The sequence below is a fragment of the Ostrea edulis genome, chromosome 3, assembly GCF_947568905.1.
Source record: "Ostrea edulis chromosome 3, xbOstEdul1.1, whole genome shotgun sequence".
Classification (NCBI taxonomy): Eukaryota; Metazoa; Mollusca; class Bivalvia; order Ostreida; family Ostreidae; genus Ostrea; species Ostrea edulis.
This window is the reverse complement of record NC_079166.1, coordinates 60870953-60934241: the sequence shown is the minus strand read 5'-3', so window position 1 is coordinate 60934241 and position 63289 is coordinate 60870953. Positions and strand designations below refer to the sequence as shown.

At 36.8% G+C, this 63289-nt stretch overlaps 3 protein-coding genes and 1 long non-coding RNA gene across 5 annotated transcripts in view; all 4 read left to right on the top strand.

The window, feature by feature from the left end:
• Positions 1-7337: 7337 nt before the first annotated feature.
• On the top strand, positions 7338-8343 carry LOC125661890 (uncharacterized). The gene is made up of 2 exons (XM_056160962.1): positions 7338-7494; positions 7576-8343. Exons 1-2 carry the CDS (start codon positions 7338-7340, stop codon positions 8331-8333), a joined length of 915 nt encoding a protein of 304 aa, XP_056016937.1. The 3' UTR covers positions 8334-8343.
• A 12898-nt stretch (positions 8344-21241) lies between these two features.
• On the top strand, positions 21242-32515 carry LOC125674879 (uncharacterized). Its single transcript, XM_048912243.2, has 4 exons — positions 21242-21387; positions 29087-29203; positions 32204-32325; positions 32432-32515. Exons 1-3 carry the CDS (start codon positions 21348-21350, stop codon positions 32320-32322), a joined length of 276 nt encoding a protein of 91 aa, XP_048768200.1. The 5' UTR covers positions 21242-21347; the 3' UTR covers positions 32323-32325; positions 32432-32515.
• A 21146-nt stretch (positions 32516-53661) lies between these two features.
• LOC125674876 (uncharacterized) lies at positions 53662-57217 on the top strand. The gene is made up of 4 exons (XR_008801077.1): positions 53662-53847; positions 54663-54775; positions 55823-55927; positions 57020-57217. It is a non-coding gene; the product is annotated as an uncharacterized LOC125674876 (long non-coding RNA).
• A 4166-nt stretch (positions 57218-61383) lies between these two features.
• Positions 61384-63289, top strand: part of LOC125674865 (uncharacterized) — a 7640-nt gene continuing 5734 nt past the window's right edge. Inside the window, exons 1-2 of one of the 2 annotated variants that reach the window (XM_048912226.2) lie at positions 61384-61617; positions 62022-62134. The gene's annotated coding sequence lies outside the window, so the exon portion shown is untranslated. The remainder of the gene's footprint in view (positions 61618-62021; positions 62135-63289) is intronic. The other variant, XM_048912225.2, reaches the window with a different exon arrangement.

Below are 63289 nucleotides of genomic sequence, written 5' to 3'. Positions count from 1 at the left end.
GCACAGGGACTTGATATGGATAGTTCAGTAGAATCTACCTGTAGGTAAACAGTTTGTTTGTTTTGCGTATTGAGATGCCACAAATTTAAACCTATGCTTAGCGCTTGCGGCCGTAGCAGTGAGGGTTCTTTAACGTGCGAACGCCTGCCGCGACACGGGACCTCCGTTTTCAAGGTCATATCCGAAAGACCCGTGATTCTCACATCTGGATATGTCATAAGTAATGATGTTGATGTCACAGTTGCAATTTATTCAAAATATATTTATGCGCTATAATTATATCAGTATTCATATTGGCGCGCATAGCCAATTCAATACAAACTAGTTTTCAAGCATGCGAGAGTCAGTGTGAACGTTTTGTATTGTACAGGTGGTAATTATTTCTTTTTATTTAGTTCAACTTTACGTTTGACTGACCAGTGGTCTGAGTTCATAATACTGCGGACCAATGGACTTTACCGAATAATAATTAATTATGCATGTGTTACTAACCAGTGCACTATATAAAGTTAGGAACCCCGCCAAAATCCCCACTCTAAGCCTTGTACCAATACGGTTATATTGGACAGTCCTTGCTAAAATATCGATTCACTCGATGTAACTTAAATATATTTTTCATAATACTGGATGCCTTGTAAGATTTACATTTATCTTGTAATTCATTTACTTTTTAAATATATGTAATTATACTGGCAATCGTACTAATATTAGGATCATCGTAAATGTTTAAATGTCTTTTAGTTTACGTCTTGTTTTATGTATGTCTATTGTCTTGTGTGCATGTTTGTGAGTATGCTTTCATATTTTTTCTAGGTTTTTTCCCTTCTATTGAAATAAAATAATTGTCTGAGACCGACCCAGTTTTGTGTTGTTTGCAACAAAACAGCGACCCTGCGACAATGGCGCCCACGTTGGGACTCGAACCCAAGACCCTCAGATTAAAATGCTCGGAACACTGGATAGTAAGCTCAAAGACGACTGGAAGTCATATGTAAGTACATTGACACATGCTTACAATTCGACAAAGCATGAAAGTACGGGTTATTCTCCTTTCTTCCTTATGTTTGGGAGATATCCGCGACTCGCTATCGCATTCTCTCACCAGAGTGCGCGTTACGCAAGCTTCACATACACCTCTGTCAACGCTTGGAATCACGGGACAATATAATCACATGATATAAACAATCATTCTCGGTTTCCTTTCCCTTTAAAAGTTCAGGCAACAGGTGATACATCAGGCTCTTTTCATAACCAATTGACACTTTAATAAGTGCATATTTACCGTTTAGCAGTTTGTCTCTTATTTTACAAGTTTTATCGTATTTTTACAGCCTTTCTTACTTTTGATTCCATGTTTACATTTAAATCTCCACCACGTGTATATCCTACATTCATACGTATATTACGAAGTAGTTCCAAATTTATGATCAGAAAACGGCGATTTTGAACAATTTACAGTAAGCATCAATTTAATTGCACCAAAAACATATCATAATATGACTAAATATTTAGTCCAAAACATAAATGTTGGATCAAAGAAACTTTTACAAGATTTCTGTAAAAAGCCGTTGACAGAGGTGTAGTGCGAGGAGCGCACGGAACTCTGGGTAGAAAATGTCGCTATCGATGCATTTCTCGGCTTGAACTTTGATACTTCTGAGAACTTTGCGAAAAAACTTCAGAATGGACTCGAATTTTCTTACAAAATTGCTTCACGAAAAGCAGAAAGAAATGCTAGCCGTCATAAAAACATATATGATGCAAAGGTCCGAGAATCTACAATACAGGTCGGTGACCGTGTATTGATAAGAAATGTGGGTTTAAAGGGCAAAAATAAACTGGCTGATAAGACCCTTATATTGTTGCTAAACAGCCCAATCCTAAAATATCTGTACATTGTGGAAAAAGAAAATATGCGGTAACATTATTTCCAAAAGAAACGTGTCAATGTCCGGCTACAGGAACCTGTTATCACATTTTGGCAGCGCGAATCAAAATTGGGGACACTATTACAGAGACAAAAAAATTGTTAATCTTAAACAACTGTCAAAAAATAATTTGAAACGTAATGATAAAAAATCAGGGAGGAGAAAACCGCGACCGAACGATTATGACAAAGATGTCATACCAGCTCCTGATTCTGCCGCTGTCTTGGAAAATGAAGTAAGTGAGGAAGTAAGTAAGGCTAAAACAATCAAACTGGAAGAAAGGGAACTTCATGAAGGTAAAAATGATTCTGATAAAAAATGGGTTTATTCTCTTAAAGTGTCCCGGAAGTCAAATATACATTTTGGTTTATCTTATGTATTTTTAAAAACAAGATGTGTTTGTGAAACACAAATTCCCCCGATAATGGCCAATTTCGAAGATGGCCAAGGTCACAAGGGTGAATGTCTTGGTACCAGTAGAAAGATGTTATCAAAAGAAGTGCTCATGTAAAATATGAAAGCTCTAATATTTACAATTTAGAAGTTATGACCAATGTAAAACAAAAAAATTAAAAGTAGGTCAAATGTCAAGGTTTAAAGGTTCAATACCAACGGAAAGGTCTTGTAACAAGGAATACTCATGTTAAATATCAAAGCTCTATCACTTATTGTTCAAAAGTTATTAGCAAGGTTAAAGTTTTCAAAAAGTAGGTCAAACTCCAAGGTCAAGGTCACGCGGTCAAAAAATGTTGGTACCTACGGAAAGGTCTGGTCACAAGGAATACTCATGTGAAATATCAAAGCTCTATCTCTTACTGTTCAAAAGTTATTAGCAAGGTTAAAGTTTTCAACAAGTAGGTTATACTCCAAGGTCAAGGTCTCAAAAATATTGGTACCCACGGAAAGGTCTGGTCACAAGGAATACTCATGTGAAATATCAAAACTCTATCACATACTGTTCAAAAGTTATTAGCAAGGTTAAAGTTTCAGACAGAATGACAGACAGGACAAAAACAATAACCCCCCCCCCCGATCTTCGATCTCGGGGGCATAATAAATACCGATAGTAAAATTCTTTCTATTATCTTTTAATCAATAAATGATATAATGGGCAACAAGAACCTTTTTCGTAAATTCACACCTTTACGATACCGAAAACGAGACTGAAAATGTAATACCGGATCTGACGTCACAACCCATCATTGGCGGTTTCTTCACAACAAGACGAGAGTATGAGAAGAAAATATTCGAAGAGAAATGAGTAAGAGGTAGGGACGCATGTGTGTGGTTGCAGGATACAACAACAGGCCCTCGGACACCGTTTCCGTCCATGTTTTCCCAAAGGACGAGCGACAGAGAGCAGCATGGACTCGATTTGTGAGACTGACCCGTGCAGACTGGACAGGATCGTCCCAGTATATTGTTCATTGTAGTGCGCATTTCACGGACGGATGTTTCGAGGCTCAGTTTTCAATGATGAGAGAATTTGTAATTCCTGCGAAAAAACGCCTCTGCCCTGGTGCGATTCTATCGCTTTATCCTAAGAGGAAAGTGGACGACTTCAACCTTGCCCTCCTCTCTTCGCCCAAGCCTAAACCCAAGCGCCAAGCTGCCGTCAAGCTGGAGAAAAATAGGGTAGGTCGTGTGTAACTTTATTATGAAGATTCAATCAGTAAGAAACTTGATAATTTTTAGTGTAGTCTGTGACGTTGATAAGCTTTATAAGTTACAATACACGTACCATATAACGATTTTCTTACATGCCCCCATCTGATCAGGACCCTGGATTAGATTGCCGTTTAAACATATTATGTCATATAGATCCACTGACCTATCTTAGTAATGTGATCAAGAACTTTGCATAATTTAAATATACGTAGACTTCTATTACTCTTTTATTGGGCAATATTATTTTTCCAACACGATTAAATGTTAACATTGCAAAGATACCAATTCTGATCATAACTCCTACATGTACATCCTTTGGATTTATACGTTAATAAGAATTAAATTATTTCCAAAAATGATTTAATTTACACAAATCATGGGCAGATCCAGGAAATTTGGAAAAGGAGGGGGTTATACCATTATTAAATTTTAGTTGTTAAGGGGGGGGGGGGGGTCACCATCTATTTGTGTGGGTGTTTTTTAGCAAAATTTTCTGATGAAAGGGGAGGGTTCCGACCTTCGGGATACCCACCCCCTCTCTGAATGATCAGGATCCCCCCACTGCAAATTATTTCAATATTTACATGGGGACATTTTATTTCAAAATAAGAATAGAATTACAATAAATACATTATAAAGCACTATCATAACACTTATTTTATGATGATTGCTGCTCTACATTTTAATGAGAATTCCTCAAGGCTACATGCCATAACGAAGAAGGGGGATCAAGAATTTAAAATCAGCTTCCCGAAGTTCAAGCGTGGGGAATGCAGTGTTCGTACATGTAGGAAGTCTGTGGATCCAACATTTAGTAAGAATGCACTTCTAAAGGTAATCCACTATCATAATTCATATCAAAATTAATTGGCATGGCATTTTTACTATTTTTGCATTTGTCACTTTTCTTTCAATCAAGTTTAAAACAGCAATAACAAAGTTAATCAATAATGAGAATTTTTATTCTTTATCAAAATACAATACATATAGTAAAGAGCAATTTATTTATAAGGATATAAAGCATACATAAAATTTTAAATAGTGTCCATATATTCCAGCCCATCAGTCCTGATGAAGGAGACTTATTTGGCCTTTCAAGGGTCATCAGAACCATTACCATCTTAACCACCTCCAATGTGCAGTGAATTTTTCCATCTTGATAAAGAAGAAGCAGAGATACATTTTACATCGAGGTTCAGTCGAAAGGAGACATCCGTGTGAATGTGAACAAAACGTAATACTAGTTATTTGGACATTCTAGCAAAGCAGATAAAAGATATGTTGGTCATACAGATGTGCTCTATTTTAATATTATTTAAAAATGTTAAATCATTGTGAAACACCTTTATCTTTGGTTTTGTTTAAATCTGAACCAAAGTCATATAGAGTAGTAGGTTGTGAAAACAAATTTTGTTATTTTTTACAAATAAAAAAGACTGGGAACAACCATGATATAGGGTCTGATCGTTGGGTAACAATATGTTTGGTCTTGCATGCAACCGTGTTTTTTTGCAAATAATTTATAGAATGAAATATTAGCATAGTATATGTAGTATTAGCTTAGTGTATATAATAGTAGTAAGAGTTAAAAAATGATAAAACTTTTTTTAAAAATGGGAACATGAAAGCAGGGTCTTCGTACCGTTCCTGGGTGCAGAAACATTTTATTTGAAATATTGTTTGTGTAGCTGATGCTTTCTAGAAAATTTATATTTTGTAGTATTCTGTTTTGCCAGTATTTATTCATAATAATATTTTTTACTACCATTATGTTCATAAATGTATTATTTTTGGGCCATTTCTGTTAAATGTTGTGCTTGAATTTTTTGGTATGCATCATGTATGAATCGTACATTTGTTTAAAAAAAAGTTGCTTCAACTAAATCATACCATCACTCAGGTGCATTGAATCCTTGATACTCCTCAGAGGCAAAGGAATTCGTCACAGCACATGAGTGTAGAGGGACTCGCACCTTGTGCCCTAGGTATCCTTAGCACCATCAAACAAATTGCCTGTGTGTTGTGTATCTGTTACGCCTGTAATTCCAGGAAATGTTTGGAATTATTCACTAATGATAAACTAGCAATCGGACCCAATGATCATGTGAATTTTCTATTGATTAAATCAATAAAAAAAATTGACTTGCTCTTCAATTGGTGCCCTCATTTCTCCATACTGGGATCAGTATTGGTATTATGCCGTCTCGAGCTCATGCACAATTAAACACACTGATGAAAACCCAGGGTGTTCAGTAAAGCAGGCCAGTTCCTTGTTGAATGACTCCCCTCTTCTCATCAACCCTTGGTAATTCGGTGCAGCATACACTTTTCTTGGCAGCTGACATATGGAAATAGAATCCACATTGACACCTAAAATGATTTGTAAACCATGTGAATTTGTGAAAGGATAGAGAACTCAATAATGGGGAAAAGATAAGACAATTCTCCTCTAGATGATAATTTTTAAAAAATTCTTAGAAAAATTGTAAGTACAAATATAACAGTATAAACAGTCACATGAGAGGATAGAAAAATCAATGTTATTTTTCAGCTCTTTCCCAATGAAGTGATGAGCGAAAATACACAACAGGAACAAATAATTTTGTCTGTAATAATAGTAGGCCTATTGAAAATTGAGGGTAGATACCATATCACTCCCTAATTACTAAGGGGTGGTATGGTACACACGGTTTATTCCCACTTAGGCAACATTTTGAAAAATCCTATTCCCACATAGCCAACATTTTGATTTTTACACCTGAGTGATCAGCAAGCTATAGTTTGTTTTCACAGGTAAATGTTTTACCTGTGAAGGACTTGCTTTAAAATAATATGAAAACAAATAAACAAAAGCATATATTTATGTTAAAAAATGGTTATGAATGTTTGGTAACATAAATACATATACAAGTATTATACTGATTGATATATAAATCTACTTTTCAATATCCAGATTTGTACATGTAACATATAATTGATAAACAAAAAAATTGAAATTATCTGTTATGACATAAAAAAAAAGATTAATTGTGTAAAAAAAAAATGAAAATAAATAAAATCTTGAAAAGAAATATAGATCTGCATTTCTTTTAAACAAGTTTTTACATTAACCCTATTATAGACCTGATTAGAATAGTGTACATAGTAATAATTATTTATGGTTTAAATTGGATGTATAATTACTAAATTGAGATTAGATTGCTGTTCTCAAAGAGTATTTGCTAGATAGGCATAATTATGATCACTGAGTTACAGAATCACAAGCCTGAAAATTATGAGATCTTAATTATTTTCTGGACTGTCCATTTTTTCAAAAAATCATTTTAAAGAAAAATGGCCAATCTACAGGTGCAAGTCAACTTTTTAGAGAACGGTAGAGGAGAATTTTATCTTCTTAATGGTGGATATAAGTATTCAGTGAGGACAAGACGCAACGATCGAACATATTAGAGATGTGTAGACCGACAGTGCCCTGCTAAAGTTGTTACAGTGGACAACATCCTTGTGTTTTTTGGGCGGCCTCACAATCATGAAGGGGACTTCATTGGTTTGGCAGCAGAATCCTTCTTCAGCAAAGTGAAGAAAAGATGCAGAGATGAAGCAGCACCCTTATCCTCTATATATGATGAAGAGTTAGGAGCACTGTGGAATGCTGACTGTGATGACACTGTGGTAGACATGATTAAACAGATCCCTACTTTTCAATCCTGTAAGTCTGTGCTGTACCGTAGTCGAGGGAAAATGATGCCCAAACTTCCCACCACACAAGAGGAAATCAACCTCCAGGATTCATGGACGGAGACCTTTGCCCGTGAGAGATTCCTGTTATGTGACGACAGAGATGAAGCAGGAAACAGAATAATTGTGTTTGCCACTGATGCCAATCTTCAGAGACTTTGTGCCTCTTAAACTGTGTTTAGTGATGGGACTTTTTATTCCTGTACATCTCTTTTCGCCCAGATTTACACTCTTCATGCAGATGTTGATGGAACAGTTTTCCCTCTTGTGTTTGCCTTGCTTCCTAACAAGACTGAAGCAACTTACAGACGTCTGTTTTCCCTCTTGAAGACCGCAGTCAATGAACGACATTCTGTGTTGACACCTGAATCCTGGACGATCGATTTTGAGGTGGCAGCCAGAAATGCAGTGAAAGATAACTTTCCAAACACAACCATTCGCGGATGCTTTTTCCACTACACTCAGTGCATTAGGAGGAAAGTTCAAAACTGTGGCCTAACAACTGAGTTTAGAGAGAATGAGGACTTCCATCGCCTTGTGAGAAGAGCTGCCGTCCTCCCCCTGGTTCCAGATCACCGTGTTGAAGATGTGTGGTTCCAGGCCTTAGAGGATAATGATGACAATACCGATGCCATTATGCGATTCAAGGATTATGTGACAGAGACGTGGGTTGAGGGACATTTTCATCTTTGGAACCACTCTGATCATGACGGTCCAAGAACCACCAACGCAGTTGAGGGATGGCACCACAAGTTTAACAGAATGTGCAGACGTGCCCACCCAAATATCTTTGTGTTCGTAGAGATGCTAAAAAAGGAAGAAGCTGCAAATGAGGCAAAGATCATTCAGATTACAGCAGGAGGTGTCGTGCGTCCCAAAAAGAGAAAATACCGCCAGTTGGATTCTCGTCTACAGCGTCTCAAGGACAGGATGCGTCAAGGTCAAATGGACATAGTAGCATATGCGGATGCAGCTTCCCATCTAATTCATTTCGAGTGAACAGTGATCATGGTGAAATGATGTAAATGTGTGGGGGTTTTTTTCTCTCGCGTGAACAGTAATTGGATTGTGATGACAGTGGTTGTCGATACATGATTTCTATTTCATTTGTGTCTCATTTATTATCATATCTTATAACATTTTAATATGCAACATTAATAAAATATTATTACTTTATACAAGCACTTTTTATTTCATATCATGTATTTTAGAGTTGAAATAGTATCTACCATAAATGTAATTCTAAATTGAGATTCCATGTATATTTGCATGATAAAACAACATAACTAAATAAATATTTAATGTTTATCATTTGAAACTTGGTATTTTTAGGTACATTAACGTTAAGCTATAATTTAAAGTAATTGATTTACAAAATTAAGATTAAAAAGACAAAGAAGACAAACTATTATATATCCAGCAAAATAAAATTCATAAATAGAAGGAAAACAAACCAGATCATTATTTAAAAAAGATAATTTTTAAAGTTATTTGATTATAGAAATCATAATATCATTAAATGAATTATTTAAAAAAGGGACAAAATCTCAATATATTCTATCATTATACATGTATATATCCTACAAAATATTCTTATTGCCTTATTCTGGTTATATCGGAAAACAGACTATAGCCTACCTGTAATTAAATTCTTTTGTTCTCTACCTGCACCCAATTCCCACTTAGCCAACACAGAGTTATCTGTATTTTTTCAAAATGTTGGCTAAGTGGGAAGACACCGTACACACCAGTGCGACCACTAACATTGTTATTACAGACAAAATTGCAGATTCCTGTGAATACGACGCGGACAGACGTAATATGGTGATTAGACATCTGTAATTTTTATCATTAATGTACAGTTAAATATGATTGATCAATTTCGTATTTCCCAAAATTTATTTTATAAACAAACAGTCTAACGGCGCCTTACCATTCCGTGCTTCCGAGGCGATGTTCAAGTTGTTCACGTTCAGCATTCTCCCCATTTAACTCGTCGAAATAATCGAAATCCATTGCAGCTGGCTCTTATTGGTAAGGGACGATGTCCTGTAAGTCCTCGTTACGATAATCTTTAAAGGAAGACGCTGCAAATGATATGTGGAGGTCGATTTCGTCCACAGAAACGGAGGTATCGCTCACATTTGCCATACTAGCCTGTTTGAGACTGATGGGTTGTGACGTCACACGTCATTATGGCTAAATATAGTAAAACCGGAAGTTCAGTTGATTGGTTTCGGGCAGGTGCAAAAATAGCTAACTTTGACGGGGAATATCTCGGTATTGAATGCACGCACGATCATAATTTTTTATTCTTATATTTTGAAATGTATTTCTGAACCAACTTACCATTTTTGCGCACTTTAAATTATCTCATAAAGAAACTATTTTAGATCCCCGGGGATGGATTTGCAATTTCAATCTGCTTCACCGCCATCAGTGCAAATACAGCACACGGGTAGGGATCATTGGGTTCTATCTTTGGAGTCTAAATACAACGAGGTTTGTATTTTGGATAGCTTAAGTAATATGAAAAACCACACTGTTAATACACCAGCACTTGAAATTCAGTTGTCACTAATTTACGGGAGGACTAAAACGTCTATTCCTATAATCTTTTTTTTTTTTTTTTTTTTTTTTTTTTAGATATTCAACAGCAAGAAAATGGTAACGATTGTGGTTTATTTGGCATTGCAAATTTAGTGGAATTTTGTTATAATGAGCTTTTTTTTTTTGAGAGCAAAACATTTTTCAAAACCGAGTGCATAAGGGAACATCTAATTCAGTGTATCGGAAACGGCCATTTTACTAAATTTCCACAAAATAGTAATTTTGTTTTTAATGACACTTTAAAACATAAAATTGTTAAAATCCAATGTTGTTGTCCATGTGGTTTTCCCGATTGGGTGGATGCAATGGTAGGGTGTGATTATAAAGTGGGGAGAAAATGTTGAGATGTTTGGAAGCAATCAAAATGTGCAAATGTTTCACCCGATTGTAATGAATGGTTGTGTACTGAACATTATCGTGAATAAAAATCAAATTTAATACTATGTTGAGGTTTTTATTACAATTTTATCATTGTTTTAATAACAGAAGAGTAAGTCCACTTCACAGTTATGAATTTCACACCTCCTAATTAGGTCAACACCTGTTGCTGAATACCGACTCTTCGATTTCGACATGAAAATGTGCATATTTTTTATCCGTTCCGACATGATTTTCATATACTTAAAATTAACAAAATGCTAAAACCCATATATATTTGAAAAGGTCTTGACCCGTAGATTTCGGGAAATTTATCCGAATAAGATAATATAAATTGTTTTACGAGATATTACAGATTATACAATACATACTTCTTCACACGACGCCTCCATATTTTCACAACATTTACTCATTCCGGCAGGATTTTCATGTATTAGAAATCATCTAAATGTCATGAAATTATGTTCTGAAAGTATTTGCCCCATCGATTGTGGGAAAGTTTATCGAATAAGAAAATATTAGATATTTTAGGAGATATAAAGAAATATGTGGCACCGACTACACTGGGAAAACACTAACTTTTTACAACCTTCGTTCATTCCGGTGGGATTTTCATGGTCTTATCAATAATAAAATGTTAATATCTTATCAAATTCTGGAAGGTGTTGCCCCATAGATTATGGGATTTTTTACCGAATAAAAATATAATGAGTATTAACGGAGATATAGGTACTTTTTTGAGTACCACTACCTCCATTCCGGCCTTTAGTATTGCCCATTATTTCTATGTTTAGTTCAACTTTACGTTTGACTGACCAGTGGTCTGAGTTCATAATACTGCGGACCAATGGATTTTACCGAATACTAATTAATTATGCATGTGTTACTAACCTGTGTACTATATAAAGTTAGGAACCCCGCCAAAATCCCCACTCTAAGCCTTGTACCAATACGATTATATTGGACAGTCCTTTCTAAAATATCGATTCACTCGATGTAACATAAATATATTTTTCATTTTGCCTGGTAAGATTTACATTTATCTTGTAATTCATATACTTGTTAGATATATGCAATTATACTGGCAATCGTATTAATATTAGGATCATCGTTTATCGTAAATGTTTAAATGTCTTTTAGTTTACGTCTTGTGTTTTATGTATGTCTATTATCTTGTGTGCATGTTTGTGAGTATGTTTTCATATTTTTTCTACGTTTTCTCCCCTTCTATTGAAATAAAATAATTGTCTGAGACCGACCCAGTTTTGTGTTGTTTGCAACAAAACAGCGATCCTGCGACGTTGATATAGTTGAAAATGAGAACCTTAAATCACTTATTCTAAAAAGGCCCTCAATACACTCGATCTTTTAATTGACGACAGAACTTGAATTTTTTAAGTTGTGTGTTTGCGATATGTAATGGCAGCTCTGGGACCGCTGACTATTTTTAACCCAGTTTCTCTTTAATTACTCAAGTTCTCGTTTTAAAATTTGTTGAGCTCTTGTTTTAGAACTTTTTAAAATATAACCACGGTATCTTTTTTCTTTTACAACTTGTATTTCAAACAAAATTTTAGTCGTTTTATTCATTGTGTTCAATGATCTTCTTCTGTGTTGACCTTTATTGAGGAGTCGTTCCATGTCTTTTCGTACGCGTGGCTTTTACTTGTTCAAACTGTATTTCTTTTGTCTTCATATTTAATATAGACTCGTTCCATGAATTTTCGTATATGAGGTATTTAGCTGTACGATTTGTTTTGTTACACCAATTAACCTACATCTAGCAGATCGTACGAAAAATTTTCGTTTGCGAGACAAAAGATGTACACGTTTTCATCAGACATATCCACACAGGATGAGTTGGACAGTTTAGATATGTAGTAAAGTAGGGAACAAAACACGCAACTGCCCGGCTAACAAGATTGGCGGCCGTGATCAGTAGCTTAGGCAGCAATCGTGACCCCCCCCCCCCCCCCCAAATACTAAGTATAGTGAATGAGACTGTTTTCCTTATCACACTTCATAAATAATTGTCTATTCGTTTCCCGCTTTCATCTTTATTTTCACCACATAGGTTACAAGGGAAAAGATTGACTACAATGAAGAATAAATAAACAAACTTACAAGTATGCTGTGCATTATATCTATTACTGAAATGTTGTACCATAGACTGACCTAGTAATACACTATAAAATACTTAATATAATAACTAGTAATACTGACACTGCTGAATAATTTAAGCAAATAAATATAATATCTGACATGACTATGTAAACGATTGTTTACATCTCATAGACCTACTCGAGATTATGATTAACCTTGTTTACAATAAAAATACGATATGTCAAAACATAATAAGTCAACAATGTATTCATACTATCACTATAAAGATAATTACCGTGATTATTTTCCTATGTATCTGTGAATATAGGGTCAAACAGCTTGAATTCACCATAGCAAGCAAAATCCCGTGCAAGAATATTCAGTTCTAAAATTTTACATTCTGACAAAATTGGATATAAAAAGTATGTGAAAAATAATCCGGATAAATTTGGAAAATGCAAATTAAATCTTACACTAAGTATTTTATTAAAGTTCGACCTCTGGATGTGTTGATGACAGAGAGAAACACCAATTGAGAAAGGGTTGATATGATTTATGAAATATAAGAATCAAACATGAACAAGAGGTACTGTGAGCAATGCTCACTAAGAATACCCCCCGCTTACCCCAATCTCCCAAAGGGTGTTGGTAATAGGTATAAACTACCTCTTTTCTGAGTGTAAAAAACAAATGGCATGACAAACCGAACCATATTGCTACTTCGATGTCCAGTGCGTGTGACCTTTTGACCCCAAAATCGATAGGGAACATCTTCATCCCATGGGTAGTCCATATGTATGATATGGTGACTGTAGGTGGAAAGGATAACGCTTTAGAGCCCAGAAACCATATTGCTACTTCGATGTCCAGTGCACTTGACCGAGCCCAGAAACCATATTGCTACTTCGATGTCCAGTGCACTTGACCTTTGACCTTTTGACCCCAAAATCGATAGGGAACATCTTCATCCCATGGGTAGTCCATATGTATGATATGGTGACTGTAGGTGGAAAGGATAACGCTTTAGAGCCCGGAAACCATATTGCTACTTCGATGTCCAGTGCGCTTGACCTTTGACCTTTTGACCCCAAAATCGATAGGGAACATCTTCATCTCATGGGTAGTCCATATGTATGATATAGTGACTGTAGGTGGAAAGGATAACGCTTTAGAGCCCGGAAACCATATTGCTACTTCGATGTCCAGTGCGCTTGACCTTTGACCTTTTGACCCCAAAATCGATAGGGAACATCTTCATCTCATGGGTAGTCCATATGTATGATATAGTGACTGTAGGTGGAAAGGATAACGCTTTAGAGCCCGGAAACCATATTGCTACTTCGATGTCCAGGGCACTTGACCTTTGACCTTTTGACCCCAAAATCGATATGGAACATCTTCATCCCATGGGTAGTCCATATATATGATATGGTGACGGTAGGTGGAAAGGATAATGCTATAGAGCCCGGAAACCATTGCGTCTACAGACGGACGGACGGACAGACAGACGGACAACCCGATTCCAGTATACCCCCCCCCCCCACACACACACAACTTGTTGCGGGGGGTATAAAAATAAACAAGATGGGAAAACAATGAAGGGGATGGTGAAAAATGTCAGTAATGAAATAATGTTCAACAATGAGATGACTGCAATCGATTGCTAAAAAAATGTCAAAGATGATCAATAATGACTATTGTTGACATTCTTGCTGTGTTAAAATGTCAAGCAATTACAAAGCGAAGGTATATTGATACATATATATTTTAATATGCAGTATAACAAGACATAGCTACCTAAACAAGCAAGAGACCACGCCTGGACATACAAAACACACAAAGCACGTACAGCAGATAGGAAGGTAAGACTCAAGAGTGAAGACCTATTCCCGCGGAAATTCTTATACGCCACGGGTCATGACCGGTGGCAATATGGAATATCGAATCCGACCACAATATTTACAAATCAAAGGGTACCCCGAATTACCATAATGCCCGTGATTTACCGAATTGTCCCTTAAACTACCGAAATGCCCCTTCCAACGTATAAATTAATGCATATTCAGTTTATATATGTTCAATTTTGATCAGAAAATGCTAAATTGTGGTTGTAAATATAGAAAATTGTGTTCAATTCTCGCATTAGCGATGTTTCAAAGAACGATAACTCTAGCAAATTCTTGTAGCCTCTGTCTGATGAACTGTCATCGAAGTTTTTGTCCCTATAATTCTCGTATCCTCTCATATATTACTTGTTTGAATTATTCTTTGTTAATTTTGTTTAATGAAAACTATAAATCTTTGGTTTAAGAGATAAATACTTTTCTAAAATTCTATCCGAGTTAATTAATCTCAAATACGTAAAATGTCTCGCTTCCTCCATTCATTGTTTCCTCTATTAATGAATGAAAAAGCATAAATACTCGTATTATTTTTATTCCATTCAACGTTTTCAATATACATGTATAGCATAACGGAACTATGGAAACAAAAAGAAATGCACATTAACATTGTAGTGCATGTGATCTGAATTAACAATACATTTCATTTAATGCAATTTTCGGTAAGGCAAACATTCATTTGCTAAAGTAACTAGTGATTATTGAATGACATAAAAATGAAGACAAAACCAATAAAAAAGCAAACAATTATTTGCTTCAGTAACTAGCGACTATTGAATGTCATGAAGAATACCCCCCAAAAAGCCAAAACCAGCAAATAGTGACTATTGAATGGAATATTAAAAAATCCAAAAGAAAAAAGAGTACAATACATATGTATGTGCTTCTGAAGCTAAGCGGCAATACATGGTGTTCAGTTGACAACTATTTGAAACACAAAGCTTCTACTGAATAATGTAAGAAAAGGGGTAAAGAAAAATACACATGTACCCCTGAAGCTTTAATAGTTGAATAGCTATAGTAGTTACTTTGGAGAGAATGATAACCTGTACACGAAAAAGCAAATTGGTTTTAAACGAAGGAAGAATATCAGTGAGAGGGATAAATTACATGAAAATATAATTAAATGCAGATGGCCGAATCCTACCCCAAATGGGGCATCTCAACAATAAGATACGGCGTACACACCATCAGCAATTTAATTACATTTTTTCTTGTGGGTTGTTGTCCTCATTGATTTTCTGCTTCCTCTGCCCCAATTTTTCCTCAACCGCCTTTGGTTTGACAACCGTCATCTTGCCGTCAGTTGAAGTAACTGTCATCTTGCCTGTCATCATGAAATGTCTACATTTCTTAAACTATCTGTCTCGTTCGTCTGTTGTCGTAGATACCCACACAGACTTTGATACCTCAAAGTGTTTGTGGTTGTCTGCCAGTCTGTACTGTCCAGTTCCTACCAAAGCTTTTTAGGGCAGGCTGCTGATAAACAAGTTGATGGTGCAGGGGTTCCAACAGTCTCGTTTAAAGTAAGCATTTCGTTAAACACACGGTCGTTATAACAATCTAGTTTGCCAATACAACATATCATTGGGTCAAATGCTGTCTGACGTGTTTCATACCGATCGTTAAGCCGTTCTTGGCATACTGATTTTGACTACGGATAACTCCGTTTACAGTGTATGTGATCAAGATATAGGGCTTACGCCGGTCGACAAGGGATGCTTTCTCCTCCTAGGCACCTGGTTCCACCTGTGTTATATCCATTTTACCCAACTCTCTATTTAGTATTGCTCATAGAAGTTATCTTCACCTTTCACGGAGCCCATCCAGTGATACGAAATTCTGTGGTATGTAAGGAGATCATTGTTGCTGCCCAAAGCACATCCGCGGCCAATGCTATAGTTTTGCTATTGCTGACAGGGGCGTGAGACTTCTTCCTTTGTACAATTCCTTTCGGTGTGTACTTTATCACGAATTTTAATATCTTTTTAGAAATTTTAAATTTGGACCTTGGGTCATCGGAACATGAAAAAAATATCCGAATCTGAATCAGACTGAATTACCACTTGAGGAGGAGCTAGAGCTAGCATCATGTGACGATTTGCTGTCTTTATGTTTCCTAGAGCGAGACCGTCATGTTCCTGTAGGAACCTCATCTGACGAAACGTTCTCATTCCGATCTGATCAGACGACCACTGTCGCTGACACTCGTCCTCTGTTTTGTAAGCCACAGAGACATTTTCTACTTCAGAGTACTTTGACTCATCTACCTGATCATTCTCACGCCCCTCCGTCTCTGCGGGTGAGCTTTCTTGTTATTCATTACTCCTATGTGCAAGTGTAGCCTATACAAGGCCCGGTGAATTAAATTGAGCATTGGCCATCCAAAAACGAAAACAAGTGTTTACACTTGACAAGCTGAATTTAAAGTCATCGAATGTATTGACAGAGCTATTGGGGGTTAAATTGAGGCATGCGTAATGGTATTTCATACCTAAGTAGTTTATTTTTCATAAATAGGGGGTTACACTTTAAAGATATGTAATTTTATTGTTGAATTGAAGGTCAATGCATTATTATATCTCACAGAAATATATTAAACATAGCTACAAGGCAGAAATTTGTACTGAGCCAGTCAAATAATGAATAGTAAGAAGTTTATGTTTTTATCAAGCATTTTTTAGAGATTTTAAAGTCACCTTAGAAAACTCATGTAACCTATTGCAATTGGTTGTCGTCCGTCCTCAAGCTTTAACAATTGAACATTTTTAACTTAATGATAAGTACTATTCCAATTCTTTTCAAATTTGGCATGGAGCCTCTCTGGGACATGAATTGTAAATCTCAGGACTCCTACACCTCTGGGGCCTTAAAGGCGGGGCAAAAACTACCAAAAACTTAACAATTTTCAAAATCTTCTCTACAGCCACACATGTGTAAGAAAAACTAAATGCATAGTGATGTAGAGCAGGAATCCCTCTACCGAAATTGAAACTTCCATGATCCCCTGGGTAGGGGTTCTGACCCCAGGGCAGGGCCAAACTTGGTATATAGTGTTTACATGTAAAAACATAAATTACATCTTTTTAATTGAAACTAAATGGATATTGAGAAAGAACAGGTAGTCCTTTTCCAAATTCGTAAATTTAATGTTCCCAGCGGTAGGGGTTTTGGTATCAGGGTGGTACCAAAATAGTCAGTTAATATATACTAGTATGTGAACAACCGAACATTTTTAACTTGATAAGTACCATACAAATAGCTTTCAAATTTGATATGAAGAATTTATAGGACAACTTACTTATGCCTACTACCCATTTTGAGGCATAGGACACCCACAAGATTTCTCCAGGCCCGTCTATCCTGTGTAATTTGTTCCAGTTCTTCGAAGTTTGTCCTATTGTTTTGGTATCGGCCTCCAGGTCTCTCCGCCAGATGTTTCTTGGCCTACCCCTCTTGCTCTTTCCCTGGGGGTTCCAGGATAGTATTTGCATTGTGATGTTAGTATATGGTTTGCGTAGAGTGGGCCCTATCCACCCCCTTTTCGCTTTAATACCTCCTCTTCGTCTGGGACTTGGTTTGCTCTCTCCCACAGTTCGGTGTTGCTGATTTTGTCAGGCCATCTGATCTGGAGGATTGGTCTCGGACATGACAATTGTGTTGCTGAATGTCTGGATCCTGTTTGTTGTTGTAACAGTTACTGTTGTCCTCCAGGGGCATTGCCTTACACTGGTGTTGAGCCGTCTTATTTTAGTGCGTATTGTAATTTCCCTGGCCTTCCAAATATTTCCGAGTTGCTAATTCTAGCTTTTATATCTGCTTACGTTCCTCCTTACTGGTCCACAAAACCGGTTTCTTCAATTCTCTCACCTTTTATGTTTATTTTGAAGTGAAATCTGATGTTGTGTTTGCTCTTAATTTCTGTGTATTCATTCTATTGATTATTAATCCTAACTGTGCTGGTGTTTCTGCAACTGTGGCCATTTTCTCTTGCATTTGGATCCGAGTATATGAAAGGAGTGTCAGATCGTCTGAAAATATATTTCAGCCAATAGTACCCAAGGTGTACAATGTACTCCATTCCTCCTATTGTATGTGGATGAGTTCATTGCAAGCAGGGACAGGAAGGGTGACAATAAACATCATTGACGAACTCCAGTTTTAACTTCGAATACCTCCGACAGCTGTCCTTCGTGTATGACCTTTCATGTCAAGTGTTCATAGGAATTGCGGGTGATATTTACCAGTTTACCAGGTACTCCATAATGCCATAGTAGTTTCCCTATCGTGTCCCTGTCAAAATCTTTTTCATAGTCTATGAAGCTTATATACAGGGAAGAATTCCATTCAGTACATTGTTCAATGATGATACGTAGTGTTGCTATACAAGATCTATTATTACGAAAACCGACTTGCTGGTCTCGTAGCTTGACATCCACCCCTTCTTTCATTCTGTTTAGTATTATCCGATTGAATATCTTCCCTGGAACATTTAATAGTATTGTTCCTCTATAGTGTGCACAGTTACTAAGATCATTTTAGGAAGCTTGATTTCCATTCTTGGGGAATAGTTTCCACTTCCCATCTTCTCTTAGAGAGTGGTGGAACATTGTCAACTTAGCTGTCAGAATCTGCCTTTAGTGCTTCTCGTGGAATATTATTGGGCTCCGCTGACTTGTCATATTCGAACTTGATCTGTAACTTCTAATGGCAAAGCAATGTACCAAATATCATATGAATATCTGCCAGCACAATAAAAAAAAATGTCCGGAAAACTGATACTTCATGTTATTTTCCTACGCCCAAGGGCCATAACTTTATAACATCAACGGAATAAACCAAATTCCAACTTCATTTGTAACTTGTTATGGTAAAGCAATGTACCAAATATGAAATAAATATGAAAAGTGAAGATAACGAACAGTGATCAATCTCATAACTCCTATAAGCAATATGAAATATAGAGTTGGACAAACACGGACCCCTGGATCTACCAGAGGTGGGATCAGGTGACTAGGAAAATTAAGAATCCCCTGTGGACCGGTCACTCCCGTGAGCCCTATATCTTGATCACGTAAATGGAGTTATCCGTAGTCAAAATCAGTGTGCCAAGAACGGCCTAACAATCGGCATGAAACACGTCAGAGACCATTTGTGCCAATGATAGGTTGTATTGGCAAACTAGATCGTTATAACAACATCGAATTTGCGAATTGCTGACATTAAACTAGACTGTTGAAACTCCTACACCATCAACTTCTTTGTTAGTAGTAGACTGCTTCGATTAAAAAACTGATCATAAGCAGAACAAGCTCTTGCGTATTGAATCAGTTGAGAGAGATATAAACACCATATGCAGGTGATAATGGAATATTGCTACATAATTATGGGAGGTTGGCGATGGAGAAGCCGAAATCATCCCGTTTGTCATAAAGCTGAGTTGTTAGTTTGCCGTTTATATCTACATTCAATAAAATATCTAAGTGTGAAGCAGAAATGGACGACTCTGTGGTGTCTTTTATTTCGATCTCGTAGGGATACATGTATATCAAATAGACATGGATGAAAATTATTTTTGTTAACACATTGATTGATTGAATATTGTTTAACACCATATACAGGTGATAATGGAATATTGCGGGACACTCGAGAATATTTCACTCATGGAGACGTCACCACTGCCGGTGAAGGGCTGCAAAATTTAGGCCTATGCTCGGCGCTTATGGCCATTGAGCAAGGAGGAATCTATATCGAGCCACACCTGCTGTGACACGGGACCTCGGTTTTGGCGGTCTCATCTGAAAGACCGCCCCATTTAGTCGCCTCTTACGACAAGGAAGGGGGTACTGAGGACCTATTCTAACCCGGATCTCCACGGGATATAATGGCATGAAGTGGAGCCTTATATCTTGATTAGATAATCGACAGCATTTGACTTCAGAACATTTTTAATTGCAAAGAAGATAATTATAACGACCAGATATCTTCCGACATGCTGTCTTTCAAGGAGACTGTTGAAACCCCTGTAACATTATCTGACTTGTCAGCGGTTTACCTTAGGTTTACACTGAACACATACATGCTCTTGTGTATTACATCAGTTGACAGAGGTAAACACCATCTATGGGTAATTATATTAGTATTGCTACAAAACTATGTCACGGGGAAGCTGATATCATCCCGTATGTTGCGTTGTTAGTGTGGTTTCAATGTCCTTTAAATCCAAATATGAAGCACAAGTGGAGGATTCTGTCCATTTAAGCATAAAACTTTTGAGTTGGTCGTATATTGTTTAGTGTCCTACTCAAGAATTTTCCATTCATATGGAGACGTCACCATTCCCGGTGGAAGGGTTGCAAAATTAAGACTTATGCCTTTGAGTAGAAAGGGAGCTTTTTTGTGCCACACATAATGTGACACGGGGCCTAGGTTTTTGCCGCCAGTGGCGTAGCTTCCTTTGAGGCAACCGAGGCAGCTGCCTGGGTAAAAAAAAACCCACAACTTTTACGTTGTTAAAATGCCGATAGCTTCTGGGGGCGCAGCCCCCCAGACCCCCTGCCTCGGTAATATTCGAACCCAAGCTACGCCTATGGCGGCCTCATCCAAAATAGAAAGGACAGTCCCAGTTAATGGCCTCTCACGACCAGCAAGGGGTACTGTGGACCTATTCTAACCCGGATCCCTACGGGTTACTTGTGCACTAAATCATAATAGTATTTTAAAAAAGTAATGATGTGAATTAATTATTTTGATGACCGAAATGAGAGACAGGGATATGAACGAATTCTGTCATGAAATAGTTTAAAGTTGTGTAAGCATTGTTGAGTTTACTCCTTAACATTGTACGTTGGTGTTGAATCAATGCCTCCACAAACGATATCATATAGTCTTGACCTATTTCATTACCACTTGTAGTGCACTGCTCATTGTGTGCTCTAACGTGATAAAATGTCATGATGTCAATGTCTTTTGGTCTGTATAAAGGCAGTCTTCTACGATAAACATACCTAATTCTGTCAGGATGAAGGCTGTACTTATTTGTATTTTCGTTGTTTACGCTGGTAAGTTTGAATTTCTCGGACTTTTTTCTCTTGATTTGAAAGTCAGTCAATCTGCAGTCACATAAAATAGATGCATAATATGTTTCAGTATTGTATAATACATATCGATCTACAAATATGTTAAAGTAGAAACTAATAATGAGGTTTTTAAATCTTATTTAATGAGAAGGTAGACTTGCTTTAGATATAATGTATCATCAATCATACCACGTGGTTGCTAGGGAATGACTGGATCTGACAAATTTACTATGAAATAGATATATGTTAAGCATTGCTATTCGTTCGGTGTTCTATATACAAAAGAGCAAGAACATTAGCACGTAGTACTAATCCTAATGATGTCATCTATGGAACGCCACAACTGCCTTATGTGGAAGGGCCTCCGTGGCCGAGTAGTTAGAGCATCGCGTTCAAAATCACACCGCCTCTCACCTCTGTCAGCGCGGGTTCGAATCCTGCTCGCACAATTAAGTGAGAAAATTTCCCATTTTACTTTCGGAAGGTCGGTGGTCTCTTCCCAAATTCATTGTATCTGGTTTCTCTCTTCCACCAATAAAAACCGGACGTCACCAGATAACTGAAAAATTGTTGAGTGTGGCGGAAAATATCAATCAATCAACTTTGTATGGATAATCTTGATGTCACGATGATACTTCTTCATTAGATGTATTTACATGATGATACTATCATCATGTAATGTTAACGTATCAACATGTAATGTTAAAGTATCAGCGTGTAGTGCTAAAGTATCATCATGTAATGTTAAAATATCAGCATGCAATGTTAAAGTATCATCATGTAATGTTAAAGTATCATCATGTAATGTAACGTATCAGTTTGTAATGTTAAAGTATCAGCGTGTAGTGCTAAAGTATCATCATGTAATGTTAAATTATCAGCATGTAATGTTAAAGTATCATCGTGTAATGTTAAAGTATCATCGTGTAATGTTAAAGTATCAGCATGTACTGTTAAAGTATCAGCATGCAATGTTAAAGTATCATCGTGTAATGTTAAATTATCATCATGTAATGTTAACATGTCAGCATGTAATGTTAAAGTATCAGCGTGTAATGATAAAGTATCATCATATAATGTTAATGTATCAGCATGTACTGTTAAAGTATCAGCATGCAATGTTAAAGTATCATCGTGTAATGTTAAATTATCATCATGTAATGTTAACATGTCAGCATGTAATGTTAGAGTATCAGCGTGTAATGTTAAAGTATCAGCATGTAATGTTAAAGTATCAGCATGTAATGCTAAAGTATCATCATGTAATGTTAAAGTAACAAGATGTAATGTTAAAGTAACAAGATGTAATGTTAAAGTATCATCATGTAATGTTAAAGCAGCATCATGTCATGTTAAAGTATCAGCATGTAATGCTAAAGTATCATCATGTAATGTTAAAGTAACAAGATGTAATGTTAAAGTAACAAGATGTAATGTTAAAGTATCATCATGTAATGTTAAAGCAGCATCATGTAATGTTAAAGTATCATCATCTAATGTTAAAGCATCATCATGTAATGTTAACGTATCATCATGTAATGTTAACGTATCAGCATGTAATGTAAAAGTATCAGTGTGTAATGTTAAAGTAACAAGATGTAATGTTAAAGTAACAAGATGTAATGTTAAAGTATCATCATGTAATGTTAAAGCAGCATCATGTAATGTTAAAGTATCAGCGTGTAATGTTAAAGTATCATCATGTAATGTTAAAGTATCATCATGTAATGTTAAAGTATTAGCATGTAATGTTAAAGTATCAGTATGTAATGTTAAAGTATCAACATGTAATGTTAAAGTATCATCATGTAATGTTAAAGTATCATCATGTAATGTTAATAACATCGTGTGATGTTAAAGTATCAGTATGTAATGTTAAAGTATCATCATGTAATGTTAAAGCAGCATCATGTAATGTTAAAGTATCAGCGTGTAATGTTAAAGTATCATCATGTAATGTTAAAATATCAGCATGTAATGTTAAAGTATCAGTATGTAATGTTAAAGTATCATCATGTAATGTTAAAGTATCAGTATGTAATGTTAAAGTATCATCATGTAATGTTAAAGTATCATCATGTAATGTTAAAGCAGCATCATGTAATGTTAAAGTATCAGCGTGTAATGTTAAAGTATCATCATGTAATGTTAAAGTATCATCATGTAATGTTAAAGTATTAGCATGTAATGTTAAAACATCAGCGTGTAATGTTAAAGTATCAGTATGTAATGTTAAAGTATCATCATGTAATGTTAAAGTATCATCATGTAATGTTAAAGTATGAGCATGTAATGTTAAAGTATTATCATCTAATGTTAAAGCATCATCATGTAATGTTGACGTATCAGCATGTAATGTTAACGTATCAGCATGTAATGTTAAAGTAACAAGATGTAATGTTAAAGCAGCATCATGTAATGTTAACATGTCAGCATGTAATGTTAGAGTATCAGCGTGTAATGTTAAAGCATCATCATGTAATGTTAAAGCAGCATCATGTAATGTTAATGTATCAGCGGGTAATGTTAAAGTATCAGTATGTAATGTTAAAGTATCAGCATGTAATGTTAAAGTATCAGCATGTAATGCTAAAGTATCAGCATGTAATGTTAAAATATCAGCATGTTATGTTAAAGTATCAGCGTGTAATGTTAAAGTATCATCATGTAATGCTAAAGTATCAGCATGTAATGTTAAAGCATCAGCATGTAATGTTAAAGTACTATCGTATAATGTTAAAGTATCAGCATCTAATGTTAGCATGTAATGAAGAAGTATCATTATAACAAGAAGTATCAGCAGATATGTTAAACTATCTAGTGTAGTTTGGCCTTTTACGTATCACTACAACGCATCACTACAGTGCTCTCTGGACTTTTCGTATGCAAAAATAACAGGTTTAATGACCATAACCTAAAAATAGACTTAAGTCAGAAATATATATACGATTGTGTCAAAACCTTTTAAAACAAGAGATGTTTGTAAAACACATATGCCCCCCATGGTGCAGAATTGAAAAGGGTTATACACACAGACATCATTTAAATGAGAGTAGTATCATCAGTTCAAAATATTGAGCAGACAATATCTTCCTATGTCAAGAGTGGATTGGCCATGTGACCTAAAAATCAATAGGAATCATCAACTCCTGGAGATGTACCAGTGTACAAAGTGTGATGTCTGTCAAGCAAAGGGTTCTCAAGATATTGAGCGGACAGTAAATTCCTATGTCCAGTTGACCCTTGACCATGCGACCTCAAAATCAATAGGTGTCATCTTCTCCTGATGATGTACCAAATTTAATGTCTGTCAAACAAAGGGTTCTTAACATATTGAGCAGACAGTATATTCCAATGTCCTGTTTGACCCTTGACCTTTGACCAGGTGATCTGAAATTCAATAGGTGTCATCTTCTGAAGATGTACCACATTAAATGTCTTTCAAGCAAAGGGTTCTCAAGATATTGAGCAGACAGCATATTCCAATGTCCAGTTTGACCCTTGACCATGTGATCTGAAAATCAATAGGAGTCGTCTTCTCCTGAAGATGTACCAGTGTAATAAGTCAAGCAAAGGGTTCTCAAGATATTGAACGGACAGTATATTCATATGTCCAGTTTGACCTTTGACTATGTGACCTCAAATTCAACAGGGGTCATTTTCTCCTGAAGATGTACCAGTGTACCAAGTTCGATGTCTGTCAAGCAAAGGGTTCTCAAGATATTGAGCGGACAGTATATTCCTATGTCCAGAGTAGATTGACACTTGTCCTTTAACCTATATTGAGCGGACAACATGTGGTCTACTGACCGACCAACCGACCGACAGGTGCAAAACAATGTGCCCCTCTTCTTTATATTTAAATATCTTCTTTACGCGGGGAAATCTTGGAAACAAACTATAGGTTTATAGAGGGCGAAGCCCTCTCACGGCCCGAAGGGCCGTGAGAGCGGAGCTCTCCCTATAGGTAACACGTATATACATGTTTAAAAGGAAAATATAGGAAAACAATGAAAAATTAAACCATACCTATGGAACTTGAAAATTTTGGTACTAATGGCGTCGATTCGAATACTATCGCATGGACATGTATTTCTCCATTTTGAATCTCGTCTACCCTAGTTCAAGTCGTTCTGAGATGTTACAAAAATTAGTAAAAGCATGTAAATCTTATTTTCTTAATCATATATAATCACTCCACCATTAACGCCATGTTTGTTGTGGTTCAGACGCTATGTTTGTAAATTTGCTAAAATACGACGCTGAATATGACGTCACAATATACTGTTTATATCAGTTGCGTTATATTTCCCGCGTTCAATATATAGGCGGATCAAATCCTGCTAACTTCGGGTTGTTTTTGGTCTGTTTTGGATATAGATACTAATACCAAAACTTGTTTGCTTCGCCCTCAAACACGGTCACGCCGTAAAACATATTTGTATTACAAATCACATTTTCCTCTATGAACCAACCAATTAAGGCACGCGACACAATCCGTTCACATTGACTATGAACGGATTATGAACTAGCTTAAAGCACGCGACTGAGAGAGCGTAATGATTTGAAAAAAATAGAACATCTGTTACAAGATCTCACATTATCACCAGTGTAAGATCGACTTTATCCATGTGAGACAGTCATGTGAGATTTTTCTGTTTCACACTGCTGCAACGTCATTTGATTGTGACGTCATATTTTCTATGATTTACGTTACACGGTGAAGATTAACGTTACACGGTGAAGTAAAAATATTTTGCATTGTTATATTTAAATTTTAATATGTATAGCTTTCCTGTTGGACAACCTTGGGTTTTTTAGTTTACACTTACAGTGTAAACCATTTTCGGGTATGCTTTTTCTGCCTATCTAATTAGCTTTTGCATCGATGTTTAAATGAAGATTTTCATAATTTCGAATTTTCTCAAAGCTCCTAAATTTATGCACTAAACTGTAGGTAAAATGTGAGAAAAATAATCCTTCATTATTTACTTGTGTGGGAGAGGGAAATTCCGCCTCTGGAACAAGATTCGCTGTCTAGGACTTAGACTGCGAATATTGTCCCCTCGGTGGAATTTTCCTATCCCACACTTGTACTAATGAACGATTCTATTAGTCACACCTTTGGATTAAGATTGTAAACTTACGTGGATTATCATCTCAATCTTGCAGTCTCCTACCTCCAAAATACAGTGCACCTTGCAATGTTGATAAAAGGCAGGGTTAGACAAAGTGTAACGTCATGTCTATGTGTTGACGTACGTCACAATAGGCCAATCCGAAAACATGAGTTATCTTTCCTTGATCCGGAACGTAGTGCCCTTGCGTAACAGTAGTTTAAGACTTCCGGGTAGTATATTCGAGAAGCGTCATTATCAACAGTGCAGAAGACCGCAAAGATATTGCTGTATAATTTTACAGTAATCATGCCAACAAATATGTTAACGTTAATAAAAAATCCCAATGCATAAGTTTACTTCATACACGTGAAAATAACCAACTTTGCATGTAAAAATAATAGAAAATTAATTTTGTAAGTAGAGGAGGACCCCCCCCCCCTCCCCGATAGAATTTTCTATCATTAAAGTGATGTAATTTCCTACGGCGGGCCTGTCATGAGACGCAGTTAGATTATTCTAACTACCCTTCCCCCTCCCACTTTCCAGGATTTCACGTGTTTTATGACTGAAATTAGTATATATTATATATTGCATACATTTCATCAGGATCTTTAGCCCGTGTTTCAATAGTCAGATTTATAATAAAATATCAGAAGTTACTTGTTCAATATCAATGTAGTACATTCAGCGATAACAGTTCTACCACGATGAACGTCTAGGTATGTCGGACTGACACCTCTGGATTTTGAAAATGTCCATCTCTTTGATTGGCGAGTAAAATTTATCCCAGCCTGTATTTGTAAGTGAGAGTCCACTGACAGATTTCCAGCTGACTACTCACAAATTTTATACAGTTTCAAATACAAGTATAACCATAAAGAAATTCATCGTCACAAACCATCTTTATACTGACATTTACACATACAATTGTTTTGAAAATAAAATAACTTATAATTGAACGCCCTGAATTTATAGTCGACTAGAGTGTGTACCTGTAAATACAGCCATTTGGGGTAAAATATTTGGAGTTTTACTCAAATTATTTTGTAAATTTGTGGCGAAAAGGGGGATCTAAATCTGTCATTGCAATTTCTGTTATGACACGATACGTGCCTATATATAATCACTTACATTTCAAGGGGGCTAAAACGAATAAAAGAGGGAAGATACAGAGACGTCAAAAGCATTCTATTGGGGGTTAAACTTACCTTCCCCCAGAAAGTACATTTGAGAATATACCCCCCCCCCCCCCCCCCCGGATCACACAGGTCTATGAAAAATAATTTATATCAATCGAGCAATATTGAATAAAATTAATAAATTTTTTAATTTAATTACCTATTTTTCTGCATTTTAAACATATCAGTTGATATTTTAAAACAATTCCAGTCTCATGCTGCAGTGTACAAATTATATGATTTGCACACAGAATGAACACGTCCAGGTACTTTGGAGAAAGTTACCCAAACATTACGATCTGGTTTATTTTTGAAAGAATCGATTGGTAGTGGTGGAATAATTTTAGCGCTGATAAAACAATGAGAGCGTTGATTTCCTAATTTAATTGATTTTTTTTTTTTTTGGAGAGGGGGGGGGGGGGCATGTTATGCAAGATCTTTGCACGTGTCGATCCTCGTAAAAACTCGAGCTTTGAGTTGATGAGATACCATCATCTCTTGAGAATCAGAAGTTCTGTTCTGATTTCATACAAAATAATTATGTCAGTCTTTATTGGAGACATATGTAAACAAATGAATGTCTGCGTGATTTCCAATTCAGTTTTTAACCCCCAACCCCCCCGAACCCCCGAAAAATCACAGCCGACTCGATCAAGAAATTAGTTTTTGTTTCCATTAACATTTTCTTACTCTCTCGTACAAATGATTTCAACTGTTTACGATTTTGAACAACACCCATACTAATATAACTCTAATATATGCGCAGCCTGAGTGTGTTACTACCCGGAAGTTGTCATATTCACACTAAATGTAAGAACACAAAGAGAGATAACTCACGTTTTCGGAAAGGCCTATAACTACTGTGAAAGAGGCTAGGAATTCGTTTTATGCAACAAAATAGAAGCAATGTAAAGAAACGATGTTTTAGTAAATGAATATAAATATAAGAAATGAACATCACTTTTGAGCTGTTCATGGTCAATATGAACGGATTTGGATTCGAGACAAATTTGCCTCAAAACCAAATCCGGTCTTATTGACCATGAACAGGTCAAAAGTGATGTTCATTTCTTAAATGATTATACTGAGCATGAACGCTTCTACCGACATTGTGAAATGTATGGCTTCTTGGCTCTGGATTCAGACTGAAGATTGTGACTATATAAGGATCAGGTTTTGAACATACAGTCATGTAAAACTATAAAGAAAACTTCGATATCAAGCACAAGAACTGGGTGTGTATAGACAATGAACAGCTTCCTACCTCAAGTCAGCTTGATTGTCAGATGAATGTTGTAAAGATGTACACATGCATAATCCCACCACACCTCCAATTAATGCTCTACTTTGCTTTCTGAAAAACATGATACTATACACCCACAGTTAGCGTTCTGGCAGAGGATTGTCACCATGCCGATGACTGCACTATAACGGCATGTTCAGGAAATTCCAGTCACGTGGCTTGTCACGAGGATAGGTGTACATGTGACCATGTCAACTGTGAGTAAATGATAAAGAAATACATAAATAATTAATGTTTGTAATTCAGTGTAAATATACATACAATACAAAGGATAACCCAGGAAAGCTCAAAAGCTTATTCAATGAGGTCCCATCCATGTTGGCGATAGGGTTCACTTAAGTGGGAGGAAACCGGAAGTAACCCACGTGTTTTAGCGGGCAACCACAGTATCCTCTCAAATACAACCACTGCCGATCACGGGGGTCTACCTCGGGTTACAGCGGTGAGACGGGAGAAAGCTACTTCCGATCCCTATGATATTAGTATTCAGAGGAAAATTCATATCATGATTGATTGTATCTTGTTTAACGTCCCTCTCGAGAATTTTTCACTCATATGGAGACGTCACCAATACCGGTGAAGGGCTTCACATTTAGACCTACATATATGCTCAGCACTTATGGCCATTGAGAAGTAAGGGTTCATTAGCGTGCCACACCTACTGTAACACGGAACATTCGTTTTTAAGGTCATCTCTGAGGACCACATTCACACCTGATGCCGTGCGTTTCGCGATGGAAATGTCACTACCTGTTTTAACGACACAGGTCTGTCGAGGCTAGGATTCGAACCTTGGCCATCCGAATGCTGGGCGAATGCTCTTCCTCTAGACAACCGCGGTGGGTTTTTTTTATAAATATAAAATTTATATAATCAGGGTTCGAAACTAACGCTAATCCGATAGCCTGAGGCTAGTAAATTTTGCCTCGGACATTTACTAAAAAAATGAAAATCTAATGGAATGGACTAATATTCGATATTGACCGCAACTGTGTAAATTCTGCCCTTCGAAAAATATATCTCGTAACACTGGAATTCAAATGTACAATCTACATCCAAAATGTCGTAGTTTGATAAATAAATTGGTAAAATCAGAGGCTAATAAAATGAGTTTATTAGACAGATTTTGCTTCTAGATTCTGCATATTTCCCGCGGTAGACCCCCGGACCCAGCCACCACATGGGGGAAAGCCCTGACTGCGGATAACTCCGTTTATCTGATCAGGATATAGGGCTCACGGCGGGTGTGACCGGTCAACAGAGGATGCGTAATCCTCCCAGACACCTGATCCCACCTCTGGTGTGTCCAGGAGTCCGTGTTTGCCCAACTTATCTATTGTTTATTGCTTGTAGTAGTTATGAGATTGATCACTGTTCGTTATCTTCACCTTGCATACAGCATTGTCGTCGCGCCCCCTTGTCGCATTGCGACTCGGTCACACTAGCTACTGACCTAGAAGGAGTAGTTACATACAGAATTTACTATTCTTTGGACTTCTATGATGACTAACTTGAAAGTGTCGAACACTGATACATGATCCTGAAAAGATATTTAAAAATATGAAATTATATACGATTGTATATTGTTTAATGTCCCTCTTGAGAATTTTTCACTCATATGGAGACGTCACCATGACCGGTGAAGGGCTGCAAAATTTTGGTCTATGCTCGGCGCTTACGGCCTTTGAGCAGGGAGCGATCTTTATCGTGCCACACCTACTGTGACACGGGATCTCGGTTTTTCCAGTCTCATCCGAAGGACCGCCCATTTGTTCCATGGTGAAGTCAATCAATTAAACGAAGTTACTAGTCGACAATGTGTCATTCAAAATAGTGGCATAGTGCAATTCCACCATGTGACATTTAACCAAGTGTCCATTCAATTCCAATGTAATTAAAATTGGATTCTTCGATCTACTCATGTGTATCATAGCTCTATAAATGGATCAACATTAAATCCTTTGCTCCGTCCATGGTGATATGCATGCTATGGTTCTTGCAGGTATCAAAGGAATGCGGTGGTCATTATTCTGCATGATAACTGATTATAAGAAAATTGATACACATCCCACATGCACTTCGCGTCTCGCTTATACAACATCAAAGTCGATAATTGATCATTTAATTTTATAATCATAAAAAATAATATATGTTGCAAAATAAGTGTATAAATGACTAGAAAATAATTCCAATTCAATATAAATCAATTGTCCGCATTCCGAGATCAATACACATATGGATGCCCAAGCAAGGCAATCCTTTTCCACGTAGGTGTTGATTTTATGTACTGTATTCAAAGGAGTTGATATAATCCGTCAACATCAAACTAAATACTTGAAATAGATATAGTATACCACACCATCTCACCTATTTACTATGTACATATTTAGGTCTAGACTATTTTGGAAACTACCATGACGTCACGAAGTGACTTTATTCTTATAGGTAAAATTTCTGAGCCGTAGTAGAACCCTGTATTCGTGGATGATGCAAGATAACCCCCTCGGTCTTGAAATGTTGTTTGGAAGATAACAGAGGTTATTCTGCAACATCCATGAAAAATGAAGATTATTTCTTAATCAGAATGGTACAAACCCTAGTAACTGTTAGAATGGTGCAATCCCTTATAACTGTCGGAATGGTACAATCCCTAATAAGTGTAACAATGGTACAATCCTGAATAACTGTTAGAATGGTACAATCCCTAATAACTGTTAGAATGGTACAATCCCTAATAACTGTAACAATTGTACAATATCCCTAATAACTGTTAGAATGGTACAATCTTTAATAACTGTTAGAATGGTACAATCCCCAATAACTGTTAGAATGGTACAATTCTCAATAACTGTTAGAATGGTACAATCCCTAATAACTGTAACAATGGTACAATCCCTAATAACTGTTAGAATGGTACAGTCCCCAATAACTGTAACAATGGTACAATATCCCCAATACATGTAACTGTAAGAATGGTACAATTCCTAATAACTGTTAGAATGGTACAATCCCTAATAACTGTAACAATGGTACAATCCCCAATAACTGTAACAATGGTACCATCCCTAGTAACTGTTAGAATGGTACAATCCCTAATAACTGTTGGAATGGAAGAATCCCTTATAACTGTTAGAATGGTACATTCCCTAGTAACTGTTAGAATGGTACAACCCCTAATAATTGTATCTCCGTTTCAGTGTGCACGGACACCGTGGATTGTATTGGCCTCGCCCGCTGTCGAGATAGAGACCGACACTACCATTGTCTCGATAGAGTGTGTACTTGTCTGAAAGATAACGATATACCTCACCATTGAACGGTAATTTCAATGAATTTCCTCTCTCATTACAAATGTAGCTCTTATTCATTAGATGACAAACAGTTGTGTACTTTCATGTAATAATCATGCATCGTTTTGTTTACAGTTTCAGATGTCCTATATAACTTGGGTTCCAACTGAGGTTTTGTGGATTTGTTTAACAAACATGAATAAATACAATGAAAATATAGAACTTATCGTTTCATTTAAAATTAATGCTTCTTGTTCGATAATAAATGATGCTTTTAAAATATTCAACTACTGCGTTTTGACACAACATAAAGTTTTATTTCTACTCTGCTTTTAGCATTTAATAGACAAGGTATTTAGCAATTGTTTTGTATGGTTTTGAAGTGGATTATGAACCTCCTAAACTAAAAATCGATGGAAAAATTACATTCTGTCAATCATTACGTAGCAGGAAAGGACTAGAATAATACGGAACTTTCGGGATCTGCCGAAACGACCGATTATATTTGACGTTTATACACCACGGTCACGTGATAATAACCAATTGTAGGGCAAAGTTGACATCGATACAAATGGTGTTTCGCTAGCAGACGGTCCGTAAAGAGCTATGCGCTGTCCTACGATGACGATCGAAGTCACTAATGGTGCTTAGTACCTGGGTGTAATTAGATGGAAGGAAAAAGGCGCATTTAGACGCGTATCATTGGATGCAAGGCCTGAAGTTTTACCGATATCCACAAGATATTTCCTAGATTTATTTCCCTCGCCAACTCACATAATTTAATCAAATGCATTTTCCTATAAATTGGTTGTAGTGATTCCTCACTTTCAAAGATAGCATTTGAATACAGGAATTTGATAGCAAATGAAGTATCCCATGCTTGATTACTTAGTTGTTATTGTAATTCGGAAGTGACATGCCCTACAAATTACGTTCAACGCGCGATAAAAGTCAGAGTGGGTCCCTATCTCGAAAGTCCCGTATTTCAGTGTACCTGCAATTTTATAAAAATTGCTTGAAACTACATATATTCAACGATGACCATTGGTATAAATTAACAGCGAAGATTGACGACGATCAGGGGCAAGACTTATTTTCTCGAAATCAGAAAACAAAACAAATTAAGATTGTTAGATTGCACAATTTGTGCGCAAATAATTTCTATTCATCATTGTCAGCAATGTTACTGTCGAGAATACCAACCTGATTCGCAGGGAGTTTGCTAAAACGCGAAACAGAAAATATTGTATGCAATGATATTATGAAGAAATAAAACCGAAAACAACAATGTAAAAGATTTTTTTAAAAATCAACAATTTTCCCCAAACATAGTCTTTTTAGATCGACCTTGCTTTTATTCGAACTAGATTAGCTGCAATAATGTAGCCCTATCCAATTTTTTTTAATTCTGACGTTTTCGGGATAGGGCTACAATTCCATAGGATCTCCGTAATGGTGCAAAATAATTTTATGAATAACCGATAATAAATTCTGTGTATTAGTCCCAAATGTTGTTTACACCAAAAGGAGTACCAACTTTGTGCTCGGGCATGTCTAATAAAGGTGTTTTTCATTAAATATAATGTACAGCATGCAAAATTCTTCGTCTGCTCCGCCATGCTTGTTATCGCGAGATCTCGTAGGTGGATCTAATGAAAAACCTAAACATTGACAATCAGCGCGAAAATGTAGTTACTCGAACCACTTCGACAAAGAAAGGAAAATCATATTGTTGCAGAAAGAATTTACACTCTGCTGTTCGGTTTTTAACTTGATATTAAATTCAAACCTTTTCAATACCGACGAAATAGCTTTCGCCTCCAAACTTGTCCATTGATGTAAATACTACCTTATATGGCATATGCAAATGACTTGACAATCGGAAGTTTATACTTCAGTACATCAAACATGGCGCACAAATGTGAATCGAGAAATTGGAATTTATCGAAATTGTTGAAAACGGTAGAATAGAGCCTCACCAATCATAAGTTGCAGGTTGTAAATTTATATATTGACTAAGAAACATAGAATATCATTTTATTTACGTAAAGAAAGTCAGGAAATGTTTAGAATGAGCGCAAATGTTGCGGGAGTGAATCACTCCCGCATTTGCACCATTACGGAGATCCTAAGGAGTTGTAGCCCTCTCCCTAAAAAAAAAAAAAAAAAAAAAAAATCAGAGAGGGCTACATTATTGCAGCTAGAACTAGATATCCTGCGACCGGTGCTGAAAAAAAATATGTTTTCCAACACTAATAACAATTCTCGTAATACCGGTCTGCCATTCACAGTTTTCTCCGCCAAGTGGCGCTGGTGTACTCTGAAGTATAACTATCGCCATATTTTTATGCCCCCGAGATCGAAGATCGGGGGGGCATATTGTTTTTGTCCTGTCTGTCATTCTGTCTGAAACTTTAACCTTGCTAATAACTTTTGAACAGTAAGTGATAGAGCTTTCATATTTCACATGAGTATTTCTTGTGACAAGACCTTTCCGTGGGTATCAACATTTTTTACCCCGTGACATTGACCTTGGAGTTTGACCTACTTTTTGAAAACTTTAACCTTGCTAATAACTTTTGAACAATAAGAGATATAGCTTTGATATTTCACATGCGTATTCCTTGTAACAAGACCTTTCCGTGGGTACCAACATTCTTGACCCCGTGACCTTGGAGTTTGACCTACTTTTTGAAAACTTTAACCTTGCTAATAACTTTTGAACAGTAAGAGATAGAGCTTTGATATTTCACGTGAGTATTTCTTGTAACAAGACCTTTCCTTGGGTACCAACGTTTTTGAACATGTGACATTGACCTTAGAGTTTGACCTACTTTTTGAAAAATTTAACCTTGCAAATAACTTTTGAACAGTAAGTGATAAAGCTTTCATATTTCACATGAGTATTCCTTGTTACAAGACCTTTATGTTGGTATTGACCTTTGACCTACTTTTAATTTTTTTTTTTTACATTGGTCATAACTTCTAAATGTTAAATATTAGAGTTTTCATATTGTACATAAGCATTTCTTTTGACAAGATCTTTCTACTGGTAACAAGATATCTGCCCTTGTGACCTTGACCATCTTCGGAATTGGCCATTATCGGGGGCATTTGTGTTTCACAAACACATCTTGTTATCACTTGGTAAACCACGTCAAGTATTAATAGAAGAAATGCCCGCCTATTGTTGCGTAAATGTGTGTAAGCATAAGAAAACGGACATGTATTCCTTTTCAACCCAGATTTTAAAGTTGCAATGGCAAATCACGATGCGACGATTAGACGAAAAATAAATATATAAGTTGTGGATGCCAACTGCTCACGACCGTGTATGTGGTGATCATTTCACACCCGAAAATTATACAACTATACTTCTTCGTCAGGTCGTTTAATCTATTTATACACGTTTTATCATGATTTTGATATAATCGGTTCATCAATAGATTTTGTCGTCCCGTGGGGATCCAGGTTAGTATAGGTCCTCAGAGCCCCATGTTTGTCATAAGAGGCGACTAAATGGGGACCACAAAAACCGAGGTCCAGTGTCACAGCAGCTGTGATACGATAAAGTTCCGTTCTAAAGCCGTAAATTGACCCAGCGGTTCTGGAGAAGAAGCTCACTTCAGCTTAGGTGAGCTAAAAATATATTGCTGAGGACTTCAATGTGACATTTAGATATATCGACGAGAATTAATCTGTTAACAATAAGTTTCACCCATATGTCGATTCGATATATCCCGTGAACTCGAATAAAAGACACCACAGAGTCGTCCACTTATGCTTCATATTTAGATAATTTCATTGAAAATAGATATTAACAGCAAACTAACAACTCAGATTTACAATAAACGGGATGGTTTCAGCTTCTCCATCGTTACCTTCCCATATTTATGTAGCAGTACCCCATTAACACCTGTATATGGTGTTTATATCTCTCATCTGATTCGATTCACAAGAGCCTGTTCTGTGCATGATAAGTTTTTCGCTCACCTAAGCCGAAGGCTCAAGTGAGTTTTTCTGATCAAAACACCCCATTGTTCGTCGTTGTCGTCGTAAACATTTCAAATTTCCATCTTATTCTCCAGAACCACTGGGCCAATTTCAACTAAACTTGGCACAATGGATCCTTGTGTGAAGGGAACTCAGGTTTCTTCAAACGAAGGACCATGTAGCCTTCAAAGGGGAGATAATCACGAAAATAGGGTGGGATCATTTAATAATTTTCTCAAGAACCATGGGCCAGAAAAGCTGAAATCAACGTAAAAGTTTTCTGATATAGTGGAAATTAACGTTTGTTAATATCATGACACCGGGGGTATGTTAAGGACAGAATGGGGTATCAAAGTCAGACATGCGAATATATAAAGAAAATCGTCTCAAGAACCACTGGGTCAGAAGAGTGGATATTTACCTGAAAGCTTCCTGATATAGAGTATATTCCAATTTGATTAGATCATGGCCCCCTGGGTAGGGTTGGGCCACAATAGGGGATCAAAGTTTTCATGCAAATATATAGGAAAATCTTCTCTAGAGCCACTGTACCAATTTCAATCAAACTTGATACAAATCATTCTTAGGTAAAGACGATTCACGTTTGTACAAATGAATGGCCATGTCCCCTTCAAAGAGAGATAATAACAAACATGATAAAATCGGGTGGGTCATATGAAAATATTCTCACGAACCACTGGGCCAGAAAAGTAAAATTTACATGAAAGCTTTCTGACATAGTGGAGATTCGAGATTGTTAAAATCATTACCAACGGGGATATGTTACATTAGGGGATCAAAGTTTTACATGTGAATATATAAGGGAAATCTTCTCAGGAACCACCTGGCTATACAAGTGGAGATTAAAGTGAAAGCTTCCAGGTATAGAATTGATTTAAACAAGAGTTACTGTGAGCAATGCTCACTAAGAATACCCCCGCTTACCCCAATCTCCCAAAGGGGAGATGGTAATAGGTATAAACTACCTCTTTTCTGAGTGTAAAAAACAAATGGCATGACAAACCGAACCATATTGCTACTTCGATGTCCAGTGCGCATGACCTTTGACCTTTTGACCCCAAAATCGATAGGGAACATCTTCATCCCATGGGTATTCCATATGTATGATATGGTGACTGTAGGTGGAAAGGATAACGCTTTAGAGCCCGGAAACCATATTGCTACTTCAATGTCCAGTGCGTTTGACCTTTTGACCCCAAAATCGATAGGGAACATCTTCATCCCATGGGTAGTCTATATATATGATATGGTGACTGTAGGTGGAAAGGATAACGCTTTAGAGCCCGGAAACCATATTGCTACTTCAATTTCCAGTGCGCTTGACCTTTTGACCCCAAAATCGATAGGGAACATCTTCATCCCATGGGTAGTCCATATGTTTGATATGGTAACTGTAGGTGGAAAGGATAACGCTTTAGAGCCCGGAAACCATATTGCTACTTCGATTTCCAGTGTGCTTGACCTTTGGACCCCAAAATCGATAGGGAACATCTTCATCCCATGGGTAGTCCATATATATGATATGGTGACGGTAGGTGGAAAGGATAATGCTTTAGGGCCCGGAAACCATTGCGTCTACAGACGGACGGACGGACAACCCGATTCCAGTATACCCCCCCCCCCCACACACACACAACTTGTTGCGGGGGTATAATTATTGAGATCATGGTTCCGAGGGTAGGGTGGGGCCATATTAGGGGATCCAAGTTTTACGTGCTGATATGTAGGAATAGCTTCTTCTCCGGAACCACTGGACAAATTTCAAACAAACTTAATACAGATAATCCTTAGGTAAAGGGGATTCAAGTTTGTTCACATGAAAGGCCATGTCCCCATCAAAGAGGAGATAATCACAAAAATGCAAAATCAGGGTAGGGTCATTTAAAAATCTTCTCAAAAACCACTGCACCAGAAAAGCTGAAATTTACATGAAAGCTTCCAGAAAAAGTGGAGATTTATGTATGTAAAACTCATGACCCCTGAGGTTAGAGTGGGGACACATTAGAGGGTCGAAGTTTTACATGTGAAGGGAACCAAACTAAATTGTACAAAGCATCCCTAGATAAATTTGTTAATATGAAAGGTCATACCCGTCTATAAGGACATACAATATTTAATGAATTTGTAGTCGAATTTAAAGGAAAAGGCAACCCAAAAAACGTTTACATGATAAATGAAAGGACTTATTTGATAAAAATTTGTCATACTATTCTGTTGATATGTGGCCTAGATAAGCGTTAGTACTAATTTGAAAACGTTAGAAATTGAAATTCCCGCCATCTATAGCCCCTATATATGCCATGATTGGGTGGGGGGGGGGTCTTTCTTTTTTGCTGTTTTCCGCAACACTAAACAATTTTTCAGTTATTTGGTGGTGCCCAGTTTTAATTGGTGGAAGAAAGAACCCAGATACAATGTACCTGGGAAGAAACCACCGATCTTCCGAAAGTAAACTGAGAAACTTTCTCATTTACCGGCGCGAGCGGGATTCGAGGTGAGAGACAGTGTGATATTGAGCACGATGCTCTAACCACTCGGCCAGCCTATGTGGAACTCTTTTGTATTCAAGACCACAATAATCAATAATTTTGACGTCACACAGTCTGTTCCGGTTTTGATAAGAAAGATGTGCATGTGGTAGATTTTACTAATAAATAGGTTGATACTTTCATGTCAAGCAGTTAATTAGCCTAATACGAAGGGGAGATGTGAAAAGTTTTTTTCTTGATATTCCTTACCCAACCAAGAAAAAGAAAAGACAATATAAACGGTGGATCCATCACATGCATGATATGCGTAATGACAAGTTGAGGTTCGAGACATTTGTATGAAGAAACGTGTACTATCTGCCTGGTCTGCGACTCAACTGAACGTCTTCTTTTCTTAATTTCTTTAGGCTCAAATCTATACGGTTCTAAACTTTACTGTTCGTGACTTGCCATGATTACAGTGCTGCTGATGAAATAAACCGGAACCGACGGTGTGACGTCATAAATTAGACTTCAATGGACGCTCTCTTAGCGGCGGGTTATTCAAAATATATGATTGATGAATATCATAAAAGCAACAACGTGGTTTGTGTTGCCTTTCCCTTTAGTAATACAGCTTGATAAGTAATGAATTTTTAGTCGTTATCTTTCAAAGGTTTTGAAACAAGCTGCTCGTATAATGATAGTTTTGCTCAAGCGTGTTTATTGCTAGGAAATGTTGCTCAGGTGAGCAATGTGGCCCATGGGTTTCTTGTTAAATCGAGGCAGGCTACTAACAAACAAGATGATGGTGCAGCGGTTTCAACAGTCTCATTTAAAGTATGAAGCATTTTGCAAATTCTATGGTCGTTATAATTATCTAGTTTGCCGTTACAACCTATCATTGGGTGAAATACTGTCTGACGGGTTTCATACCGATTGTTAGTCTATTCTTGGCACAATGATTTTGACTACGGATAACTCCGTTTACCTGATCTAGATATATGGCCCACGGCAGGTGTGACTCGTCGACAGGGAATGTTTACTCCTCCTGGGCTCCTGATCCCACCTCTGGTATATCCAGGGCACAAGCAATTGCATCGCGTGGGGTCGAATTTACTATTAAAGAGTAAAGGTATATATCTCTTAATATATAGGGTACCCAAGTTAGCCGATTTAAAAACAATAGACCAAATTATATACAAGTCTACTTTGTATTCTAAAATCAAGCGATGCAACTGCCTGTGATCCAGGGGTCCGTGTTTGCCCAACTTTCTATTTTGTATTGCTTACAGGAGTTACGAGATTGATCACTGTTCGTTATATTTCCCTTTTAACCAACAGCCTATCTTGTATTGTAATAAAATTTTATAAGGTCTGGCACAAACCTCTGTTTAAAATTTAAGGTCCAATTTGATGGTCAAACATCCAAATCAATGGCTTTATTTTCCGACTAAATCCGTGCATTTTCGTTTACACCTGTTGTCGAACATGACGCATAATGTCGACTGGATGAATGAATTTATACAGTTACAAAAGTGCGCAAACTACATATATATTTTCATTTACCTATTGGGTGTGCATGTACAGTATGAAGCAATATATATTCGTACCAATTCGCGACGAAAGTAGGTCAACATTGTAACTTGTATATTCCATTTCAGAAATTGAATTATTTGAAAATAACTTTACCTAGTACCTTGTAAGATGACCCTTTAAGCGTATTACTTTCGTAACCGTCTCAGAATGGTTCGATAGTCTCTTTACAAACTCTGGTGTTATGTCGGATCGTCTTTGTTCTCCATATCCATCTTGGAGCTTTGTTGTAACAAGGAACCACAGATTTTCAATTATGTTCATATCAGGACTCAGCAGGCACTTCAACATTGAAACAACGTCACTCTCTAACGTTGAATCAACGTTAAATTTTGGTTTCATATGAAAGGTGAAGCAACGTCACATATCAACGTTGCTTTTCAACGTTGAATTTTGGTTTTATATGAAAGGTGAAGCAACGTCACATATCAACGTTGTTTCAACGACATATATTAAAGTCACTTTTCAACGTTGAATAAACGCTGCGTATGAAAGGTGAAGCAATGTCAGGTATCAACATTGCTCTTCAACATTGAATATTGGTTGCATATAACGTTGAAACATCATAAAATTTCGACGTCATTTTAAAGATTGATAGACTGTTAAAACATGTTCATATTTGGTTGAAGCAACATTGTAAACTGGTCAAAAATACATTGACTTTAAACCTTATCATGTGATAAGATATTAAATGATTGAAGAAAACTTCAAAAATTTATCATTGCACTTATATGTTCGAAAATGAACTACTTGATGTCAATGTTTAAATACATTCCCTTAAACTTCCAATCAATGAAATAACTTTTCTGGCAAGATAAGTGAACAGAATTCACAAATACCCTTTGTATTGTGACTGTTAATAATAACATTATTACTTACTCCTGCTTACTCCTCCTAGGCACCTGATCCCACCTCTGGTGTGTCCAGGGGTCCGTGTTTGCCCAACTATCTATTTTGTATTGCTTGTAGGAATTATGAGATTGATCACTGTTCGTTATCGTCACCTTGCATTACACAAAATTGAGATCAATGGCAATTACATTTATTCAAGAATTAATCATGATAAAACGACATACCGATATCTGTAACAAAAGCAACTTTCACACTGCAAAATATGTCCTTATTAAAAGCAAAATAAACCATGATTTGTCCAAAAGTGAACCATAAGCCACAAGTCCACACAACTGATTGGTTATTGCTGTTCTCGTGAAGATTTTTATAAGATACATCTACAAAAACGTTGAAATGGACAAATAGTTCACAAGAAACATTTTCTCCAAAAGAAGTTTTCCTTCATCCCAATCTTCTAGAATTGCAGCTGTAAAAAAGATAAAATCTCTGAGACATTTGAATTCCAATGTTTATCTACATGATTTATGGTACTGCTGTAAGTCAAACTTTATTTCATATTTGGCTAAACCTTCGCAAGGAAGGCAAATTGCAATATAATCAAGTTTTCATTTATATATATTAAAATAATAAATTCACATAATAAAGTGTCCTTGAATACATGTACGTTTTACGATTAAATATGCATCTAACTAACGAAAGGGGAAGGTAACGAACAGTGATCTATCTCATACCCCCTATAAGCAATACAAAATAGAGAATTGGGCAAACATTTACCCCTGGATATACCAGAAGTGGAATCAGGTGTCTAGGAGGAGTAAGCATCCCCTGTCGACCGGTCACACCGGCTGTGAGCCCTATATTCTTGATCAGGCAAACAGAGTTATCCGTAGTCAAAATAGTGTGCCAAGAACGGCCAAACAATCAAGCAGATTACAGGCCAAATATTTCTTAATAAACCCATTTCTGATCAAGATACATGATATTCAAATGAAAATTATTCAAACGTGTTCCACATATACAGATATTCTTTAATATTTTATCATATATTCATTTACCATCACTCCTTTCCTCTTCCACCTCCACCAATACGTCCAGGTGCGTACTTTAGAAAACGTCCCATTTCATCATATATCATTGTTTCTGTGGTATCACGGTGGCTCTGAATGACGCTCTCTTAAAATTGTATCATATGAAATAAATTAAACACAATATTTCAAATGGTTGTACAATAAATTGATTTAGTAGGTACCTACTTCATTTTTATGAACAGTAAGATGTTTCACTGACTATGCTGAGCTTTATAAAATTTGATTTTAATTATAACCATGTGTACCTTTGATCAGTTTGCATACATTTGTAGAAACAAATGCAAATTTCCCCTTTTCCCCCTTCATGTTCATGTTCGCCATAAGTGCATTTGTCATGCATTTACAAAAAAGAATGAATAATAATAAATTAAATGAGCCACGAAATAAATAATCTCAAATTAGTATGTGCTTATGCAATAAGAATTTGGTAGGGATTATAAATAAATTGGCATTTTTGTTTAACAATTTAATTCTCTATCCTTTCACATGCACTTTTATACCAACTTTTTCATAGCATTTTTGACATGGTCTTCTGCAGTCATTCCTCCAATTGTCCTCATTCTTGCTTTCTAAAACCAAACATTCGTATATTCTGTTGAAATTATTCAAATTCAAAGGAAGTTTAGCATGAAAATTTTCTTTTATTCCTTTCGATTTAGTTTACGATTGCCACAGAAAATTGAAACAATAAAAGGTTCAAAGTCCTGAACACTACATAAAATAGGCCATAGTTGTTCATTTGTTGATTTAAAGAGAGGAGGACCATCAATGTTGAAAGTTAGCTGAAGTTGCTTACTTATACCTGTGTCACATTACACTGCGATTAAGTATCCGACTAGGTAGCGGGTTCTGAGCGGCCTGAGAATGCCAAAATCTGAAAAGTGTCCGGCCGGGGACCATGCGGTGAGAACACGCCATTCAGGGCCCGTATACCCCACCGGCAGCTTTTAGCGCGGAGTTAAATCCTGGCGATGTCAACCCCATCGTAAGATAACGCTCACGTGCTTCAGCGAGTTGTAGACGTAGGAACGGCAGTCTCAGATGCCTCGGAGGATTGGCCATGTCGATGTTGATGGCAACAGCGTCGATGATGATGTTGGAGATGATGACGATGACGATAAGTATATATACACCAGTTTGCAATTGCCTTAATTGCACTTAACACGCATGAAAAGGCAAAGGTCACCGAACGATACCCGGATGTTCTCAGAACGGACATCGTCCGGGCTTCATCCGATACCCCTCAGGTGTCCGAGCGGTGACCGCACGGGGGTACCTAGTCCGTACGATGTCCGTATGGGTACCGGACGTACCCCTCCCGGTTACCTACCGATAACCTTACGGATATCGGGCGGCCACCAACACCATCATTCCATACGCTCCCCGCCCGGTAAACATACGGCTGCCTTCCTTGTCCCGCCCGAGGTGCGGGCGGTATATGAGGAGAGCTAATCACCCGGCAGACTTGGAAATGTGTCCCTACGGTGTTAGATCTTGACAGGTCCCCCACCGATACCTATACCTCGCCCGGTACCCGCTAGTAATGTGACACAGGCATAACTTTTTTTTTTAAATCCTCATTTTGAAGAATCAACTTCGAAATGCCACTTTTCAATCCCATATACAAATACTTCCCTCCACATTTTTCTACAACTTCTACTGTTCTTGGTGTTTTTGAAAGTGTTCTTGCATCTTTAGGAAGTTGGAGACCTTGTTTTCTTAATATGACAAGCAACTCATTCGCTGCAGACCTTGTGCACTTGTTTCTTGTTACCCAAGCTGCAAGATCTGCTTCCAGTTCCTGTGATGGATCCCGAGAGGCACTTTCATCACTTTTCTCAAAAGTATAATTCAAACTCCCATCATCACTCTCCGAGAAAATGGGTTCATCATCAGATGTACACAAACATTCATCAGCATTTAGATTCTGTTGAGCAACATCATCTGTTGAGAGATTTCTCCTGTACACTTCTCCAACATGTCCTTCAGCTTCCAGTTCAGGAGCTACATTAGAACTGGAATCATCATCACTTGATTTTGCCATGCATTCTGCCTCTGCTCGATACCGACGCCATTTTCTTATATATGACATTCTTACGACCTACACAAAAAATTGAACCCCCCCCCAAAATCTGATGAATCATGCACTTTATCATAATGAACAAGCAAATGTATGTACCGGCCCTGGTGATAGAAGTTTAAATATACAATTGTATTACTTAATACGCAAGATCGTAAATACCGAGTTAGCGGAACTCTCTTGTAAAGAAGTCCGGAAAAGCGTGTCTATCTTGGGCATTTTTTTGTTTATTCAAACATGGCATCGGAAGACGATTTAACCTGTGCATTCCACAATTAAAAGCATTTTTAAATGAAAGGTGTGTGAAACGTCTGGATACAGGAAAAATGAATTGAATTTGGCTCGTGAAGCTATATGTTTTGACGCAAGCTGTTCTCAGCTTTGGGAATTTCCTGGCTGACAGCAGTGGGAAAAAATCCACATAATTTCCATTAAAATCTATCATTTGTGGATATTTATGCGTATTAGGTTTCTTTCTTCAATCATTACTACAGTCTACTGCAATGCAATGATAGTACACCATTGTTAAAATCAGGTGAATCGATTACGACCTAAGTTGCAAAACTGGTATTATTTACCAACATGCCCAAATTCTCGCATACTCTGGGTCTCGTGAGACTTTGAAAGGGGAAAGTAAAATTTAAAACCAAGACGGAAAAAGTAGTCGCGATCTTGCGTATTCATGTGCATTACATAGTCAACGTAAATTACAGGTATATCGCATTTATTTTTTAAAAGATGAACTAGCAACGCTAATAATATTACTTAGAAATTTTTTCATAATAGTGGGATCAAACCTAACACAGACCCCCCCCCCCCCCCCCCCCCCAACACAAAAATATTTAATGATTTTGTCTATGTATTATTTAGAGAAGCCCCGGCATGGTATGCAACTTTGTTGTACAAAATGACAAGATATCTACAAACTTGTTGATTTTGCTACGTTTGTATATATACTTAAAAAATATAAATTATGATTTTCATGGTGGGGTTGCCCTCCGGCAAGCAAACTTTTAAAAAAAAAAGGGGGGGGGGTTCGTACTTCCCGAACAATTCTTAGGTCATGTAAGCTTATACGTGTAAGATTGTACATTCTTACCATTTGCAATGCTACTATAAGAAAAAATTCATAGGTCAGTAACCCAAATATATCTTTATTTGTATGTGGAAATAATGAAAAATGAATGCTGTCAAAAAAAGACCCCCATCCCCCGAATTCTATGTCTGTACATCTAGTGCCTGCCTGATATCTTTTCATTCTCCATGCCTTATAATCGTTTTCATCAACATTCCTTGGAAAGAGTACAAGTTTTGGAGATAAGAGCAAATAGAAAATGGGGCAATAAAACCACATGGTGTCATCATTCACATCCTCATGCACGGACAGAGCAGCCATCGCTTATCTTTACATGTAACTGTGCTTCCCCTAAATTGTCGATTTTCTCGGCATGAATTTTGTATGTTAGGCTTTGTTCATGAAAAGAATCCAACATCGATGGCAAAGGGGTAATAAATCATTTACCCAGCTGAGCCACAATCCTATCTAAATGTAGGCCTATATAGACCCTATGCGTCGTGCAAAACTACTTGGATTTGATGCGTTTATAAGCTTAACAAATCCTCGCAAATAAAAAAAAACACCAAAAAAAAACCCCTCAAAACCACCACTCACACACAAAAAACTGGTGTCATCAATTGCAACCCTTTAATTTCGTCCCCAAACACTTTGTTCGCACCCCCTCGCCTTAGCACTGAGCATATAGCTCTATAGATGGAGTATATACATATGTACATATAATTTAGCATTAACAAGTAGGCCTAACAGTATGTACTATTTCATGATAAATTTTATATAAAGTTTGGAAATATAAAGAACTGTTAATTACCTTAATTAAATATATCCTCGATCACTGCTTGACTGCTAATTAATGATATCACAATTCTTTCTTTCTTTCTGCAACACGTTTCTTGCACCTTTTTCTCTTCAACCGCCAAACTTTGCGCATGCGGACGTTTAAAAATCTCAGCACCCAGAAGGGATTACATGATTTTGTGAACATACGGAAATATTTAGGGCCGGCAGCAGTATTTTTTTTAGTTTCATTGTTATAAAAAATTAATAATTTGTTATAAACAGATTCATATGATTTGTTGTGTAAAATTATATATATAATCATTAATCTGAATTTAAGAAATTATCAATTTGTAATATAACAAATCATCATGCAATATGTTACAACAAATTATCAATCTGTTATAAAACAAATCAATTATTCATAAATTTGAAGCCCTTCACAGGTATTGGTGACATGTCAATTTGAATGAAATATCATCCCGTTAAACAATACAAAATCAATCATATATAGACCCTATATATAACACATTATCAATTTGTTATCTCAATGCTAACTTGTTATAACAGATTATCAATTTGTTATTTCAAATTATCAATGAATGTGTTTATAACAAATCATCAATTTGTAATTTGATTAATTATTTAGATATTTCAAATTATCAATTCGCTATAACAAATTATTAAATATTGTTATTTCAAATTAGTAACAAGAGGCCCAAAGACCTTAACGGTCACGTGAGCATTAGTTGAAAGTATCGCTATGAAATGGATATTAATTTTCCTGGTTGCATATCTACGCAAAATTCTATTTTTATTGTATTAATCTAGCTTTTGCAGTTTAATTACCTAGCTTAGACTCCGGTGACCGCTAAAGCCCGTGAAAGTTACTCATGTAAATTATTGTAACTTATGAAAAATTAAGCCTTCAGGTACTAGCTATATGCTAAATCTGGTATTGTGCACACAACTTTCAGTTTGTAGGAAACCCACTTTAAAAAAGTGTGCATGTTTTTGATTGAAAAAGTTTTGGTACTGGTGATAATTCATCTTTTTCTTTAAAAATATTGATCAACAATTTAACCTTATACTTGCAATCTTTGAGATAAAAATATATTTAGTCTTTTATTAAGCCCCTTTCACACATTCACGGATCAGTAGCCGGTCGACGCCCGATGCAAAATTCTAGTCATCCGGGGTGATCCGACATCTTTGGGTTCTGTGACGTAATGCCGATGTCAACACTATCGATGCGGAAACGGAAACGGCAGTTTTTCTGCGGACTTTACACGGTTACTTCGGTGGCTACACGGACTTCTCGGTTGATACACGGACCTCTCGGTTGATACACGGTACCTACACGGATCCACAGGCAATTGCATTGCTTGGGGTCGAATTTACTATATAAATAGTACGCTTTAACAGTAAATTCGCCCCCAAGCGATGCTATTGCCTGTGCACGGATCAATGCGGAGGATTTTTTTTCCGGGATAAAAATTCAACGTTTAATTCTTTTCACAGTTTGGCTTGGCCAAGCCGGATTGTCTTGGACGCCGCCGAATGCATACACGGTTTGTACACGATGATGGCGGATTGGCACGGACTATCACGGATTGACAATCCGGCGTTTCATCCGTGAATGTGTGAAAGGGGCTTACAATTAAAAGAAAATTTCGCGAGATGGCTGAGATCAAAAGTTGGTAAAGCATGCATATATGTATATACATATTATATATATACATCCCCTTCTTAACCTGATCATGGTTAATTTGAATTAAAGAATATTTAGCAAATTCCTTTATTTGGCTCTCCGTATAATTTCAAAGTTTTTCATCACCTTTTTCAATTTCCTGAACTCTATTGTTTTACCTCCTTTTTATTTCTTATTATCATATCATTATGAATTATATTATGATTATTGCATGTCAAGCATATATGTTACAGGGAACAAGCAACTTTAGGGAATACGCAAAATCCCTGAAATTCTCAGGGATTAAGCATAATCTCTTATTTCAATCAGGGAGTAAGCTTATTCTCTAAAACTTCCAGGGATCTAGCTTATTCCTTACAATGTTAGGACATTTTTTTTTCTTTTGCTTATTCCCTGAAATAAATTCAAACATTAATTTGATCTGAATAACAATGATTGATAAATACTTCAAAGGGTATTGATAACAAAATAACTAACACACATCAGAACAGTTCACCAAGTCCTATTCTGATCAGCATTTCAGATTAATATTATTCCTTTACATGTAGTTATACACATGACATTCGTCATATATTTCCGAGTAAGCAAATCAAAACTAGACACACACATTGAGAGAAAAAACATATTCATTTATATGAATATTTGTAAAATAGATACCGAGAATTCAATATAAATATGTTATAAACGAAGAAATGTTAAGATCATTTGATAAAGTAGTAAAACAAACAGATATTGTGATACTCAGACCTACACATGCGTATTTAATTTAATAGTTTATTATCATTTCCTTTCACGATGAATGCAATACAAAACCACTGAGCCATGCAATACCCGTGTACGATAGTTTGAAATCGAACAAATATACCTTGACTTACGTACATGTACTCATGTCAAGGTCTTTAATAACAATAATTGAACAATCGTTTTTCCGACACAAATCAAACCGATCTGAATTTAATTTGTGAGTTGTGCGGATTAGTGTACTATCATGAGTAAGAGGAGGAACCCAAATTGTTCAACTGGGGAAAATTCAAGTTCTACTACATGAGGTAGAAAAAATGACGGAGGCTATGAAAACCGCGAAATTCTGTACTTCCTCACAATTAAGTAATCTTGCGGGTTATTATTAACAAAAATATTTTTCACGGTTTCTGCGAGCTTTTCGCTTCAATTTCGCGGCTGTCGCCACGTTTATACAAACGAAGGATGGTATTTTAGCTAGGACAGGTGCTATGCTGTCCTAGGATGAACTTACATGTATGGCGAGCCCTAAATTTAGAAAAGCTTCGAGAAAGTGACTTCCCAGTTAGGAATAGGATGTGTAGACATACTAAGGACGCGTATTAGTCTTAAGGTAGCTTCGTGAAATGCCTGCTGCAGGATTTTAAGGGGGGAGGGGTACCCGAAAAACGAAAATTGTCTCCAGTGGGAAAATTGGTAAGGCCATGCCAATTTGTAATCTAGTTCGTCGGATTCGCCGCTTCTATTTGTAACAAATCCAAATTATAATATTATCAAAAAATAATATCCGCCCGCGTGTTCAAAAATATCCGTAAATATTTTTTTTAGTTTTTACAACAAGCGCACAAATAACCTTGATGTATATGCTGACAAAAGACAGAACCCCGGCCCTCGAGAAATTTCCTAACAATGTAATACGGTTAAGTTATTCATGATGTCTATCTTAATATGTACGATACTTCATAACACTGGATTGGAAGTTGTTCCTTATGCTGGAATCGAACTGGAAGCCGATGAAACTTTTGAAGCGCTATTCGATGCCACTATTTAGAGAATATTGATAGCATATGATTGATTGTTTGATTAGCCTATATATTGACTGAAGTCTCTCTTGAGAATATTTCACTCACATGAAGACGTTACCATTGCCGGTGAAGGGCTGCAAAATTTAGGCCTACGCTCAGCGCTTATGGCACTGAGGGGAGATCTCTATCGTGCTAAACCTGCTGTGACAAGGATCTCAGTTTTTGCAGTACTATCTGAAGGACCGCCCCATTTATTCTTCTCTTACAACAAGCAAGGGGTACTGATCGATGGCTATTTTAAACCGGACCGACAGTTAACGACAAATTCACAAAAGGTTTGGTGATGTCATATCAAATTCAAGAAAATGCTCAAAGCGATGGAATGGATATTGTATTTGCAATGAATGTCAAAACTGGATGTGTCCATAGCAATATGCATATCTCTGAATCGAAAGTTTGTAGAAATGAAACTTAAATAAAATGCTTCAAAAAGACCTTATCAGTTAATGTTGCAAAGCACATTTTATATTGTAAACTATATCAACAAAGTTGAAAAATATTAAGTTTATGTGGTAAACAAATGATATCTGATGATTTTAGATCTTTATTTTTAGGCGCCCGCTTTTTGAAATCACACTTAATTCAATTAAAAATATTAATATTTCTTGTATTCGCTCGCCTCATAATTTTTATCTCCAAAATTAAAAATAATATTTGTAAAATAATTTCGCCCTCTCGCCTCACTTTTTTTGTTTGAAAATCCGAAGAACTATTTTACAAATTGGTGTGGCCTAAGGTTAAGTAATTAAATGTATAAAAAAAAAAAAAAAAAAAAAAGAATTTTATGTCGGGGTGTCCGACAATAGACACGTCTTCTCTATCGCCATGTTGAAAAGATTGGAAAAACCATTTAACAAATATGCAATATACTCTACACCTTCCTTTGTATGCTACAAAGCTTATAAAGAAAAAGAAATCATAATATTGTTTCCGTACATTACACTGAAACAAATGAAAAGCAATTATTATATTTGATGGAAATATGTAATATTCATAACATAGCCTCGTGTCATTTCATTATAAAAGCGGAATTATAAATGCATTGCTTAAATTACTTCTCAAAACTATACACCAATCTAGCAATGTGCCCTGCACTTACACGTACGTACAATATTTAATTGTTGCATATGAACAATATAGATTACAAATGTATAACTGAAAAGTCATACCGCTGAAAAGTAATAAAAGAATTTCGAAAAGGAGAAAAAATTCAAGAGAATTACCCATATTCTACGCAATTGGTTGTAAATTAAAGATAATTAAAACACACTAGTGTTTTGGACTCCTGAAACTTAAAGCGTGATAAGTGGTCAGCAACAACATTTGAGTTTACAGGAATGTGTTTTGCTTTGAAAAGGACATTGAAATTGAGACCTGCAAGTACCAGACGGCGCACCAACCTCATAAGGGTTTTATCTTTGCTAGATTGTTTATTAATGATTTCAACAACAGCCATATTGTCAAAAAAAACCACAATATTTTATGATTTCTTAATCAACGTGAAATATCAACGAACATACAACGTTGAAAATATGTTATATCTTCAACGTTGTTTCACCGTTGATAAAACGTTGTGGTTTCGACGTTGAAACAACGGTGAATTATAGTTCGACGTTGCAACCAATATTCAACGTATTCTCAACGTTGAAACAACGTCGCGTGCCTGCTGCGCTGGGCAGCTCATCGTTGTAATGTCGTTGAACTGTGCAATAATCCTGTGTTGAACTCGGACAGCGTACACGTGCATTGCCGCCTTGGACAATATAATGTCCAGTCGGAAAATGACGGGCTAAAACTGGCAACAAATTGTCTCTAAGATTTTCTTAAATCTATCGGCATTTATATTTCCATCCACTGCAGAAATAGTACCGACTCCCTGCCAGGTACATGTAATGCATCCCCAAATCGTAACTTGGTAACATGGTTTGGACTTCCGCGCCTCTACCAAATCCTGTCTCCATCCCTCGTCCCGTTTTCTTAAAACATATACGTGTACATGTATACGAGAATCCTCTCCCACAGCTCTCCCGGACTCATCTCAGAATATAACTTTTGTCCAGAAGTTGTCAACTGTCGGTTTTCTTTTTTCTCGACAATACGATAAGCGCTTTCTCCTGTTAGCTTCTCGCCGGTCGCAGTAGCTCAGTGGTAGAGCGTTCGTGAGTTCAAGCCCCTTTCGTGTCATGGCCACGTCAAACCTAAGACGATAAAATAGGTGCAGTAATTGCCCCTTTGCCAAACGCTCAGCATTTAGAAATGAGAATCATGTTTCTTTGGGATATGACCTTAATAACGGAGGTCCCGTGTCACGGCGGGTGTTGGCACGATAAAGACCCCTCACTGTTAAGCATAGGTCTGTGTTACTGCTCCTACAGCTGGTGAGGTCTAAATTGTCGACGGGATGCTAAACAAACAGTCAATCAATCCTGTTAACTTCTCGAATCACTAGTTTTTTCTTCGCAACCCGTCTCAAACATCCGTGTTTGTGCAAATGTAATTGTACAGTTGGATTAGATATCGGTCGTTCTTAATTTTTATCCGTAATTCCCTGTACACTTTCTCTTCTGTTAGTTTTTACAGGCCTTTCTAACTGTCGATAGTCTCGGGCTGGCACGATAGGTTTTTTGCCTCGTCGCGGGATGTTTTGTATGGATCCTCGACGTTTTACACGCTTCTTAAAACTTGCGATTGCAGTCCTGGACATATCGAATGTTTCCGACAGATAGCTGATAATTTTCCCTTCTTGAAATAATTTCTAAGCGATTTCTTTTCTCTTATTGCTCAACGCCTTCACTTTGCGTCCAATCTTGCTTCCACCGGTTCAGATTTGCTTACATAGCATAAATAACTACCGAAATTTCTATTCTATTCATAAACTACTTTATTTTCCTATAAAGATATTGGTCGAAGCGCGAATTATGTAAACACGCCGCCATTTAGCATATGGCATCATAAGTTGTAAAAACCTTTTTTCAAGAAAAATGCTTTAATTTAAGATTACAAAAAAGCAGTAAGTTATGAGAAATATTTGTTTTAGTAGTATCCATTTTTAAAATATACACCACTTAAAAATAAGATTAATTTATTCATATTTTAATTGGTCCTGGAATTCATTGCATTATATTTAATTTTCAAAGTATTGTTCAATAACTAGTGAGCGTGGCATTACAAAAACTTAAAATGTAAACCACGTATCCCATAATTCAACTCGTTCTTGCTCAGTTTCCATGGCTTTGATCTCGGTTTCTGTCTCAAGTCGGTAGCTCAATGGTAGAGCATTCGTTTCGTGACCGAGAAGTCGTGAGTTCGAGCCCCGCTCATGCCATGGCTGCGTCAAAGCTAACACACTAAAATAAGTAGTGATTGTTCCTTTGTCAAACGCTCGGCATTTGCAAGAATCACGGACAGGTCTTTTGGATATAACCTTAACAACGCAAGTCCCGTGTCGCAACAGCTGGTGTTGGCATGTTAAAGAACCCTCACTGCTACAGCGTTAAGCATAGATCTAAATTTGTGGTACTTGACGTCTCAATGCGAGTGACAAATTCTCGACGGAACGTAAAACAGACCATGGGAAATTTCTGCACATTGATTAAGTAGCCACATGTGTATATCTGTGTGCCAATGATAGTATGGTGGGTACCGTTGACTGCATGATCACAATCATATACTAACTTTCGTCGTTTAGATATTTTCACATAAATGAAACGTAATTACATGTAATTCAATCAAATTTTCTCTTAATAAAGATACGAGACTTTAAAATGGACAAAGTTTAGCGAAATATTTATTGTTTTCGAAAATCGTCGTTGAAAGAGTTTCAGTTGTTTGCCAAGATTTCAAACTTCTCCCATTATCCAATGTATTCTGGTGTACATACATCTGTCTCGTGAACTTAGTGGAAATCGGTCAGAAGAAGAGCACAAAGTAGGAACAGGCCCTGATAAGCCACGTCAGATAAGATCATACGAAATAGTACATAGGTCTTGGCGAAGCACGATTCACATTTTAGATCGGAGAAAATGATGCTGAAGGTTTGTTTATACCTCTCCTGTGTTTCTTTGGTAAGTAAAATACACGATAATGAAAAGCTAATAGACTGTGTTACCATCATCATGTCACATAAATACACCGATTAAGACTACCTGGGAAAACCTACACGTTACGGTTTAAGACTTGAAAACAAAGAATATTTCATATTAGAAAATGTGAATAAAAATATATATCACGTGATTTGCTTTCATACCTATACCATGGGTTGACAAGTTTTTAGATTTCGAAGATATGGATTGTGTCACTGAAAGAGAAAATGGGATACCAATAACATAAATTGATCTGCATTGAAAGGTAGATATTTGATATAAAACAACGAAATTTATAATGTGTATTTCTAAATAAGAATGAAAACAAATCAATGCATATATTGGGAAATATTTCGTGCTGAAACTGTTTTGAGTCTGCTAAATTGCTGGACAAAAAAGAATGGTATGATTGTTCTAAAAAAAAAAAAAATGCGTCCTTAAATATATAATGGTCCCAAAATGAAGGCATTACGTTGATATACATGTACATTTGTATATACTATTACAGTTGAAATTCAGCAATCTCTCCTTACTTCAAAGAAGTGAAAATCATCTACTAAACATAATGACAAACCGGAGGACTTCAGCTTCTCCATCGTCAACTTACTATATTTATAAATATTTCATTATCACTTACATACGATGTTTATGTCGTTCAAATGATTCGACATGTGACATTCGGGCTTTTCTTACCTCTGCAGGCGTTGTTACGTACTACGTGACATTCGGAGCTATTTTGACTTCTGCAGGCGTTGTTATGTATTACGTGACATTCGGGGTTTCTCTTACTTCTACAGGCGTTGGCTGCAACGACAATGCACCCACATAATCATCATTCCACACAGGAACGCACCCCACGCATGAGCCATCAGTATTCGAGTCCTTCTCTTTCTACTATGATTATCATACGGTATGTATTAATTCTTCATAAATATCTTAAATTGATAGTTCCAAAATATAGAAGCCATAATTAACTAGGCCATTGAACGATAAAGATGTTTTGTTTTTAAATAACATGCAAATAATAGAAAATCTTCACTTTGTAAAATACTCAAGCGATTCATAATCATAACATAATTTCAAACAACGGTTCAAAAATGCTTCGCATTATTGGTTTTAGAATATGTTTGTAAAATCAGAAATTGTTAAAGACCGATGCTGTATCGGTTCGGGAGGGAATCGCATGCTACTACCATTCCAATAACATCCACTTTGTTTTATCAAATTTCACTCACTGATTGGCCGTATGGTTTCAATAAAATGACTTCGCTATGCCATGCTTTCAATATGATTGGTGACGGGGATCCGGGTTAGAATAGGTCTTCAGTACCCGTTGCTTGTCGCAAGAGGCAACTAAATGGGTGGTCCTTCGGATGAAACCACAAAAACCGAGGTCCCGTGTCACAGCAGGTGACACGACAAATATCCCTCCCTGCTCAAAGGCCGTAAGCACCGAGCATAGGCCTAAATTTTGCAGCCCTTCGCTGGCAATAGTGACGTCTCCATATGAGTGAAAGATTCACGATAGGACAACTTCGATAACTACTTTGAGATTTCCCTATATGCATGGAGTAAAAAACGGTTACTTTTTAATTAAAAGATATATTCCATGACTGAATCATGCAGTAGATTTTCAAGTTTCTCGTTCGATATAACGTGGCAAAGAGACGTGTTTCATACCGATTGTTACGCCGTTCTTGGCACACTGATTTTGACTACGGATTACTACGTGTACCTGATCAAAGTGTAAGGCTCACGACGGGTGTGACCGGTCGAAAGGGGATGCTTACTCCTCCTAGGTACCTGATCCCACCTCTGGTGTATCCAGGGTCCGTGTTTGCCCAACTCTCGGTATTCCTTACAGGAGTTATATCATTTATCACTGGTAGTTATCTTCACGTGAAACTTAAAATCTAAAACCTCCACTTGAGAAAGGGTTACATGACTATTTTTACAGCATATCCTGCTAGTCAGAGCATCCAAACATAAGTGCTACATCTATCAGACGAGCGCACAGCAACAGCTAGATGTTCATTCATCACATGGACTCCATACGATTGAGGTGGGTAACACAAACTGCCTTCCTACAAATGACTCAATACGTTTAATAAAATGCAGGACATATTTGAATACATAATTGAAAGAAGCATATGTGATAGAAATGAACACTGGGAAATATTTAATATGGAAAAACATGACTGGTGGATTTTACTTTACATGAATTAATAGGTCATCTGAAAAGCACTTGTTCTAACTCCTATCAAGTCCTCATAGTTGATGACTAATTACCGTTTATGCTCCAGAGTGTTCTTCAGATTTTCCATTATCTTATAGTTTGTTGTATTTCATTGGGCATCGTCTCAAGCCACGGTCCGGAGTCCGCACATAGCCAGATGGGAGAGGATCGTACATATTGGCCGCGGTTTGCGACGATGTTCATTGGGGGGGGGGGGGGGGGGGGACATAATTAGCCAAATTCCATTGTTGAGTGACTGGTCGTTAAGTCCTTCATGATAGATGTACGTTATTCTTAGAAATCATAATGGTTTGAAAATTGGAGCAAAGTACACAATTGAAAGAAATTTGACACAATACTACTTAAAATGAATAGGGTGTTTTGTATTGAGTTCTACGTTTCTTGTTCTTAAGGGATATATTCAAATGTTTTCTCGGTACACATAACCACAATATCCAAAATTATTGGGTGTTGCGAAAACACGGAACGGAAAATGAAGAAGAATTAGAATGATTAATGTAGCTAAGATAACACCAAATATATGACTAAAATACTTTGTTATGATTCAAATCAAAATTTTGGGAATTTGTTTTCTAGCGGTAAAACAATTTTATCTTGCTTACCTTGTTCATGATAAACTTTTTATTTTGCAAAATGCTGACCTCATAACATCATTGCATACAATATTTTCCGTTCCGCTTCGCGTTTTAGCAACACCCAAAATTGTTAAGATATACACTGTTCTTTTTAAATTTTCTTCAGAATCAAACATCCTTTGACAGTAAAAATTAATTTGACTAAAAGAACTACCCCATGTCTCGAAACATTAGAATACTACTTATTTGAACAAACGATGTATCGGTGGATTTGAATATATACACTGTTAATGATGGATTTCACTTCCGATTTCTCTTTTAGAAAAATGTAATTGACATCATCGACTCCAACGCCCCTATGACGACTCTCACACAGGATGATTTGGTTGCCATGAGTACCATACTGGGGAAAAAGTGTGTGCATAATGCAATTTATCAGATCAACTAGGTTGTCCCGAATTAAAGGCATCCATTACACTGACGTGTTAGAAATAGTTGTGGAATAAAAAGGCGCGATGTTGTTGTTATTTTATCAGTGAATATTCCATCGAAACCGAGACCCCACCAGCTATAGTCAGCAACGTCACAATTTCTTGAGTGAAGCTCATGGCCATAGAAGTGAACACTAGCGTGCTTCTGGTTCTATTACCGAATTTTATTGGTTGGTCGTACAGTTTAACGTCCCTCTTGAGAATTTTTCACTCATATGGAGACGTCACCATTGCCGGTGAAGGACTGCAAAATTTAGGCATACGGTCGGCACTGACGACATTTGAGCAGGGAGGGAACTTTATCGTGCCACACCTGTTGTGACACGGGACCTTGATTTTTGCGGTCTCATCCGGAGGACCGTGCCATTTAGTCGCCTCCTACGATAAACAAGGGGGTACTGAGGACCTATTCTAGCCCGGATCCCCACGGGATTGTACTATATGCCGGTGGTTTGTTGATGGAGACGTTGAGTTCTCCTTGTAAGCGGCCAAGGGTTGCTTCAGTAAACGTGGATTGGACACGGGACTTCCAGATGCGAAGCACAAAACCACTAGGCCAACATGACTGCAACGCTGTTGTCGCTGATTATTTTTCTACAACTTTAATCTCTCTTATATTTACAGTAACATTCTCTGAATCAAAAGGCGGAATCATAGCTATGTTACAGTGGTCCATATCGGTAACAGAATGCAACATTTGCAAAGTCGAATTATTAAACTACAAAACTTCTTGATTGATTGGTTGTACAGTGTTACCTCGGTTTATCGCCAGCTTTTGTCCCAGCCTATTTTGGTGTTATATTGAGGGTGGCGTTATAAAGAGTTCGGTCATTTTAGTTCATCAATTTGGAAGAAAAATGTGGTTGATCAATTAAAGGGAAAGACAACTCTAACCACATTGTTGCTTTTATGAATAAAGTATTACGTACTGATATCGTAAATGACAGTTTTTCACAACAAAAATCCTTGCTTAATGATTAAATCAATATTAATCTATCATATATTTTAAATTACCCGGCGCTAAAGAGAGCGGCCATTGGAGCTTTATTTATGACGTCACACCGTCGGGTTCCGGTTTATTTCATCAGCAGCATTGTAAACATTACAAGTCACGAACAGTTACGTTTGGAGCCGTATAAATTTGAGCCCGTTCTTTCGCAAGAAGAAATTGAGAAAAGAAGACGTTCATTCGAATCGCAGACCAGGCAGACGGTTAACATTTCTTCATACAAACGTCTCGAACCTCAACTTGTCATTACGCAAATGATGGATCCACAGTTTACATACTAATAGTCTTTTCTTTTCAGATGACTTGGTTGGGTCAGAAATTTCGAAAAAAATCTTCCCTTCGCATTAGTATAATTAACTACTTGAGGGGGGGGGGGGGTCAACCTACTTATTCTTAAACTCTACCAAGCACATCTTTGATGATGATCTTAGAATCTCATCAGAACCGGAACAGACGATGTGACGTCAAAATTATTGATTTCTGTGGCCTTGAATACAAGAGCTCCACATCATGGCCGCCTCTATAGATAGCGGGAATGTCAATTTTTAACGTTTTCTGGCCGTATATCAACAGAATAGTATGACAATTTTTTATTATCATATAATTAATCCTATCATTTATCATGTAAAATATTTTAGGTTGCCTTTCCCTTTAATAAATTGTCCTTCACACATGACAAGATATTGTAAATGCATGAAATTATTTGCTTTAGTTTTTAAAAAGTGGCATATTCATCGCTTGTGCATTTGTAAAACGCACAAGTACATGTAGATCTGCATTATTTCCATTGCGTCATGGTGTGTTGTACGATGACTAAATACTCTGAGCGGTTAACAAACACATAATGGCTACATTTGTTACCTGCAACACAGAAATATGACGACACACACATAAATACACAAAAAAGTCACTTGTTACACGAAATAAACAGCAGTTGATAGCAATTTCCTCCAGCCTCATCGTTTAGAGTAAACAAACATCAAATTGGCGGAAGTTTGCAGCTGATAGTAGTTTCGTTTCTCAGTTGTTCACTGGTAGGCAATACTACTGGACGATTTCAAATATGTATATTCAAGTTATTATCACATTTACCTATGTTTACTTGTTTTCATGACTTGTACTAAATTAGTTTGACTACGATTCAATGGACAGACCAATTAATATGTATAATTAGGGCTTCTGATCCATGGTAGTTGGCATCGTTCTCGTTGGGGGGGGGGGGGATGTATAAAGACAATTTGATCTTTTGTATCTGAAAACGAGTGACGGATGGTGATAGGGGAAGTTGGCGTTATATGGTGTGTTTTTTAGCCTGTATGGAAATCCGTTCTACACATTTCGATGGCGGTATGCGGGGTGGTAATATACCAAGGTAACGCTGTGTATCGTCCCGCTCGAGAATTTTTCACTCATATGGGGACGTTGCCATTGCCGATGAAGGGCTGTAAAATGTAGGCCTATACTCGGCGCTTATGGCTTTAAGCAGGGAGGGATCTTTATGGGGCCGCATTTAATCGCCTCTTACGACAAGCAAAGGGTACTGAGGACCTATTCTAATCCGGATCCCCACGGGATTGCTCACTTGGAATGAAAACCGTAAAAACAACTCTTATTAGAAATAACCAGGTGTACATTGATTGATCGTGTCTTGCTTTACGTCTCGCTCGAGAATTTTTCACTCATGGAGACGTCACCAAGACCGGTGAAGGGCTTCAAATGTAGGCCTATGCTCGGTTCTTACGGCCATTGAGCAGTGAGGGTTCTTTAGCGTGCCACACCTACTGTGACACGGGACATTCGTTTTTAAGGTCATCTCCGAGGACCCGTGACATTCACACCTGATGCCGAGCGTTTGGCGATGGAACTGTCACTACCTATTTAACGGCAAGTTGTCTGTCGCGGCCGGGATTCGAACCCCGGCCTTCCGCATACAGGGCGAACGCTCTAACCTCTCGGCCACCGCGGCGGTCAGGTGTAGATTGAAAGCTGAATACAGTATTTCACCGAAGTCGACAAAGGTACTTTTACATGAGTATACGTCAGTCTCAAAACGTAAGTATGCAATGTAGATTTTACACATTATTCACAATAACAGTTAAACCATCAGTTCCTCTATTGACCTTCTCCTACTTATCCCCGTATTAGGAAGGGTCGTCGATCTTTACACTGTATAAACATGCAGAGAGCATCCGACCTTGTCTAACACTTTATTTAATTTCATATAGCCCACATAATTGACCGTCAATCAATATCCTTGATATTCATACGCGGCACAGCTTAGAAGTCAGTATATTCAAACACTGTTGGACGCTTTATGGTTGCCACAAAGGCTACAAACAATTCTGCAGTATCATTGATACCATTTTGGGGGTTATGAACTTCCGGAAGAAGTAATTGTGCTCAATTCGTTAACTTAAAAGGTAAGTATACGTTGTGTATATGTTTAAATTACTCACATAAAGCAAACATTCCACACAGAAACGTGTTAAATTTTCTCTCTGTATAATGAAACAGAGATGTGGAACCGTTTTACTGAGATTGATTTCTTTTAAGAAAAATGACTGAATTATTATAAATAATTTTATTTATATTAAAAATATCATGAAATAGTATTTTTAAAAATATTAAATTCCCTAAATATTTGCACGTGTTCGTAATACATATATTAATTTTGGTGTTATTTATTTATATTCATATTTAAACGTACTAATAGATACAGTATATATGCATATGTCCTTCATACAGGCGTTCGTGCTGAAATAAGATGTTGCAGAAATAAAGTTGTATTGCAGAGAGTTTAAACTGAATCCATTTATAGATGATGATAATGCAGGTTCTATCTGTTAATAAAAACCCCACGCGACTACGGGCGAAATAAGACGTTCAAACTCGTATAATGTGTCCAATCTGCGAAGCACCGAAAGCATGTCAATAAATATATAAATGCATTGGGACAGATATTTAAAAAGCGATTCTCATTTTACCTATTCTTTCATTTAACAGGCTATCAAAAATCTCGATCGCACAATTCATGATCCGAGGACTTTAATCGGGCTATAGAAAAACATGAATTAAGATATTTTATGTAGGAACTATTTAAATTCAGGAGCTGTTTTCAGCACAAATATTGAATAATACACACATGTCTTTTGTATACCAATCGTGCAACTTTCTGCGATGGTTCGGCTGTAAACAAATAGACGAGACTTTACGCGCCAGCTGTTCTCAATGACGGATTTATTGACATATGAATTCACACCGAGGATTACATATTTATTATTTGCAGTGAAATGAAAAGATAGTTATCCGTCCGCAGATTTCATTAAATGAAAATGAAAACACCCCGATTTTAACTTTGAATTGAGAGCACACTGTCTAGAAGATGGACTTGGGTGTATAAGCTTGGCTGAAATCTAAAAGGTTTGTGATGTGTTGTGTTATTTATTTTTAAAAAGTATTAGAAATAATTATGTTTAAATCAATTTTGATGTGAAGAGGACATTTGTAAAATGTGTTTATTGTTAACATCTGAAGTTCAATTACCACTCTAATTTTTAAAGATATATCATCATAACCGAACTACATAGAAATTTACAAGACCCTCGATGTCTCTTAAGCTTTTACATGGACGCGCCATCGTTTTGTATCCTCTCAATATAGATAACGGCTCATCAATTTCAATAAAAACTTCGCGCGTGGTGTTTAATTTTAGTGAAATTCAATTTAATTGTTTACCGTGGATTTAATATATCGGAAAACCTTATGCTCAATACACGGTAATGTTAACACGAAATTGATATACATATCTTAAAATGTCTCGACAGTATTCAACTTCTAATCTCTGCAACCGTATTGGGGGAAAAAACACGGTATGAAATTGAACTAAATAGGAGAATAACTGGAGATAGGACAGACGAGGAGAACGTGGAATTTGAATGTATGTAGACATTTCTCAAGTATCGCTTTCAATAACAAGTATTATTACTCTAAAACTCTGTTGTACGACTGCGACATTTCAAAAGCACTGCTAAGAGAAGAAATTTATAAATGTTGTGCTCATACCAGAAATCGTTGCATTATTCAAACAAATGTTAAAATTGCATTGTCAAAGAAAACAAATGATAATCCTAGTATTGAATTCTTCACTAACATTTCTTTTATCCATCGACAGACGAGGCTATAAACTTTATGCACATGCTGTATTGTATTGTTTATTGGCTTTAAGCCTTACGGCTCATCGACATAATACATATTCAATTACAAAGTATATAAACAAAAAACGATGTATACAATATGAAAAGTGGAGTGAATATTAGAGGATGGACATACATGAAGAGAGTTATAAATCAAGTTTACATAAAAAGAAAACAAAACCAGCATATACATTAGACGATAGTTTGGCTAGATCGTAAGAGTAAAGTACTTTTTAAAAATTTACCCAGATTACAGAGTTGTTTTCTGTTATGAATTGACATCAATTGTACCAGTTTAAACATAGAAGCATGCGACCAATACTACTTTTTTATGCAGATCTGAGGTTTTTGTACAAAGGACATATTAAAATAAAATTATATTCGTCCTCAATTGCGTTCAAATTACAAAATTCATACAATCGATCTTGTATTGCTGTTCCATTATATCTACCTTGTTCAATCCTAAGCTGGTGAGCAGACAATCTAAATTTTGCTATAAGATTTTCCAGAATAGACTTTGTCAAATAAAATTGAATGGTAACATTATCAATAAGGTGTCTATACAGAATACATTTGGGTGAATTATCAAAAAATTCATCTCGTGGCTGCATGACGTTGTCAGTTAATGTGAATATCTTCAAAACCCTGTGGAAACAGCATAATTATAAGGAATTAATTTTACTACCAGCAATCTTAATGGACCTACCAACCACAATTTAATAATAATTTTCAAATTATTCTATAAATCTGTGCAATTACCAATTCATTCACCGGCCTTTGTGGAATCGTGGGTGATAATTTAGCAAATCGATGTAACACTACCCCTCCACATGGTTAAAGAGAAAAGTGATGTGGAGGCATTCAGAACGCAAGTATTGAATTGCACGCCTTCTCTGCTT

What these genes read in the sequence shown, in the direction of transcription:
- LOC125661890 (XM_056160962.1), top strand. Translation starts at nt 7,338, where the DNA reads ATGATGCCCAAACTTCCCACCACACAAGAGGAAATCAACCTCCAGGAT. An exon ending in TGCCAATCTTCAGAGACTTT is followed by an intron (nt 7,495 to 7,575) that starts GTGCCTCTTAAA and finishes CTCTTCATGCAG; the next exon opens with ATGTTGATGGAACAGTTTTC.
- LOC125674879 (XM_048912243.2), top strand. Translation starts at nt 21,348, where the DNA reads ATGAAGGCTGTACTTATTTGTATTTTCGTTGTTTACGCTG. An exon ending in TATTTTCGTTGTTTACGCTG is followed by an intron (nt 21,388 to 29,086) that starts GTAAGTTTGAAT and finishes ATACACCCACAG; the next exon opens with TTAGCGTTCTGGCAGAGGAT. An exon ending in TACATGTGACCATGTCAACT is followed by an intron (nt 29,204 to 32,203) that starts GTGAGTAAATGA and finishes TCTCCGTTTCAG; the next exon opens with TGTGCACGGACACCGTGGAT.